At 31.7% G+C, this 72089-nt stretch overlaps 7 protein-coding genes across 8 annotated transcripts; 5 read left to right on the plus strand and 2 right to left on the minus strand.

The window, feature by feature from the left end:
• Nucleotides 575-3943, plus strand: LOC105176937 (uroporphyrinogen decarboxylase 1, chloroplastic). Its single transcript, XM_020698871.1, has 6 exons — nt 575-727; nt 808-965; nt 1523-1905; nt 2017-2301; nt 2794-3029; nt 3530-3943. Exons 1-6 carry the CDS (start codon nt 705-707, stop codon nt 3696-3698), a joined length of 1254 nt encoding a protein of 417 aa, XP_020554530.1. The 5' UTR covers nt 575-704; the 3' UTR covers nt 3699-3943.
• Nucleotides 11739-14109, minus strand: LOC105177081 (protein LIGHT-DEPENDENT SHORT HYPOCOTYLS 10-like). Its single transcript, XM_011100103.2, has 2 exons — nt 14096-14109; nt 11739-12566 (listed from the first exon to the last, which is right to left on the minus strand). Exons 1-2 carry the CDS (start codon nt 14107-14109, stop codon nt 12059-12061), a joined length of 522 nt encoding a protein of 173 aa, XP_011098405.1. The 3' UTR covers nt 11739-12058.
• LOC105176938 (phosphoenolpyruvate carboxylase) lies at nt 31780-38750 on the plus strand. Its single transcript, XM_011099922.2, has 11 exons — nt 31780-31937; nt 32179-32385; nt 33066-33457; nt 33566-33650; nt 34631-34853; nt 35088-35191; nt 35291-35378; nt 35570-35724; nt 35929-36927; nt 37012-37398; nt 38239-38750. Exons 2-11 carry the CDS (start codon nt 32218-32220, stop codon nt 38530-38532), a joined length of 2895 nt encoding a protein of 964 aa, XP_011098224.1. The 5' UTR covers nt 31780-31937; nt 32179-32217; the 3' UTR covers nt 38533-38750.
• On the plus strand, nt 40156-45086 carry LOC105176939 (dol-P-Man:Man(6)GlcNAc(2)-PP-Dol alpha-1,2-mannosyltransferase). Its single transcript, XM_011099923.2, has 10 exons — nt 40156-40483; nt 41193-41280; nt 41374-41533; nt 41758-41975; nt 42131-42426; nt 42949-43063; nt 43146-43284; nt 44095-44291; nt 44435-44524; nt 44620-45086. The coding sequence occupies exons 1-10, from the start codon at nt 40209-40211 to the stop codon at nt 44752-44754; spliced, it is 1713 nt and encodes a 570-aa protein (XP_011098225.1). The 5' UTR covers nt 40156-40208; the 3' UTR covers nt 44755-45086.
• LOC105176940 (anther-specific protein LAT52-like) lies at nt 47191-48054 on the plus strand. Its single transcript, XM_011099925.2, has 2 exons — nt 47191-47397; nt 47550-48054. The coding sequence occupies exons 1-2, from the start codon at nt 47241-47243 to the stop codon at nt 47882-47884; spliced, it is 492 nt and encodes a 163-aa protein (XP_011098227.1). The 5' UTR covers nt 47191-47240; the 3' UTR covers nt 47885-48054.
• Nucleotides 49519-53756, plus strand: LOC105176941 (ubiquitin-conjugating enzyme E2 36). 2 transcript variants are annotated; one of them, XM_011099926.2, is made up of 8 exons: nt 49519-49686; nt 49824-49851; nt 50247-50333; nt 51228-51286; nt 52817-52858; nt 52927-53000; nt 53200-53297; nt 53489-53756. In XM_011099926.2, exons 1-8 carry the CDS (start codon nt 49651-49653, stop codon nt 53524-53526), a joined length of 462 nt encoding a protein of 153 aa, XP_011098228.1. In that variant the 5' UTR covers nt 49519-49650; the 3' UTR covers nt 53527-53756. The 2 variants fall into 2 exon arrangements, with proteins under 2 accessions (XP_011098228.1, XP_011098229.1); XM_011099927.2 differs by having other exon boundaries at nt 49556-49707.
• Nucleotides 58377-62793, minus strand: LOC105176942 (TPR repeat-containing thioredoxin TTL1). Its single transcript, XM_011099929.2, has 7 exons — nt 61398-62793; nt 60445-60640; nt 60181-60365; nt 59765-60098; nt 59440-59644; nt 59248-59354; nt 58377-59140 (listed from the first exon to the last, which is right to left on the minus strand). Exons 1-7 carry the CDS (start codon nt 62306-62308, stop codon nt 58988-58990), a joined length of 2091 nt encoding a protein of 696 aa, XP_011098231.1. The 5' UTR covers nt 62309-62793; the 3' UTR covers nt 58377-58987.

The following is a 72089-nucleotide window of genomic DNA, read 5'->3' on the forward strand; positions in this document are numbered from 1 at the left end:
ATACATGAAAATATTAAATAAAAAGTAAAATTAAAAATTTATTTAATTTTTTTATTGACATTAGTATTTTTCACTTCAATCATAATGGAAGGGGGTCTGCGGTAAATAGAGATTTTTAAAGGGGAAATAAGTATAATTTTAAAATTTCTTTAGAGAAAAGTATAATTTTAAATTTTTAAAAAAAATCAAAATATAATTGATCTTTTTTATTTTCACTTTCTCTTATACACTTATTTTTACCCCGATCAAACAAACTTGTTGCGATTGCTTCAAATCTTTTGAAGTTATAATTCCTCTTTTTTACGCACTCATCATTATGGTCAATAATATATAAAGTTACACATTTAATAATTTTAAAGAATATATTAATTTTAGATTAATGAATTTTCTTCATAACAATGTTATTACAACAAAAAAAACATAAATATTATTTTTTGAGTATATTACAATGATTATAATTATAAATATTTTATTATTATTTAAAATATTATAAATATCTCTTAAAATTAATATTTTGGAGTGCGGCTGACTAATGGTTAGGCATTATTGGTGTTGCAAGTTTGGACATTTTAGGCGTTTTGATCTGTGGCTTTACAGTTTTTGGACAGTTTTTTACTTTTCCTCAACCACCAAACTAAGGCGATAAGGGGAATAGGAGAAACCCAGCGAGCACTGAGGAACAACAAAGGGGATCGCCAATTTTAATGGGCTTCTCCACCTTCAGCAGGCAAGCTTCGATTTCTGTCCCGAATTCTTTCTTGATTCACAACGAGCTTCTACTTTTGTAAAATTACGTGCTTTCTGCAGTTCCTACTGCAATTCTTGCACAGTGGGTCTGGGCTGGAAATCATCGAGCTTGTTTACGCCCCTGAATTTTCTACCCGCCGGAAGGTCCAATGGGGTTGCGTTCTCCCGCAAGGAAGCCCACAAATTCACTGTCCCTTGCGCATCAGCTTCTTCTTCTGGTATATATCTTGCCCACTTGTAGTGTGTGTGTGTGTGTGTGGGAATTTTCTTTTCTATGTCAGCATTTTCGAAGTATTGGTGTTTCAAAGTACGATGTGTGGTATCCTGAGTTGGAAGTTTCATATGTCTGGCTATTTTATTTGTCTGTGTTTCTATTTTCAATTTTGTATAGGTTTTCGTGTGAGACGGGAATATGTTTGGATTAGTTAATGAGATTGTGTTTTATATTGGAGATGAATAAAGTATATCTTAGAAATAAGGTTTAATGACATTGATAGCATGATACTTGTCTATGCTCTGTTGGACTCATAATTCATGGAATCATCAATCATTCAAGTTTTTAACTTTGGAACAATTTTTTCACTAATGCCTACAACAATGGCTGATTTGAGGCATTCTTATGTGTCCTTGCATTTCTCTTTGTGGGGAAAGGAAGTTTCCCTGTTTTGAGCTTGGTCCTGCATCAGCTTTTTTTGGGGGGTTCATGCTGTTTCTATAATGTAAGATTTTCAGAATTAAAAATGTTCTACTTTTGATTTATCAAAATGGCTTTCAGATCCACTTTTGGTAAAGGCTGCTAGAGGAGATCCAGTTAATCGGCCTCCTGCATGGATGATGCGTCAAGCGGGAAGGTATATGGCTGTTTATAGAAAGCTTGCAGAGAAATATCCATCCTTCAGAGAGAGATCAGAGACAACTGATCTCATTGTGCAAATTTCTTTGCAGCCTTGGGAAGCTTTCCAACCCGATGGAGTTATTATTTTCTCTGATATACTTACCCCACTACCTGCATTTGGTGTTAATTTTGACATAGAAGAGGTGCGGGGTCCCGTAATACAATCTCCCATCCGTTCAGAAGAGGACTTGAAAACATTGCATCCAATTGATTTTGAAAAACTACAATTTGTTGGAGAATCTCTCCGGATATTGCGGAAACAGGTTTGTACCACCTACCAAGTGCTTTAAGATGATATTCTCATACTAGGTTCAAGGCTTCTCTAAAGATCCAATTTCGTCCATGAAAAACCATTCTCGTATCCTTCATTTTAGGTAGGGGAACAAACTGCAGTTTTGGGCTTTGTGGGAGCTCCCTGGACAATTGCTACCTATATAGTTGAAGGTGGAACGACTCGGACATATACAACGATAAAGAGTATGTGCCATACAGCACCACATTTGCTAAGGGGTGTTCTCTCTCATTTGACCAAGGCAATAGCCGAGTACATCATTTTCCAAGTGGAGTCTGGAGCTCATTGCATACAAATATTTGATTCGTGGGGCGGCCAACTGCCACCTGCTATGTGGGACAACTGGTCTAAGCCTTATATCAATGAAGTAAGTTGGATTTTACTCTAATTCATGCTTTTCTTTCTTTGATAAAACAATATTTTACAGCAGGAGTGTGGAAGGCGAGTGAGAGCAAGAATTGGTCCTTTTGAGCTTCTGATCACTGTCTGCAGTAAATTAGAGTATTCTCTTGTGTGTTGTGCTGATTATGTCTTGGCTAATGCTGGCATTCTAGTTTCATGAACTGGCAGCTCTCTGTGTACGTCATTCTTGTGCTTTAGGCTTGTAAAGATTGCAGAGAGGGGTTAGATTTAGTTCTACTATACAAGAAGTTGGAGATACAGAAACTATGTTGATTCATTGAACAAGGGCATAAATTCTTCAAAATGAGGGATATCTCCTCATGAATTAGTATTTGATCGATTTGGGTTTAGGAACTGATGCTCGCTTGACATCGTAGTGTAGCCATAATGTACTTGCTTCGTGTCAAATGTATTCCAAACTTCTCCTTTCTGAGCACCTTCAAGTTTATGAATGCAGATAGTAAGAGTAGTTAAGGAGAAATGCCCTCAAACACCCCTTGTGCTCTATATCAACGGAAATGGTGGTCTTCTTGAACGGATGAAAGGAACTGGAGTTGACGTGATTGGGCTCGACTGGACAGTTGATATGGCCGACGGAAGGAGGCGCCTGGGAAGTGATATTAGCATACAAGGAAATGTAGACCCTGCCTACCTATTTTCTCCTCTTCCTGCAGTAACCAATGAAATTAACAGGTTCATGTCTATTCATCCAATTGTCGATCTAGTGAACTCTCATGCCTTAACAACACATGGCATTTATATGTTTATTAAGTGGACGGTGTGCTTGCACAAGTTTAGTTCATTTTGCACTTATAGGGTTAATTATGACCTCCATAGGAATTACCACAATGCCTGACTGACTGCACCCCTCTTCCTTCCAAAATCACAAAAAGCCAAGTTTTCGTATTAAAGTACACCTTATCTTTATCTTCCTCTGATACTAGACACAAACAAATTAAACCCGTGTATTTCAAACTTATGATGTTAACATCCAATCAAACTTCTAAACATTACCACAAGTTCTAAACAAGTTGTGTGGGTATGTACATGTATTAAACTTTTAGGAAACCGTTTGGTGATTTCAAAGAGGAGGGCTAATGTCACTAACTACACTAACATTCAGGGGAGATTTCTGTAATGGACCCTTACCTTGGATAAAATATGAAGCTGATAAGATCCGTGTTGCTTGTCAGGGTTGTAAACTGTGCAGGGAGAAAGGGCCACATTCTCAACCTAGGCCACGGAGTTCTTGTCGGTACTCCTGAGGAAGCAGTTGCCCATTTCTTTGACGTTGCAAGAAGCATCAACTTTGATTCCCAAGTCGACAATCATGCCGTTGGGGCGCCCAATATGGTAGCCTGAGAGTTGAATTTTGTGTCACAAGATGGAATTTTTGTTGTATAAATAGGCTGTTTGGTCCAGGTATGAGGTAAGTAATCTGATTTTTGCAGCATAGTCTACTCGCACTCTTTCAGGACCGTATGTGCATTCAGAGAAATTGATTCGGTTCTATCTATTCAAATTCAATTCTGATTCTTCATGTACTAATGTTTATGTATGTTTTCTTTGGCTTTTTTTCTGGTAAAAGACAATATGTATTGCTTCAACTGCTTTCAACTTATGTCTAATTTATTTTCAGTACACACTCTGAAGTTTATAAGTTTTCTTCTAAAAAAAAGGAGAGTTAGAATACAATGTCAAACACGAGTAAGGCGTGTCCAATATGTTTTTTGGACTTTTCAAACTTTGCATATTTTTACGAATTTAAAATTCAAAAAAATTATTTTCAAATATTAATTTTATTGCCTCCCCATCATATAAAAACGGGTAAATTATAATAATTGTTCTTCAAATGTATCATAATTATGAATATCTCCTCGTTGTTGAAAAAATTACAAATACTTCCTGATGTTTAATGAAATTATGTAATTTTTGGATGGAGGTATGGAATTTTCAACTTTAATCTTACTGTATTTTTTATTCTTTTTTTAAAAAAAGTAAATTAAAAACTTATAAAAAAATCGAATTGGGTGGATGAATTTTTTTTAAAAATTATAAACAACATTATCCACTTAGTCCTTGAAAAATCAAAAAATTTTAAAAAATAAAACAAAATTATAATTTTTAATCCATAAGGGCGTTTTAATCATTTCACAATAAAAAATAAATAAAAACCTAACGGATTAGGTTAATTGTTAGATGACCGTTAAAATCAGAGAGTATTAGTAATTTTTCAAACAATAAGGGAGTATAATTATGTTAAACCTCATGGAAGGTCATTGTAATTTACCCTATAAAAATTGAAAAAATTCCAACCTATCTCCTTGTAATATACTAAATATTAAAAAAAAAAAAAAAAAACTCATGTGAAAAAAAGTTATCAATTTAACTCTCTGTTTCAACAATGAAGCAAATAAATCATTGGCCATTCAACCTAGATATGAAAAACTCGACAGCTATACCATTTTGTGGATGCAATACAAAGACAAAAAAACCTTCAATAGGTAAGATATATTATAATTGTCAATTTCAAGTTTGCAATTTTTTTCGTTGAAGAGCAATGTGGGTAGGCAGTGGGATTCCGATACACTTTGATTCTATAGCACAAACAGGCTTGGGTGAAAATGCATTTGCAGCAGAGGAAGATCAAGAAAATAGGTTCAGCTCGGTTTTAGTTCTCGTAATGAACTGAAAAGTATTATTGATTGTAATTGTTTATAATACAGGAAGGTAAATTCGTTCATATAAAAAAAATTCTTAATAATAAGTTCAAAAACTTATAAAAATAAATATGTAAATGCACAAATCAAAGAAATTGTTTTTATTTAGACTCATAAATATTCTTTGTGATTAAATTCTAAATTACAAAAGAAGAATATGCGGCTTCACGGAAGTCGTCAAAAAAAGCTTAACAGTAGCGACAATTGGCAAAAAGATGATGATGGCGCATTGAGGAATAAGACAAAAAGCGTGAGTAGGTTGTAATAAATGGGAGTATACGATGAAAAATCGAGGTATACTAAAATGGAGAATAATTATTAAACCCATCATTGCTGCTTCACAAAGTTGCAAGAATCTCCCAATATCAATGCCCAATTGGGGTCTCCATTATGCCTCTTTTTTTTTATTTTATTTAAATAAATAAATCCCTTTTTTTATATTTTTCAAATTTTATATTTTTATTATAGTTGAAACTTGGCAGCAGATATAGCGTGTGATGCGATTGGAGTTTTATTGTGTCTATTTTGGTTTTGTACGAGTTTCACGACTTTGTTCTAAAAAGGTATTTCGCTAGGAAAATGAGACGTTGGGATGTTTGCCTACATAACTCGGAATAATGGGTTTTTGCACGTTCTTTAATTTTGAATTTTTTGGTCAAAAATTCAAATAATTGCATAATAATTAAATTATTTTTTATTTTATATATCAATTATATGATAAGTATAATTCTCACTTACTGTAATACCTAAGCAGGTCATATCAAACTTTCCATTTTTTTCTTCGTACCAAAGCGACATCAAACACATGTATGTGAAACATAAAAATTGTGTTCTAATCATAATGTTTCTCCGTGATGGGAGAACAACACGATTCAAATAGAAAAAAATATGATTTTTTGTTAAAATTAATTATCACAGTTAAATATAAAATATCGTAGCAAAAATTAATTAATCATGATTGAGTAACAAGTATTATTTGTTATTTTTACAAATGAGATCGAAACAATAGTTACAATTAGAAATTATTGTCAATATTTTGGTCACACGTAAAATCATAATGATATTGAGTAATCGCGAACAAAATTTAAGTTTTCGTATAGATTTTATTTGATTGTAATAGATAATATTGATTTGTCATAATTTTTGAATCATTGTGCTTAATTTATAATATAGAGAATAATCTTATATATATATATATATAATGAGTTATGTACAACTTAAGGTTACATTTCGATTTATGAATTCGGATTTGAGACGAATATTTAGATAACATATATCAAATGGCTAAGAATTTGAAATCTATTAATATTTATAAAAAAATAATTCAATTAAGAATTTGATGATGTTCTTTGAATTTAATTTAAAGAGCTTGTCCAACATATATATATATATATATAATCATACTTACATGATTATATTAATATTTTAATAAATAGAACAATTGAGCAATATGTCAATATAATTAAAAATTATTAATCATACATTTAATACATCTTTGTAGAAGTCACATGATAAATTAATTTCATTTTTCGTTATGATTAATTATTATAGTTAAAAATATAACTGATAATTAACCAAGCCTGCAGTTATTAGTTGTTGTTTTGCAAGCAATGTCAAAACATCAATTACAGTTAAAAATTATAGCAAATATCCATGGATAAAACCATGGCAAATGTTAATTAGCTGCGACTACAATTTAAATTTTTATATCGATTTTATTTAGGGCGTACAATAATATATATATATATATATTTGTCAAATTATAATGACAACAATTTAAAAACCACTACAAATTAATATTATCTACCACAATTAAATAAAAATAATGAGAAAATTTAAGTTTTAACTACAGTTAATTAAATTTATCATGATTTTAATTATAATCAAAATATTTTCCATGATTTTTCAGCGATGGCTAATATTTTAGCATTGCTTGCAAAAACAACTAATTGCGTTGTATAGATGCAGTTCATTAGTATTTCGATCATAATTTTTTACTTTTAACAATATTAATATTTTTTCTAGTTGTGAAAAAAGTAAACTCAATCTATGTCGTAATCTTTTATTTTAATTTTTTAATGGATAAATTTCAACGGACTCCTTGAAAATTGTCGTAATTATAAATACACCTCAATATTTAAAAATTTTAAAATATTCTTTAAAATTAACGTCCGTCTATAATTATAACAAACTTTAAAGAAGCCCTTTATGATATAGAACTTTTCAAATACCATATTTCCCAAAAATAACAAATGAATATTCTTTCTTTTAATTATGTTATATTTGACTAAAAAAAATAAATAATAGAACAATATTAGATTTATATATATAAAAGTCCAATATGGAATAAGAACAATATGATGAGTGTTGCAAATTGATGGGGGGCCACAGGCAATGGGGACTTCTTAGTGCTTTTATCACTAAGGTTTCATTTTTTAGATGATAATCTTGATTTATATATCTCCTTTTCAGTCTTAGAATTAATTAATCAATACTATTGAGGAAAATATACTTTATTTTACTATTGGGAATGATCGCTTATTGCAGATCAAATAAATATTTTTTAATTAAATTATTTTTATAAAGGTAAAAATATACCTCTTCGCATGCATTAATGTGTGAACATATATGTATAAGAGTAGTTTGATCGTAAAAAAATTTATTAGACCTTCAATAAATCATTAATAATGGATCACGTTAAAAGAAAATAGAAGATTAATGAACCAAAAAAAATTAAAAATTTTAATATCCTTACTAATTATATATATTCAGTGATAAGGATATTTATTAATGAATTTTATGATTTTATTAATTACTATTATTTTTTAAAAATTATTATTAGCAAGAATTAGTGACAAAAATGTGCACAAATTATCGCTAAATGCAATTAACTAGTGATACATGTCAGTGACGATCTAGTGGCAACAAATAGTAATTATGTTACTATATTGTGTTTAAGTTGTCACTATGGATGTGTCACTAATTGTGTTTAGTGACAACTTTGTATATAATTTTTTTCACTAATCATTATATAGTAACAAGATAAAATTTGTCACTTAATATATATTTTTAGTGTTAAGTTTTAGAATTATCACTTGATATTTTGTCACCAATGTCGTGTTTTCTTGTAGCGTCAATTGGGGTAAATATGGATTTTCATCCAATTTTATATCGACAAATTTGGTAAATTCATCTAACAGACGGAGTTCTTTGTTAGACATAAATAAACCTCATAAATACTAGATATAATTTTTTAAATTAAATTACAAGAGGTCTACTTGTAATTACACCAAATTAACCTCAATGAATGACAGTATAATTATCCCTTATTCAAATGATATTGTAGCTAGTGCTAGGTTACGTATGTATCGAAAAATTTGTAATTTTGATCCCGTAATTATAGGGCTGACAAAATATAGTCCTCCTACAATTAATATTTGTATTTTCATAAGATTCCACATTAAGGTTAAATTTGTTGGAAATTATAAATGTTGTTGGAATTTTGGTATAGTCCTTTTTAAACATTTTTTTTCAAAATAACTTGACTTAATTATTATTATTATATTAAATTTCAATAGAGCTAAAATTGCCGCCCTCATAAAATTACGGGATCATGTTTGCAATTTTTTGTGCATATATACTAGCTAGATTAAATTAGCGGAAATATTGAAATTTAGTCATGTAACTTATAGTCCTATAACTTTAAAATTTTGGCAATTTTAATCATTTTTCGGCTAATTTGGCCAAAAAATTACATGTGAGTTGCACATGGCCTAATTAAATTGTAATTTTTAGTCCTATAAGCTAAGTCATGCAGAACTAAAAAAGCCAACTTTCCTAAATTATAGGACTAAAATGCCAACGCCCTTGAAGTTACAGGACTAAAATGCAATTTAATTGATCCATGTATAAGTCGCATGTAATTTCTAAGCCAATTGGATGAAAATTGTTAAAATTTTAAAGTTACAAAATTAAATTATGAAAATTAATTTGTACAGGACCAAAAATATCATGCCCCATAAATTAGAGGACGAGATTTGCAATTTTCCCTTAAATTAGCCAATGAACAGATGAGCGACGAATTTTCTGCTAATGTAGCCAAACCGGCCATGGTACAATTAAGTACCAAAAAATTCAAAAATATGTGCTGCAAAATAAAATAACATAAAGCAAAATAATTAAGAAATCATCAATCAAATATATGCTCAATATTACGAGCCCATATTTATTCCTAATTAGAAACCATTTAATAAGAAGGTGTTTGGCTAAATTTATTTTAAAAAGTTATAACTTTACGCACTTTAAAAAATATTTTAAAGCTTAATTATAAGATAATTGTACTTATTATAAAATAATATTATAGAGCTTATAGATGCATATATAATTTTGTAATTAATATATTTAAAGTTGCATTAGTTTATTAAAATTCTTAAAAATAAGTTGAGATCTTTGTACTTTTTTAAAAGAATTTATTAGCTACTAACATATTAAAGAAATTTATCGCTCGAACACACGAATCTTTTAAGTTTCCAAACATCCAATAAAATAGTTTTAAAAATTTATAAGCTCGTTCAAACACCTTTCAAAATATTAATGCTACGAATTTAATTGGATGTATTCTCCCACACGCCCATCCACGACACACGTCCTCGTGCTGTGTGGACCCCTTGATCCAGTCTGTCTCGGACATTGACACACAAATATGGTTCTTTAGACATCAATAAGATTCTGTTCAATAATATTATTTTGCAGTCGCGATATTTTTTTTTAGAAAATCGATTACTAAAAAGTATATACCATGTTATATATCAAAAGCCGTTCTCCAATCGACATACAATTGGAAGCTCATCATCCAACGGGCGAAATTATGTTCCCTTATGTATTATAATATGAATTAGGTTCGACCAAATTCAACTAATCACGCAGGTTATGCAAAGTTTTCATATGAGTGAAAAATTAAATTACATTTTTAGTCTCATTGAGCAGGGGATTCAACGTATTTAGTGACCTGCTTTACGTGATTTTCAAGATAAATGTAAAATTTGAAAAACTCGAAGAATTGAGTTCTATGTTTTACGAGATTTTCAAAATAGTCCTGACATTGAAAAAACTCGACACCTTTAGTCTCCGCAGCTTTACAGGATATATGACACTAAATGTATCGAATTTTTTCAATGTTGGACTATTTTGAAACCTCCGTAAAACATAAAACTAATTGTGTCGAGTATTTTTTTTTAATTTTAGATCAGTTTAAAAATTTCATACGAAAAACAAATAACTAAATGTGTCGAATTACAATATTAATATTATTTTAAGATTTTCATAAAATAAAAGATTTAAAATATTGAACTCCCTACTCAATGAAACGAAAACTATAATTCCGCCGACCCTATATATGTTTGGGAACTAAAAATGGACATTTGAAGCTATACAGATGCAAGTGTAATAATATTGTTATTGTCAGTTGGATATTTGCTTAGTGTAATAACATTACGTTACCATTACATCAACATGAATGACGACCACCCACGAAATTATCAAAACTGTCGACAGAAAAAAACAGTTACAATTCTACGTATACACACAATTAATTGACCCATTTTAGGAAATTTAATTTTCTAGTGTTAATTTGGACTTGATTAAAAATTGATGAATTAATGGGGCCTTTATGTTTTTTAGCAAAGAAATAGAAGAAAAAGATGCATGCAGAACAAATATATGACAACAATTAATGTTTCATAGTCATGACATGTAATAATTGAACGAAAAATTAGGTACATTTTTAGTCCCATAAAATATGGGATTCAATACGTTTAGTTTTCTATTCTATAAATTTTTTAAATAACGTCGAACTCCTTATCTTGTAAAACTAAAAATACCATTTTGTCGAATAATTCTCATCGTGATCATGACCATGTAGGGAATAAATAAACAAAATTAAGGTCGACGATAATCAATGGATGTTATAAATCGATCTTTCGGAAGAAGAAAGAAAATAAAAACATTCTTGTAGTAAACTTGAAATACAAAAACAATTCATTTACACTGTAATTGATGAACTAAATCATAAAATGGATCAGAAGTTATTGTATTATATGTAAGGAATTTTAAGACACAGATGTTTTTATGGTAGCTTTTCATCATCCTGTAGATTTTATGCTCCAAAGTCCAAACACACACACATGTACACGTGTGTGTGTGTGTGTGTGTGAATTATGAATGAGGGATCACACAGTGGTGATGGGGAGCAAAAGATCGTGGGCAGAATCCCAAAAGAGGACAACATAATATTTGGACAAAACTTAAAATAAACATACGATCATCACCCCACAGATATATACATATATATTTAATTATTAATTCATAAAATGAACCACCAAATGAAAATTCCCTTCTTCTTGTCCTAATATTCCCTGATATATGATCCGAGGATGGATCAGTGTCGTGTGTGTGTCCGCGTCCGAGGTTTCTTGATCTCTGGGCGGCTATGTATCATTTTCAGTTTCACACAGTACTCTCAACTATAATATGTGTATATATATATACACAACTGTATGTAAACAACGTATATATGCAAATTAGGGTTTATGCAGGGCGGTTAGGGTTCTTGATGAAGTGAAGCAGATATCACTTAATTTCTTCAAGTATTCAAACTATTGGGATTTAATTCTCAATGTATAGGATTTAGCTAAATGCCACATTTACAGTAAACCATTTATACACCAAACACCAACTTTCATCAGTTTATCATATACATATATATATATATATATATATATATCAAGATAAAAAGTAAAAATTACATGTTTTTCCCATCAAGACATAAATGAGCTTCAAGCACTTCAAGATCAAAGAAAAGACAAACATTCACCAATTCTGCAGTTCAAATAAAAAACCCACAAAATATTTTCATATTTTTATATGTATATTAATATATATATATATATATAGAGAGAGAGAGAGAGAGAGAGATTTTACTCGTTAATTATAATGAAATAAGCATCAAATTCCAGAAGATTGAAAACTGGAATTGGAGGGCATCATCGTCCCTTGATCATGATCACTAGCTTTCCTCTTCTTCTTCTTCTTCTTCTTCTTGTAGGGTATCCCCCGCGCCTTCGCCTGAGACTCCCTCACCTCCCTCAGATACACGCGTATGGCCCCATTCGCAAAAGGGTTCGTCTCCGCCGCTCCTCCGTTCTCCTCGTAGGCTGCCCGCAGCCGCCCGATCAGTGCATCTAGGCTGCCCCACGCCTGCCTCAGCGGGCAGCTGCAGGGCCCCGCCGGCTCTGGCTGCCCGAAGAACACGCACCCCTGTACGTGAACCTTAGTCTTACCAAACTGATCTAAGTACCGGAGGAAATCAAGGACGTGGCTGTAGTTGCACTGCGGCAGCCCCACCGGCGGCCGCTGGTTCCGGAGGTACTGCCCGAAGGTGTTCCAGTCCCGCCGCTTCGCGGCTGCTGCTGCTGCTCCGCTGATCTTGATGGTCCACCAGCTTCCTGCCCACCTGGATCATTGGACATTATCGATCGTTTCTTGGGTATGAATTGTTAATGCCTGAAGAAATTAATTAATATATATATGTATATATATGTATGTATGATATTAATTGAATTTTTTATGAATAATTTGGTTTGAAAATAATGAGATGGAATTTGATTCAAGTGGGCAATAATCAAATGATGAGGCTATTGAGGAGACATGGGATGGGCCAATCAAAGTGCTTTATCTCCCTTTGACAACACTATTTTCTTCCTTTAAGTGTATTATTAATAAGTGTAATGCTCTCTTTTATGTATGTATATATATGGGTGGGGTGGGGTGGGGGGGAGGGGTGCAGTAGCATCATTGAAAGGCAATCACTATGAATGGAGACAAGGGTTTTATACCCTAGTGATGAGTAGGTAAACAGGTACAAAGTAACCTGAGTTAATTTATTAGGAGAAAAGTTAGACAGCATAGTCTTTTTATTGCATGCATTCATAGTGATATTGAAACTTGTCTCCCCTAAGATTGAGAATAGGATTTGGTAATTTTTGGGCTTTAACACGCGTCAGATTCCTTCTTTAATTTGCACAACTTTCATTTTGAACTTCTAATCGCTTCATTTGTGATGCAGCTTGCACCTTGATTTGTGCGTCCTCGATATCATTTGTTTTGGCTTCTTAAAAATTCATTGATTTGTTCTAAAAAGATATTTTACTAGAAAGAAAATGTCTTCAACTTTATAACTTGTTTAAGTTTTTCGTTTGTAATTAATGTGAGACGCTTGCCTACGTCATTAATCACTCAATAAGAGTTTAAGAGGGGTACATGGCCTTGTTTTGATAGACGGTACCAAATGATACAACTTACGATTTGAATGGTGCCTATTGCTCGAGGTATTGTCCGCTCGAGCTTCTTAGAAGTGGCTTGTCCTAAAAGACATCTAGCTAGCTAGAGAAGAGAGGTCTTAGGCCTATAAACCGCTCAAAGTCCTCATTTGCAATTAATATGGGACGCTTGCCCTACATCAATCATATTATACGCGATTTTCTAAGTTTACAAAAAATGGTGAATATTGATAAATTAATAAATATAATTATTTTAATCAGATCAAATTTATAACAAGTAATTGGTTACAATGTGCTACATATAATAAGTTCGTGACATGTGAACGATGGTTGCTAGGTTTCTAAGACTAAACTTGCAATTTAATTAGATCATGTGCAAGTCACGTACAATTCTTCAGCCAAAATTGGCAAAAAAAATAAAAATGATTAAAATTGTCAAAAATTTAAAATTGTAGGATTAAATCTTAAGGTCTGGTGTAATTACACGTAGACCCCCTGTAGTTTGAGAAATTACATCTAGCACCCCTAAGGTTTGTTTCCGTCTAACAAGTTAATCCCTTTGTTAGTCAAAATTCACTAAATTAATATTAATAGAAAAATTAAATGAAAATTGATATATACCATCGATTGATTTAATACTGATTTATTGTAGGTCAAACAATTTCTTTCGAACTAAACTGCCCCTATAACAGTGACGATATACCTCCTCATATGCATTAACGCGTGAAGGAGTATGAGGGTGATTTGGTCATAAAAAGATTTATTCAACCTGTAATAAGTTAGCAATTAGTCAATCAAGAGTACAAAGAGATTTTTTTTTTTCAATTTTTTTTGTTAATATTAGCAAATTCGTGAATGTTGACTAACGAATGGACAAATTTATTAGATGAAAGCAACTCAAGAGGTTCTAAATGTAATTTCTTAAACTATAGGAAGTCTAATGTAATTAGACCAAATTTTAGGAGGGGGAGTGTAATTATCTCTTTTTTAATAATTTTAAAAAAGTAAATTTATAGTTATTACAAGATATGAAGACATGTAGTACGTAGTTTGTCTTTCATTTAAGAGAGGAGTATTTGATTTTGTACTTAATTAATTGTGTTGTACTATGTATAGTATACGGCTGAGAATTAATTAATGCCCAAAAAATAAATAAATAATGGCTAAAAGACAGAATCATTAATCAGCTGCTAATCCCATTAATTAGATAGATACACTTATATAATATACGTAGACATGATTATTTAATTAATTAAGCTGATTTTTAATTATATAGTAAAAAATTGAATTATTTATGTTAATTAATTGATGATTAATGCTTGTAGTGATGGCTTCATCTATTATTGGTCTCTTATTTTATTTTCCATTTGACATATCATTTCCATGATTTGCCCCTCAAAATGGGGAATTTGACTTCTAGGGAATTTGATATTCGATTAGATGGTTTGAGATTTGTCTATGTAAGCAAATGAGAAGAGAGGATTAGGTACCCAAAAATGTAATTTTGGTCCTGTAATTATAAGGGTGGTAATTTTGGTATTTTCTTATTTTTAATGTAATTGAGAATTATAATTAAAAAATATATATATATATTTAATTCAAATTTCATCAAAATTAATGTTAAATTCGTCGAAAGTAATGCTTGGCTGAAATTTTAGTTCTACGGCTAGTTTTGTTGACGTAGCATTTTTTGTTCTAGTAGTATTTGGACTAAATATGTCACACTCCTATAGTTATAGAATTAAAATTATACTTTTTTCTTTGTGTTCCTCGAGCCAAGTCAGCAAAAGTGGCACAAAAAATTAAAAAAAACCCCAAATTGACTAAATCGTGTGCAAAGCATGTGATAATTCTCGGCAAATTTAGCATTTTCGTCGAGATTTGGACTAAATGTCCTATTTTTTAATTACAGTCCCTGATTGCAATTTTCATATCGAACAGGACAAAAAGTGTCATCACCTTATAATTAATGGATCAAAATTACATTGTTCCCGAATTAGGTAACCGCCATAGCTAGAAAGCATGATTCACTAGATAAATATGATTTTTGCTACGATTAATTATTATAAAAAAAAAATATGACAAATACAAATTAATCATGATTTCGCAACGGTCACTAGCAGTTGTTTCCGTAAGTGTGGCCAAAACTATGGGAAATATTTTCTCTTTTAAAACCCTGGCGAATATTGATTAAGTATGATAAAAATTTAAATTTTTTACTTTAATTTTATTTAACCATGATTATATTAGTAATTTACCAGGAATTTTTAAGTTGTGATAATTTATAGTATTTTGAAAATTCAATTTTCTTTTGTATGATTTTAAGAGCAAATTTTCATGTCATAGAGTATTTCTTGTTCAGATTATTAATGTTATCCAATTCCAGAATTCCAGCCACTTTGTCAATTCTATACCTCATTTAAGGGTAGTTTTGTCTGAGAAAGAGTCTTACAACATTAGGATTCACTGCCAAAATCTCAGTTACATGTCTCTTTCTTCTGTTGTAATTATGAAATTAAATTTTATCACTAGAATAAAAATAATTTCTACTACAGATTATTACTATCGTCAAATGAAAAATATTATGACGAATACAAATTAACAACGGCTCTACAACGGTCATAAGTCGTTGTTTCGTCAAATAGGGTCAAAACAAAATCATGGCTAAAATCACGATTAGTATTAATTAATTGTGGTAAAAATTTAAGTTTTCGCATTGATTCTATTTGACTGTAATTAAATAATATTTATTTACCATAATTTTTAAGTTGTAGTCATTTATAATGTAGTAAAATATTAACTTTTTGTAGCGTATTTTTCTTCTTTTTTTGTTCCGAGAACGAGGGGTAATTATATTATTAGCCAAAATATGAGAGTACATTATTATATTAATATTTCAATCCATCTAAATATATTTTTTTTAATACATCAAGTAACACATACTAATAAAATTATAATAAATATTATAAATTCAAATAAATCACTATACGTCATGTGGGATTCAAATTCATGATCATATACTTCAAAGTTATGAGTCCTCAATTTTAATTATCACTACAAATATATATATATATATATATATATATTATTCCCCATAAGATAAATCATTACGACTTAAAAAATGTCGTAATTCAATAAAATCTACCATAGGAGATATCGATGCAAAAGTTTAAGTTTCGATGATGGTTAATTAACATTAATTAATTATAGTTTTACCTATGATTAAAATACTTTCCACAATTTTTAGTTGTAGTAAATATTTTGATCGCACTTGCTGAAACATCTAATCACTATTGCACAGTCGTGATTAATTAATATCGATCATAAATTTTATATTTTTAATCATGATAATTAACCATGATAAAAATTCATATTTCTTCTAGTGAACTAGTTCGTGCATATGTTTTTATCATGTCTTGTTATTAAATTGATCAATAACTTAAATGCGATCTGTGTCTATCTCCCTTAAATGAAAAATAATATGATTTAAGGTCTGGTCTGAACGTATTTACTAATTCAGACTATTATTAGACTAATGAGCCACAAAATTGATAATTGTGCGTACATGCATATTGAGAAATGTAACGAGTGTTTTGTAATATTTTAAGAGAGTGATGTGGTTTGCAACTCGATCGATACCCTATTACACAAGGTATTATCCGCTTTGGTTCTGAAGTAGCCCCACAATTTTGTCCCAAAAAGGTACCTCGTTAGGAAAAAGACACTGGGGCTTATAAGCCGCTCAAGCTCCTCGTCTGCAATCAATATAAAATGTTTGTCTACTACAGAATTTATTGTAAACATACAAACATAAGAGATTGAAAGGATCCTTTACAACGAACTCTCCTGAAATTTGTCATAATTACGAATACTTCTTTATTATTAGAAAAATTACAAATTTAAAATTATTGATCGTCTAACAAATATTCCATCGTGACAACTCAATGTAAGGATATATTTCTTAGACGACTGTTAATTTCAAAAAGTATTTATAATTTTTTTACCCAAAAAAGATACTTTTTTAAAATAATCAACCCATAGTAACTAAAATTCATTTTCTTTTTTTCCAATAGAATTTCAACACACCACTTAGACAACCTTCTTGGGTCTATATAGCATTTTTTATTTTTTTGGTAAATTACAAGGGCACCACTGAAATTTGACTTAATTACAAATATATTTCATTATTTAAAAATTATAAGTACCTCTAAAGTAACAAATCTAAAATAAGTTGTCACAAGAGGGTATTTGTTAATGTAACTTTAATTTCAGGGGGATATTTGTAACTTTTCAAACAACGAGTAGGTATTTGTAATTATCGCAAACCTCAGAAAAATTTGTTGATTATGTTTGTCTTCGTTTTTGGGCCATCTCCGAGATGGCCCAAAACCGAAGCAATGTTTGGCATTCAATATTTTGTCAATTTTTATCTCGTTTCTAGGTATTTTGTAACAGTGAGGCGGGGACAAAATTAAAATTTCTCTCTTTATTTACAAATAAATTATATATATTTTTATACATATATATATATAAAAATATATATAAAAAAATATGATTTGACAATAAACAGTACTTTTTGTCTCCTCACTATCCAACATCAAATATACCAAACTTATTTTATATTATTTCCAAAAATAAATCCAAACATACACACTATCTCTAACTTATTTTTATTTATCTTTGTTTTTCTCTCTCTATCTGCACAAAATACCCAAAAACAAGTTAAAAACAAAATCAAATATTATGGTTGTATTTTATCTTTTTTTTATACTTTGCAGTTCATTACATTCAAATCTAAAGACTGATTCAATATATTAATAATTTAAATCAACAAATACTTACGTTCAAATTAACGAGATAAAGAAATATCAAACTATTATGGAAGTAGATATACATCCACGGTCGCCGAATTCAAACTCATAATACTTTAGTTGTGAGATTTCAAGCTTATCAATCGAACAAGGCCTAATTGGCGGATTTATACAGCATTTGCCATTAGGAATTTAAATAAAAAAAAAAGTATTGAAATAATTGTCTTCATAGTATAATTAAGCTTTGTCTTCTCTTAATTTACAATTTATTAGTCCAACACCGACCTAATTTTAAATTATGAACAAGTCAATGGTCCTCTTTCAGTAGGTTTAGATTAATTCTCACTTTTTGAAATGTCCCCATCAAAATCCCATTATTGAAGTATTGGAATAATTACGCTGTCCTCTTCTAAAATTTTGTGTTTTTATTTAAAAAATTATATTTAGTATCTCTAATTTTATTTTTGTCTAACAAATAAATATATTTCTTACTCAAAATTCAACAAATTTGTCGATATTAGTAACAAAAAAAATAAAAAATTATATTATTCCTTATTGACTTATTACTGACTTACTATAGGTCTAACAAATCTTTTACCGAGCAAATTACATACCCTTATACATCTTCACACGTTAGTGTATGTGAAGAAGTACATCTTCGCCCTTATGAAGATAGCTTGGTTAGAAAAGATTTATTTGACCTGCAATAAATTAGAAATAAGTCAATCTGTTGTATATATGAATTGTTATTTAATTTTTTTAATAGTAATAATAAATTTGATGAATTTTAATTACAAAAAAAATATATCAAAAATAAATATAATAAGTGTATAATTTTTCAAATCATGAAAAATTTATGTATAATTACACCTCACCTCAAAATAGGCGGTGCAATTATCCCTAAAATATATATAGAGAGAGAGAGAGAGCAGAATCAGGAAAAAGATTTTTGTTAAAAGCCTTAATCAAAATAATGCGCTCCACTGATAGGACAGTCCATACTGCTGCACTTCCACCCCACCCCCACCTCAAACACACACTATTTTCTTATTCTTAATTTCATTTGGAATTAAAATTGTAAACTTTTAATAATAAATTTGTTAGATTTTTTTGGATCATACTAAATTAAAGAACCTCAAATATTTTGATTTTTATTTTAAATTATATTTGTGAATATTGATAAATTTTAAATTCTTTTCTCTAAATTATTTTTTCAAGTTCAAATCTTTCCATCGGAATGTAGTGTGTTTTCTTTTGTGTGTGTGTAAATCGTAGGAGAAATAATATTTTTGGTCCCGTAATTTTAGTATTTCATTTTTTGTCTCATTGATTATGAATTTTTATTTTTGCAGTTAATAACTTTAAAAAAATAGCACTTTTGGTCCTATATCACATTTTTGTTAGATATTTTAAAGGAAATACCACGTGCTTAGAAGCACACGTGATCATTAGGATTTTTATACTTTTGGTCCTATTGGTTATGCAATTCTCATTTTTGGCTTTATAACATTCAAAAAGTAATATTTTGGTTCTATAATTTTTAAAAAAGTAGCAGTTTTGGTCTCTTTCACTTAATGGTCATGTGATATTTTCTATTAAATAGCCAACGAAAAAGTATTGTGAGATCAATCAAGAGTGCTATATTCTAAATCTGCGGGATCAAAAATGAGAATTCTAAAAATGATCTCAATCACTGATTATTACAACAATCAATATACTAATCCTTAGTGTTAAAGTGCTTGGATTGGAACCCATTAGTCCCATAATTTAGAGTTGTGGGCCCTCAACTTCACTAACTAAGTTAAGCTTCATTGGATATCCAAATGTAGCACTAATAGATATTAATTTAAGTTAATTACACTTACACTCCTTTGAAAAATACAAAATTATAATTTCTCCCAAAGAAGTTTCAAAATTACACTTAAACCATTTTTAAAAATTCATCATTTACATTTGACCCCCTTTCATTATGATTTTGATAAAAAAATATTGATTTTAGTACCTCATTTAACATTCGCATGTTTAATTTTATACTTATAAGAGAGAAAATATAATAATGTTAACCTCACTTCATATATATATATATATATATATATATCCCTTATATCCTTCTATAAATACAAAATTACATATAAGAATATTAAATGAGTGACAAAATTAAAAATTTATATATTTATTTTTTGTTGCCATCAGCATTTTTCGTCCAAATTCTAACAGAAGGGGATCAGGTGTAAATGGAGAATTTTCGCAGGGGGTGTGAATTTTTTTAAAAAAATTTGGGAAAAATATTATTTTATATTTTTAAAAGAAGTCTAAGTGTAATTTACCCTATTTAATTTATTTTTCAACCATTACATAATTTCCAAATTTACTAGGCAGAAAAAAACTTTTTGGTTCAAATTAATCTATTTTATTTTTTTATCTTTTTGTTTCTTTTAGTAAAAAATACTCAATTATACCGTATAATACATCATCAAAATATTCAAAAATTATCAAACACATAATAATTTCATAACAAAATATAAAAAAAGACAAAATAAACTACAAACTATAGAAATAGACAAACAACCACATACATACCACTCAAACCTAAGCATAATGTTTGAATTTGTGTTTTCTTCTGGAGATAAAGAGAGAAAAATAGAAATATATAAGTGTGTGTTGGAGATAAATGGTATGTTTGAATTTGTATTTTAAGGTAATTTAAAATATTTTAAAATAAGTGGTGTAGGTTTGATATTGGAATTTGTGAGACAAAAATCACTGTTCGTTATCAAAGCATATTTTTTTTCATATACATTTTTATATATAAATATTGTATGTTTAATATTGTATTTTTTGGAGACAAAAAATACTATTTATTGTCAAATCATATTTCTTTCATATTATATATATAAATGTATATATATTATATATAGAAAGTTGAAAAATAAAAGCACATACAGACAAAATGTAAAAGCTACAAAACAAACATTGTATGTATTTTATCTTGTCTCAAGAAATGTCAAAACATGAAACCAAACATAGTAAAGACTTTCTGCCAAGTAAGAGTTTTGGGATTTCAATCTTACTATTGATGCAAATTTTAATCCTATAGAGTTTAACCCTATTTTACCAGAAAATCGTTATATTATACATGTTAATATCTCACTACAAAAAAAAAAAAAAAAAATAGGCTTATTGCCACGGCCCTTTGCCGCGAAATTTTTCATGACTTTGCAACGAAATTTAAGAATTTTTAATTTTTCGTGTCAAAACAACGATAAACTTTTGCGACGAAATCCCAATTAAAGGAAAAAATTGCAATGAATTTTTTTCTTTTTTTTGTATGTGTTTTTATCTCTTCATTTTTTTTCCAAACATACAATGTTACCTTCCTTCCCTCCAATTTAATCGTTCAAATTATTTAATCATGTTTTTCCTCATTAAAAAGTTAATAATATAAATATAAAGTATATAAATGTTTTAAATTTTATATATTATTTAAAACGTACACATCAATAATACCACCCTTGGTACTCATTATGTACCATATAGCAAATCATAATTCTTGATGATGTTTTAATCTAATGGTTAAAGTCGAGGTCTTGTAACCAGATTCAATGTTACTGATTTCGGGTCTCATCGGACGAGTAGGTATGTGATGTATATATTAATCTATACTATTTATTAAAGACGTAGCCCATAGAATAACTAATTTGGATGGCGAGATGTTTATCGACAAAAGTACGCTTACACGTATTTATTTATTTAAAAGATATTAATTTCTCTAATTAATTAATTCTTTTAATAATTTTATATTCATGCATATTTTAATATTTTTTATTCTTTCAATTTTGATCAATTATTTATTTCATCTTTCAATTTTTTCTTTAATCGGACAAAAAATATAATAAAATTTAAAATTATGCATACATATCAAGTATGTTTCGACTATTAATATAAACTTATTTCTTGATTTTATTACGCAAGAAGAGTATTTTACTTAATATTTTATTCATAAATATATAAATACTATTTTTTTTTTAAATATTTTGCACACTCATCGAGCATGTCCCCGGCTGCTAGTTATAATTAAGTTTCAAAAGTGTCTTTTAAAACCTCCAATTGTTGGGTCGAACCGAACTCACCACTGAAAGTGGGGAACTCCTGGGTCCAATTTTTGTTGGATCATAGGCCCATGACAAACTGGGCCCATGGGACAGGACCAAATCAAAACTGGGCCCTCTATGGAAAATGCCTAGGACACTTTTTCTGTTTACGGTAAATCACGATCATAGTGTTTGGTTTCATTTTTGGCCCATTTTAAAATATGATAAATATTTGTCTTGATTTGTTTTGAAAATTTTGATGGTGTTTATAAATGTTTTGAAACAGTACTTTATTTATTTTTCGTCAAAATAAGTCTACATTAATTGTAGGCTCTACAACTAAAAAAATTATATACATACTCATACATATATATAAATATATATAAAAGAGACATTATTTGACAATAAACAGTAATTTTTGTCTCCCACTAAACAACATCAAACATACCATACTTATTTTATATTATCTCTAAAAATAAATCGAAACATACACACCATCTCTAACACATACTTATTTATCTTTGTTTTTCTCTCTCTATCTCCACATAACACACCAAAATAAGTTAAAAATGAATCCAGACATAGTGAATGAATTTTTATGATATTTGATATAATTATAAATATTTTTTATTATTTAATCGACCATACGTTGTATTTTCAAAATCACTAATAGTAAGGCCTTTCCGCTTAACGTCAGTGTATTAAAAATAACTTTAAATCGTTCAACTCTAATTCTGAATTATTTTTTGAAATATTTATGAATTTCGATTTTTTCTTTCGACACGAAATCGTTCGAAATGCTTTTCCTAAATTCTTTCACCATATCCAAATCCTTCCACCCAAACGTAATTTAAAAATTATTGGTATCTCAGTCAGAATCCTAAACGATTTTACGCTTCAAAACTTCGAGGTGAAAAATGGATTAGCCTATTATAACAAATTTCTTACCATATTAATTACATAGATTATTGCATTATTAATTAATTATCAATCAACATAACTCTCATTAATCAACTCTAAATATTACTACTATACAAAAAAAAATTGATAAACATTCACACTTGATAAAATCTATATTCAAAACCTCATAATTATATAATCATAGTTTATTATAATTAATGAGAATCAGAAATATTAAAAGTTGGTGAATGGAATATAAATGTGTTAATTTATTAAATGTTGCAGGCACCAAAGACAGACGTTGGATGGACTAGCATGTGCCGGTTAATATGGATCTTGTGTGGGCATGACTTCAATTATTATTATTATTATTATCATTGGGATAATTATATTTATATCTCCTAAAATATAATTTGTTTTTTTATAAAATTATAAAAATCACATTTAAAAATAAAAAAAAAGGTGGGCAGTTTGTGTAATGATGTTGTTTTCAGGGGGTGTATGAGCTATTTTTAATAAATAGGATGGTTTGTGGAAATAATATTGATGTGTCTACTGGATGTATATGTAATTATTCAGAATGCGTGGGCGATTTGTGTAAACGAGTCATTGATCTGGGGTGTAAATGTAGTTAGTCCTATTTTATTTCATCCCAGTCTGCAAGTCACGTTCCAGCCAAAAAATTATAAGAGTAAAATGGACGGTTCAAGTTAAACTTATCATTTCACTCTCAAGTCATTTTCGATTAATACAGGTGTTTGAAGGAATTAACGTGCAAAACTCAAACTTAAATTGATCATTTTTACCTTAAAATTAAAATTTCAAATCCAGTGATTTCTTTACCAGAAAGTTGATCGAGGAACTTGAACGAAACAAAATATGAGCTTTATGGATGATAAGGTCGAGAAATGAAGACGAACAATTAAAGTGATTTTAAACCTAACTTTAAAAGACCATTTATACCCTTTACCCTTCTTATCATCTATATTATATTAAAAGAATAGATTTTTCCATACTCACAAACGGTGGTTAATGATACCGATGCAATAATTTTCTATAAAATAAGAAATACCCTTCAACCGATAAAATAACTAGCTTATTTAACTTTTCAAATTTTATATTAATTAATAAATTATTTTTTTATTTTTAATATAATATATTACTTTATATATTTATTATATACACACAAAAATTACGTGCGATGACAACTAATTATATTTATATAAAAAAAAAAGAATATCCAATTATGTCATAATCTTGAAAATGATGTAAAGGGCCAAAACAATAAACAAAAACCCTTCATTGATTGGTGGAGTTGAAGTTCATTTCCTACCACATAAATCCATAAGTCAAGACCATTTTATTTATAATCCAATAATTTATAACTTATAATATATGATGATATAATAACCCATGCGTCCAATAATTGCACTAACTTATCACTATTTTCAAAGTCAAATCATCTAAATTCAAGCCCCTACTATATATGGGTTGTACAAATATTTTAATTATAGTCTAAATTAAATTAAATAATTTTCGATTTTTCTAACTCTTCAATTTTTTTTTATTTTTTTTCCTGCAAACCTAATAATATGTGTACAAATTAAAACCTCTATGATTGAGCTTAATTAATTTTAGAGTAAATTACAGCTAACTTCTTTAGAATTTTTCGAGTATTCCTTCATTTTTTGTGAAATTATAAATATCCCTTTAAATAAAAAATAATTATATATCCCTAAAAAAAATTTACTTTATCGTTGGTTTCTTTTAGGAAAAAAAAATATTTGATTGAGAATGCGTAAAATAAATAATCCATAAATTATAAATAAAAATATATATATAATTATAATTATAATTTAAAAGAGTATTTCAGCTAAATTGGATAGAAATTCATAATTAGACTAATATTAAAATTATAAAGTATTTATAATTGTTTTAAATAATAAAAAAATATTTATAATTACTTCATATTTGAAAAGGGGTGAACGTAATTTACCCTTAATTTTATGCTAAAGTCACGGCGGGAGACTATAAAATCAACGGTCAACTCTTCATAAGTTTCTCTGTAGAAATAATGGAAGGAGCACATGTATTGTCAGATCCGAATAATGACTAAAGTATATGCTTTTCACATTTTATTATTTTCAAACATACCATTCTAATTATAGTATTGTAATCAATGATGTCTTCATGTCCGTAAGATCATGTTCTCATGAACAAATTTGAGGTTTTGGTTTCGAGTATGTGTCGATACTTATCCCACTTTATGTGAATTTATTTCTTGATTTTTAATCAAATTGATGTATTGATTAATTGCTCAATTTATTAAAATATTAATATAATCATATAATTATCGTTTCTGTCAAAAGAAAAGTTATAGCGTTATAGCAAGTCATAATGCTTCGAAAATGTGGAAGTAATTTTGTCGTTATGTCGACGTTTGTTGGCTCAGTTTCTATGGATTACGATGTCTGGCTTCGTAATTGATTATGTAAACGAGGATTGCAGCTAAATTTTTTAAAGTGACCTTATTCTCAAAATTAATTTAAAAAATTTAAAATTTATTGATGATCATAATCAGTGATTTAGGTAAAGAATAATTACAGCAGGAAAAAAAAACGACAATTTGTAGTTTTTTAACAAAGTTTGAACCGATGATGTCTTAGCCTAGTAGTTAATAGTGAGGTCTCATGAACAAGTTCGAAGTTGTGAATTCGAGTCCCCCAGACATTTGGGTGTAATACCACCTGATGTTTGGTGAAATTATGTAATTTTTGGATGGTGGTATGAAATTATCAACTGTATGAAAACTAACGAAAATGGGTTAATTGTTAGACGGCTATTAAAATCAGAAATATTGATAATTATTCAAGCAATAAGACTTATTCGTAATTATGTCAGATCTCGTTAGTCCGGAGGTAGTTGAAATTAATTTTATAATTTATCCTATTAAATAGTGTGTGTGAACAGCAATAATTGGGCAGCACCGACCACATAGTTGAGTGCACTTATCAACTGCCCAACCAGAGATCTGACCTCAAATACAGACATTTCTGTCTCTAAATTAGTCTCTACTCCAATAATTCCTGTTTTTTTATTGCACGGTTACCGGTGTCCGCCCCACTAGAATATTTTTTTTTTTTCAATTCCAATAGTCATTTTTAGATGGATTTAAAGTTTAATTAATTATATTATGTTGTTCGAACTATAATAATTTTTATATTTTAATATTTAATTTTTTTTTATCAATTTATCATATAAATTTTAAATTTTATATTTTATCATTCATAATTATTTTTCCACCAAGTTTTTGTAAAAAAAATCACATGCAATGTACATGTGATATTTAAGAGTTATGTAATGTAATACTATTCGCATATGCACAACATATGATATTTTTCAGCAAAAGAACAACAAAAAATAAATCATATAGGGTAAAGTGCAAATTTCGTAAAGTTGAAATGACAAATTGACACAAAAAAAAAAAAAATTAGATGCCAATATGCAAAAATAGACATAATTCAGATGACAAAATATAATTTACCCTTACAGTTTTAAATAAGAATATAAAAATTGAGGTATATACTACAATCACTCTTGCTCAGTTTTGATGTAATTATAAATATACCATCGTTGTTCGAAAAATAATAATTATTCCCCGCATTCTAATGTCCCTCAACAAGGAACCCGTATTGTAATACCTATCAAGTTTTTATCCAATTTTTGCAAAATACAGTTTTGGATTACAAATTAAATTTTTATATATTTTTTAAAAAAATAAATATTTTTGTGGGCTATTTTATAAGCTCTTTTTCTAAAAAAATCAATCAAATACTTTTCAACATTTTATAAGTTTCAAAATATTTTATAAAATATTTTAAAAATTTATAAGCACACTTTGCAACTGGGCAGTGGTGGGAGTTAACATTATCCAACCAACTTTCCCGGACAGGACAAAGCAAAAGTTGGAAGACAAAATTAAGATGCCGACGAGGATTTGCATCAAGAATCATAGTTGGACCACACTCATCCACCACAACTCCAAAAATAATAACAGAACCAACGCGGCTTGCGACTCAATCGTGTCTTAATACATAATACACTTTTTATTCTGATTTTGTATAAGTCGTTTCACGGATTTTGTTCTGAAAAAGAGCTTTTTTTAGAAATATGAGATATTTATAAGCCACTCAAACTCCGCGTCTGCAATTGAGGAATAACGTTCACCTCGATCAGAGAAAATTCATTATGCCCGATAACTTTGAAAATATTAAATAATAAAAAGTTAAATTTTTATCGTATAATTTGCATGCATAATTTAATATTTTCAAAATTCAAGTATATCGCTAGTATGTATGCATATTGATGAAATTTTTTTACCAAAATAATATTTTGCCGAACCAAACCAATACATGACAAGTGTATAAACTTGTCGTGCGATTTGTAACTTTTGTGAACTATACACCAATCATATGACAAATATATTGCACTTACCATATAATTGATTTTAGTTCGGTTACACTCAATTCGGGCTATAATTTTTTCTATACTGATAAAAAAAAAAAAAAGAGTCAGTTCTCACTCAAAACTGACAGTTTGTAACACAACACTAAATTTTAAAATATCGATTATATCCTTAAATATTTGTACCAATATAATTACTTATTTATTTTAAATAGTCCACGTCATCTTTTAGCTGCTAATATTCTATCATATTTATTATTTACCTTCACTCATATTTATTATTTGATTTGTTTTTAATCATATATTATTTTTTCTTTAAACTCTCTATTATATTTATCTGACGGTATACACACAAATATTGCGTAGCATAATGGCTAATATTTGTATAAACGAAACAAAAGTAAAAACAAATCGTCTTTCTTGTTCTCGAGAAATGTTAGGATTGGACAAATATAGTAAAAGTCGTGGACACGATCTCTCCAATATTTTTTCATAACTGCTTTTTGTTTTTTCCCTATTCGTAACGATGAAAAGATAGGAAAAATAAAGTAATACATCTTTGTGACAACTCAAACTTTTACCTCTATTGTTTTAGTTTGAGATGATTATAAATTCTCTTACATAAATTACATAAATCATGCATGACATTGCAAAAAATAATGATAATTTATGTAATGACGTTGACATTTTTTTAAGTATACATGCGATTTTTTTTCTTAAACAATGATGAGTTATATAAATGTTGGTCATGTTTCTTATGGGTGGATATTTAATTTTTTAAAAAGTCGGGGTAATTTGTATAAATAAATTATAAATTCGAAGATACAGATGTAATTAGCCCTTTAAGTTTTTTGTTAATTTAAGTGCAATTAATCCAAAAGACGTCGAAATTTGTACTAAATTATTAAGGGAGATAATTTTTTATTATTTTTGTGATTTGAAGCAACGAACTATTATTAATTGAAATAATTTGATTACGATAATTTCCTGTCAAGTATCAATACATAATAAAAAATAATTACAATAATCATACCCTGATCTATAATATTACATTAATAAAATCTAAATAATACCTATTATATAGTAGAACAACATCCCACGCATTTGAATTCATGCTTTGATTTCATTTTGGGTTTTTTTTTTTTTTTAAACACCGAAAAAGAGAATATTATATGGGGGTGGGTGGCGGCTGACAAGGCATGGATTGCACCTCAAGAAGAGAGCCATTTATAATATTTATTTAATTAAATTAAATTAAATAAAAATAAAGTGAATAATTAATTACAAATAATAAAATTAATGCTTGCATGAATAACAACAAAAAAAAAAAACAATTGATAGAAATTTAAATTTAAATAGATAGTAAAAAAATAAGTATGTGTAAGGGGTATTTTGGTCTACATACATTTTACCGATCAATGATAGTTATTATAAATTCATCTTAATTAATACTAGCGGCAAAAATACACCGTCGATGCATGTGAATAATTTTTATTGTTATTGTACTTAATAAAATAATAATTCGTAAAAAATATTACAATATTTCAACTTTAAATACGCAGTAAGAAAATTATTGCTAAAAATATGTGATTAAAGAGATTGTTATTTGTAGAAAAAATAAATATATTATAAAACATTTGATAATATTTTTTTAAAAAATGAGCTTATAAGACAAAAAAAAAAAGTTTATAAACTCTTCTGAAAAAAAAGTAAAGAGTTTCTGATTTATTTATTTATTTTTAATATTTTAACAATCTATTTTCATTTAATCATATAAATCACAAAAATAACATTTAATAAACTTCATAATATTATTTTATCTAAATAGTTCAAAAAATAATTTTTAAAATAAGATTTAATATCTTATAAATACTAAACACTGTTTTATAAGTTATATAAAGAAAAAATTGCATGTTACTTGTACATGACTCTGTTAACTGCAATTTTAATCATGTAAATCAATTCCTACAGGACCAAAAATTCCAACTCCCAAAGTTACGGGACTAAAAATACCAACACATCTTAAATTACAGGACTAAAAATACAATTTAATTGGGTCTTGTGTAAACCACATGCAGATTTTTCAGATCGAAAAAAGGATGAAATTGACAAAATTTTAAAATTACAAGATTAAATTGCAAAAATTCATATATTACAAGACCAAAATTATATTTTTTCCAATATGTAGACTTATATTCAAAATAAATTTAACCAAATATTCTCTAAATATAATATTGACTTCATACATTTAAGAATATTTGGAATTTTATTCATATATATATAAAACTAAATGATAATGAAAGCATCTTTTAGGCATATCAATTTGGTTGGTAATCTCTGACATTGACCAATATAAATTAATAAAAGAATTTCCATCAAAGAAAAGAGGGAAAAGACATCCCAGTTTGAATGGAGATTTTATTTTATTTTTTTAATTAATTATAATTATATCATAAATTTAAATTATCAATTCTATGATATTTATCAATATTAAATAGGAGCAATTATATTTAGATCTCATTTAAAGATATAAAATTATAATTTTTTTATAAATTTTTTTTGAAATTATACTTACACCTTTTTCGAAAATTCTTCCTTTACACCTGATATTTTTTTCACTAGAATTTGAATAAAAATTGCCAATACTAGCAAAAAAATTTACATAAATTTTTAATTTTGCCCCTTATTTAATATTTTTATGTATATTTTTGTACTTATAAAGAGATAAATGTAATATATATGTATATATGCGTGGAGTATGGTTAACATTATTATAAAATTTTGCTTTGTAAGTTCAAAATTACTGTATGGGCATGTTAAATTACGGATAAAATTGAAAATTTATGTAATTATTTTGTTAATGTCATCATTTTTCATCCAAAAACTAACCAAAAGGGATCAGGTGTAAACAATAAATCTTCGGAAGGGGATAAGTGTATTTTTGGAGTTTTTTTTAGATACAGTATAATTTCACATTTTCAAATAGGGTTTAAGTGCAATTAATTCTATTAAATATATATAACTAACCAATAACTATTATTATAAATCAACAACTACTATTAATATAACTATATATTTATAGGATTCGAGCTCATAATTTCGTAATTATGAGCCCTCAACTTCCAGAATGTGTCGATGTACAAACTGTACTGATTTGGGGGCCCAGACTTCACCCTTTCTTTTATACTTTTTCTCCTTGACTAAAAAAGTGCATTATTGAGCACACATGTGTCTTTTTTATTCTTTTTTGGTTCCCTTTCCCCTCCTAATATTTTGAACCATTTTCATTAATAAATTAGTCTTAAATAACTATTTTTTTGTATGAACTAAACAGTAAATTATGGATTTTTAACATGAAAACACAATTTTCATCAAAATAAATTTGATAAAGAGATACCAAAATTGATTCCTGCTTTTAGTTTTAAGAAATATTTTACGTTTTCAGTCAACAAAATGGTTGAATTATGTGATTTGCACGCAAATTTCTACGTACATCAAATTATGTTTACATTCATTGAGTTTTGGTCTAATTTTAAATACATTTGAAAATTATATTTCCATCATCAATCACTTCGCTGCTCGCACTACCTTTAAAACGAAGACTATCGACGAAAATATCCGAATAGACAATTGAATACAACGATATGGAAAATAACGCAACAAAAAGATAGATAAGAAAATAAACTGGGTGTCGAATGGTCTTTTTCTATAATAAGTGTTTCAGTCATTTCTCCAAATTTTATTTAATATTTTTTTCTATAAAAAGTGAATAAGAGTATTTAAATATTTTTACTTTTTTAATTGAGTTAATAAAATTTTGCAAACCTCAGAGAGATAATTGTAAATTTCAATTTAATATGAATGTAATTATAATTAGATTAAATTTTACGAGTATAGATATAATTTATCATGTTTTAAACAATTAAACTTTATTACAAAATTAGTAAACCCAATGAAATTTCATTTTTGCTAAAATGAAATAAAATTAAAATAATTTCGGGAAAAGCGCATCGAGTGTAGAATTGAACATCGATCTCCCGCAGGTTCATTTCAAGAACTTAGGTAACAAAATTGAATAAGGAAATGGGTAAAATTAATCTTTTTTTTTCCAAGTTGTAGACGAGGAGGTGCTTTTTGTTCTTGATTTTTGTCTATATATAGATATATCCCGGCCGCTGTCTTTGGATCACAGCGCTCTCTCTCTCTCTCATCTACTCTTTCTTCTCTCTTAACTTTCTGATCCCCTTCTTCTCCTCGAATCTCAGTGACCCAGATTCAGGTACACAATCACTCACACTCAGACTTTTGGATTTCTGGGATTCAAGAAAAAGTGAAGAAAAAATGAAGCCCACATTTTAAAAAATGCTGATATCTATTTGCATGTGATTCTTGATTGCGGATTTGCATGAAGAAGCTGTGTTTGTGTTGTGTTCTTTGATCTGTGTAGTGGAAATTCTTGTGGGTTGTGATCGTAATCTGTGGTGAGTTTTTGACTGACTGGAAATCGTGGATTTTTGCAGGGTGTTTGTGCAATTGGAGAGAAAGTGAAGGCTTGATAAATGGCCTCGAGGAATTTGGAGAAGATGGCGTCCATTGATGCCCAGTTGAGGCTCCTGGTTCCTGGAAAAGTGTCTGAGGATGACAAGCTTGTTGAGTATGATGCCTTGCTTTTGGATCGATTTCTTGATATTCTTCAGGATTTGCATGGGGAGGATCTCAGGGAAACGGTATGCCCTCTGAATTTCTCTTGTTGCATTTTGTTACTTTGTGTGGGATTTGGGAATTTGACTTTGTGGGCTTCAATTCAGTATTGATTTGAGATGATGATTTTGTGGCTTTAATTTAGTACTGATTTGATTGTGATGTTAAAGATTTGATCTTGATGTGCAAGAATCAAAGTTGAACCCTTCTGATGGTCTTGTTGGTAAAGATTGGATTTTATGTTAGTTGTGAAGAGGTCAAAGCCATTTGGGGGCTGGACCAGGTAGTTATGCCTATATATTCTTTTGATTGGGAAAAAGGCGAGGGGAGCAGCCAGCATAGCAATCCTCCTCGGAGATGACCGCAAAACTTTCCAGCCATTTGCCCGTATCTCAAATATTCTATGTAATATGAAATTCAATTTTGCTGCATTCAAATTTTGGACGTGCTGTCGTGGATTTCGGTTATGTCCATATTTAATAGTATTCCTTGTAAAGATGATCGCAATTTGAAAAAAAAGAATATGGTTTTATTGCAATGGGAGTGTGCGCCTGTAGGATGGTTCATCATAGTCTTGATCACTAATTCAAATCATCAGTGTTTCTTGAAGTTGGAAAAACTTGCTCTATGCTTCCTTTCACTATTTGACTTTTAGGAAGGAATGAATTTCTAGAGTTAAATGGCATACTTTTCATCTATTGTTTAGGTGCAAGAATGTTACGAGCTTTCTGCAGAGTATGAAGGCAAACATGATCCTAAAAAGTTGGATGAGCTCGGAAATGTCTTGACTAGTTTGGATCCCGGTGATTCAATTGTTGTTGCAAAGGCTTTCTCGCACATGCTTAACTTGGCCAACTTGGCTGAGGAGGTCCAGATTGCTTACCGCCGTCGAAACAAAAGGAAAAAGGGAGATTATACTGACGAGAACAATGCGACTACTGAATCGGACATAGAAGAGACTATCAAGAGACTTGTTGTTGATCTGAAGAAGTCTCCTCAAGAAGTTTTTGATGCATTGAAGAATCAGACTGTGGATCTGGTCTTAACGGCTCATCCTACACAGTCTGTAAGAAGATCCTTGCTTCAGAAGCATGCAAGGTGGCGATCTTTCTAATCCATCATGCTATTGGATTATACTTGGTTTTCTGTTATAGCTGTGATAAAAACTTGCTTATTTAATTAAATTATTAAATCTGCCCTTTTAAGGATCCGGAATTGCTTAGCCCAGTTGTATGCGAAAGATATTACACCTGATGATAAACAGGAGCTTGATGAGGCTTTGCAAAGAGAGGTAAAATTGTTGATGCTTATAGTTCATATGCATACAATAAGTTGTTTCATATACTTTCTGACTGAGTAATGAGCAGCATTACAGATTTCCTCAATTTTCTATCTTTAAGTTTTATTCTTCTCCATCCCACAGACCCAAAATAAAGTATCCCACTTCCTTTATCCTGAACAGGAGACGAGGTAAAGTTGCTAAGAGTAAAGAGGAAAGAGGAAAGAGGAGCAAAATTATAAAATAGAATGTATATTATATAAGTTCACAATAGTAATTCAGGTCTTCTGTGTCCTTCATTTCCAATATGAGAAATTTTATTGGATATGCAATTTTGTTTTTGGATAAACCTGCATAGGTTTTAGTGTTTCATATTACTTGTCAAGACATTAAGGCCCAGTTTGGCCTGGTCGTTTCATAATTGATTGTGGGAGAATTGGTTTTGGAAAAATTGACTTTAAGGAAAGTGATTATGCTGTTTGGATTCACATTTTTATAATTGATTATGCAAATGCAGATTGTAACTAAATTCCAAAACTAACCCCATCCTTAAGGTTAATGAAGAAATAAAAAAGTAATTTAATGGACATAATGGGTAATTAGGTAAAGAATTTTTCAGTGGGATTAAAAGCAATAAATTGTAGCTTTTATCAAATCATGGTTTGTATGAAATTTAATCCAGAAGTGATTATTGGATTTTAATGAGCCAAACAACACGAGAATGTGTGTTTGTACTACAAATGCAGCTTTGAAGTACAAGTCAAACAGGGGCTAAATATGGAGTTCAAAATGTTTTCACACGAGTTAGTTACGTAATAGACTGAGGAAAGTCCTTTAACTCAAATGGCTGACTTGAACTTCCGCACTCTTCTTTCTGTATCTGTGTTGTCATTACACTTGTAGATTTCATGTTTGGTATTCAGTATCTGTAATATATCATCATCAAAGAAATGCTTGATGAATTTTCTCCAATCTTTTTTCTACGTTTGCAGATTCAAGCTGCTTTCCGAACTGATGAAATCCGAAGGACTCCCCCTACTCCCCAAGATGAAATGAGGGCAGGGATGAGTTATTTTCATGAAACAATCTGGAAAGGCGTACCAAAGTTTCTGCGCCGTGTTGATACAGCACTTAAGAATATTGGGATTAACGAACGTATTCCATATAATGCCCCTCTAATTCAGTTTTCTTCTTGGATGGGTGGAGACCGTGATGGTAATTTTCTTAGTTACACACACACATATATGTAGAGATACGTATACATCTTTACATAGTTTACAAACTAGTGAACATTGGTGGATTAAAAGAATTCAGGATATACATCTTGAATTTATCTATTCCCGCATGTCTAAATATCATCTTATAATTTTCACTAAATGCCGCCTTTGCTTTGTATCTGTACTGATTTTTGTGTTATGATATATAAACATCTTTGTAAATTAACTGCAGGCAATCCGAGGGTGACTCCCGAAGTCACAAGGGATGTATGCTTATTGGCCAGGATGATGGCGGCTAATTTGTACTACTCACAAATAGAGGATCTCATGTTTGAGGTATTCTATAATTAGTCCACCAAAATGTATGGAGTTTTTGTAGTGCTAAACCTTCACTTCATTTGGATGCTTTGATTCTAATTTAATTGCCTTTTCCAGTTGTCCATGTGGCGTTGCACCGACGAGCTTCGTTCTCGTGCTGATGAACTCCACAGATCTTCAAGGAGAGATGCAAAGCATTTCATAGGTAATCTCCAAAATCTTTTTCTATTTGCAACTATTCTTCTTAGCATTTTCTCCAAACCAAATGTTTTCCATCTGATTTAACTTTTACAAAAATTATAACAGACATGCTATCAAGTTAAATATTTTACATCCTTTTACAACATATATATACACCATTGTGTGATTTATCCAATGAGCTACTTTGTCATGCAGAATTTTGGAAAACAATTCCACCAAACGAGCCCTATCGTGTCATTCTGGGTGATGTGAGGGATAGGCTCTATCAGACACGTGAGCGTGCTCGTAATTTATTATCTCATGGAATGTCTGACATCTCAGAAGAGGCAACTTACACCAATGTTGAGCAGGTTTTTTCTTCCCTATAGATTTCATCATTACAATTTGAAGTTCATGATCACATATGATACATTCCCCATCCCTCCATTGGGACCATAATAAATTCCTGGCTTCTTGTTATATAAAATAAAGAACATTTCCAAGAGAATGTGTAGTTCTTGTATGCATTTCACTCTTCTTATCTATAAGTGCTAAACCAATTCTTATTTCCTCAGTTCTTGGAACCTCTTGAGCTCTGTTACCGATCTCTTTGTGCTTGCGGGGACCGGCCAATAGCTGACGGTAGCCTTCTCGATTTTCTAAGGCAAGTTTCCACCTTTGGGCTGTCACTTGTGCGGCTTGACATAAGGCAAGAATCAGACAGGCACACAGATGTTCTAGATGCCATAACGAGACATTTGGATATAGGTTCATATAGGGACTGGTCGAAAGAGCAACGTCAGGAATGGCTCCTATCTGAGCTAAGGGGTAAACGTCCCCTCTTTGGACCCGATCTCCCGAAAACTGAAGAGATCGCTGATGTTCTGGACACGTTCCATGTCTTGGCCGAACTCCCTTCTGACTGCTTTGGTGCATACATCATTTCAATGGCGACAGCACCATCTGATGTCTTAGCAGTCGAGCTTCTACAACGTGAATGCCATGTGAAGCAGCCATTAAGAGTCGTTCCGCTCTTTGAGAAACTAGCTGATCTCGAGGCTGCCCCTGCTGCTGTTGCACGCCTTTTCTCGATCGATTGGTACAAAAGCCGGATCAACGGGAAGCAAGAAGTCATGATCGGGTACTCCGATTCTGGTAAAGATGCTGGTAGGCTGTCAGCAGCATGGCAATTGTACAAAGCTCAGGAGGAGCTTATCAAAGTTGCAAAGGAACATGGCGTGAAACTGACGATGTTCCACGGCCGAGGCGGAACTGTCGGAAGAGGAGGTGGCCCCACTCACTTGGCTATATTGTCTCAACCACCAGAAACTATCCATGGATCTCTCCGTGTTACAGTTCAGGGAGAAGTTATTGAACAATCATTCGGTGAGGAGCATTTGTGCTTCAGGACGCTCCAGCGTTTCACTGCTGCTACACTAGAACACGGAATGCATCCACCTGTCTCCCCCAAACCAGAATGGAGGGCACTGCTGGATGAAATTGCTGTTGTTGCCACCGAGGAGTACCGGTCGATTGTCTTCAAAGAACCCCGGTTTGTCGAGTATTTCCGCCTAGTAAGTGACTATAGATATTGTATTACATTTATTTATTATCTCCAAGTATTATCAATTGTCATGACAATTCTTTTGTATTCTTAGGCCTCGCCGGAATTGGAATATGGTAGGATGAACATCGGCAGTCGTCCTTCAAAACGTAAACCTAGTGGCGGGATCGAATCACTAAGAGCCATTCCTTGGATCTTCGCCTGGACTCAGACCCGATTTCATCTCCCCGTTTGGCTAGGCTTTGGAGGAGCATTCAAATATGCCATAGGAAAAGATATCAAGAACCTGAAAATGCTGCAAGAAATGTATAATGAATGGCCTTTCTTCAGAGTCACGATTGACTTAGTCGAGATGGTTTTCGCCAAGGGAGACCCCGGCATTGCTGCATTGTATGACAAACTCCTAGTGTCGGAAGACTTGTGGTCGTTTGGCGAGCGATTGAGGGCCAACTATGAGGAAACCAAGAGTCTTCTGCTCCAGGTAATTTCTTGTACCTATACAACAGTGTTTTCGTATAGTTGGAGACTTTAAAAACTTTTCATGCAAAATTTTAACACAAATATCAAAGGTAATTATAATGATCTTCCCTCATAGTTAGTACAGTTATCATTATAACATCACATATCACCGCATTTTGTTAAATATGTTGTAATGTTTACAAATTCTTATTTCCAAAAACATAGGATTTATATTTGTCTTTTTAACACTGGAACTAGTGTGCAGATTTAATTTCAAAAGGTGGCAGAATATTAGTTACTGATTACACTAAGAGAGTTTTTGCAACTCCCTTAAAGTTTAAAAGAACAATTCTTAGCTTTTGCTTTTGCAAAAGCTGTTTTTGGTTGCTGGTTTTAGCTTTTGAAACTTTGGGGGAGAAAAAAAAACAATTTTAGGCCAAAAGCTAGAAGCACCTAAACGGGTGCGCCTATAGTTGCTTTTTACTTTTTTGTCAATAAATTCAACACAGTTTTTGACTACATTACCCTCATTAATTTTATTCAAAATAAGTTTCAACATATGAGGCTAAAATTGTCTTTTTCCATTTAAGCTCTCTTCTTAAAAGCGTACTTCCCAAACGCATCCAATTCTATTTCTCACTTGCAAACACTCCCAACGTTTGATTCTGTTATATATTCTGACTTGCTCTACAAATTATCACACTTCTCTGGAAGTCGAAGCTCCTGAGAACACTTCCTCGTTCTTAAAGGTGGTGGTTGTAATTAACGAATTATATTAACAATATCATATCTATAACTTAATGCTTCAAAACAAATCCCATATACGTGAGTCGAGATGAATTCACTTCTCATTTTTCCATAGATTGCCGGACACAAGGATCTCCTAGAAGGCGACCCCTACTTGAAGCAACGGCTCCGACTCCGTGACTCCTACATCACGACCTTGAACGTGAGCCAGGCGTATACTCTGAAGCGAATTCGCGACCCCAACTACCATGTAAAGCTGAGGCCCCACATTTCCAAGGAGTACATGGAATCGAAACCAGCTGCTGAACTTGTGAAGTTGAACCCCACGAGTGAATACGCCCCGGGACTCGAGGACACCCTCATTTTGACCATGAAGGGTATTGCTGCCGGCCTGCAGAACACTGGTTAATTATTATATCTTGCTTTCTCTTTTTTCTTCTTTCCCATTCTTCCCTTTAAGTCGGCGAGCGACTTCTCCCCATGTTTATTGCAAAAGGGGGGTGATGAAAACTTGTGTATCTTTACCCTCCTCTTTCTGAAATCACCAAACATCATAAATGTGATTGATCACATTGTATGTTTAAGACATAAGCATTGGTTTAGATCAACGGAATGGTTGTTTTTTCATACAGTTCTTGCATGCGATACATCGATTCTTTCTGTTGTCAAATTCTTTGTCTTGGCCCGATGCTTATTGCTCGTCCTAAGTTGGGTAGGTTGCAACTCTTGTTCTTGGTTGAAGAACAGGGACGCAGACAAAAGAAAACATGGGCATGTTTGTGAGTTTTGATGTAGCAGGTGGTGTTTTCCTGTTGAGGTTGGTGCTAACAATAGTATGTTGTTGTCTTGATTAAGGTTTTGTTCAGTAGCAGTCAGTATCTGCTGTCCTCATCTGAAAATGTTGAAGCTAATTATAGGACAGAATGAAGTTATATCAGTCATTTTGATATGTGATTGATTCACAGTTCCATAAAAGTGAGGCATGTAATAAGACAGGTAGAACTGTAGTTGTAGTTTCTATAATATGACTATTTCAAAGCAAAGGATGGATTTCTTTTCCAAATTCTAACCCAAATTTTGAGTCTCTTTTACTCAATTGTAAAAATAATCACTTAATTCATGATTATGACAAATAATATATTTACAGATTACATACCGACACAACCCAATGAAATCGGACCCGCAACCTTAAAATTGGTTGTTAGATTACATACTGACACAACCTGATGGAATCGAACCTGCAACCTCAAAATTGATTGGTTGTTAGATTACATACTGACACAACTTGATGGAATCGAACTTGCAACTTCAAAATTGGTTGTTACGTCCGTTGAGAATTTAAATCCACAACCTCTAATTTTAACATAACTCGACTATGTCATTTATGTTGTAAGTCATCTTTTTACATCTATAACCACTCATGCAGGTGGGACCTGGTAAAATGTACGTCTCTGGACCTTCTATACCACGTGTGTCTGTCACACCAATATATGACTGATATTTGGGACATTAGTTATCGATTTAAAAAATCAATTTAATTTAAAATTGCTAATTCATATGCCATATGTGTATATCACTCATCGATGTCTGGTATTAGGGCTATAAACAAGTCGAATCGAGTTGAACGCGTTACTATTCAAACTTGTTGGGATTACTATCGAGTTGCACTAAACTTAATTTGGTTAATAATAATTATTAAAATCAAACTCGAATGATCTTTAGTTAAATCCAATGAGAATTGAGCTTGAATAATTTAATATTATTTAAATATATTTTATTATTATTTTTTATAATTGAACTGAATTCAAATCGAGCTTGAAATTTTTATCTTATTAAATTAATGAATCGAGCTCAAACAAACTTGTACTGATCAATTTCTAATCAAATATCAAATACTTTGATTATTTTTTTCAGCCCGACCCGGAGCCTAATGTACTTCACTCTAGCGTTGGAACCCGACCCGAAGTTAACGGGTTCGGGTAGTTGGAAGTCGTGGGCTGACATTCCCACAGACAAAAGCAAAAGTATCAAAACTGAGAAATTCTCAAGAGAAAGTAAAGCAATTCCTAAAGAGAGTGAAAGCAGATGGCTCTAACAACAAGGCAGCGGCGCTCGTCGCCGATGGATCTCCACACGACGTCGTCTCCTTCGCCGTACTCCAAGCTGGACAAGCCGGAAAGTTCGAGTTCCGGCGACGGCGACCGGGGGTTGGGGTGGTTCCTGCCGTTGATGTCGCTGGGAATGCTGCGGTACATGAGCGCGTCATCGAACATTATACACGACTGCGATGAAGTCTTCAATTACTGGGAGCCTTTGCATTTCCTCCTCTACAAGTCCGGTTTCCAGACCTGGGAGTACAGGTTCAACCGAGATTATCTCTCAGTGTTCTTGTATATGTGTATTCTATACTTCGTTGATCCTTAGGGATTTTTATTTTAATTTTTAGTAGTGTTGATAAATTGGATGCGGGGAGGTTGAGGAATGTATCAGCTGATGCTTTTAACTTGTAGGTGGTGTGCGTGGACTTTGTTGTTCTCTTCGGGTGGTGAATTTTGCTTTCTGATATTGTCAGTTGTGACCAGTTAGTAGCCTAGAGGGATTCTGTGGAAATCAAATAAGAACGATGCGGAGAGTTGACTCAGATGAAACGTTGTTAGCATATTGATCTGAAAAAGTTTTTCTTTTATCTTTTTTCAGTTTGGGTTTAAGCTTTGTATGTGGTAAAAGGATGATTTGTATTATGCTTGTTGATACGGTTGTAATTAGATATTTGAAACTGTTTACTTTTATATGCATTGTTTACAAATGCAACAACTGTTGTCCTGGGCAAGGGCATTGCTAAGGTAGGTAATCTAGTTATTTCAATTTTTCTAGTATAGTTCCTGCCCTATATTGTGGTCTGGGTGCTCGTAGCTACTCATATGACTTGGGCCATGGCATTAATTATGTCAATCTTATTGTTGCTGAACATTGGCATGCTTGATGTTAAACTTTACCAATATCATTCATCTGAACCCTGCAATGCTTGATGTTAAACTTTTACCAATATCATTCATCTGAACCCTGCAGCTCCGAGTTTGCACTGCGGTCATATCTATATATTCTTTTCCACAACATAGTTGGTTGGCCTGCTTCTTGGTGGTTTGGAGAAGAAAAGGTAAGATGTTTCTTCAGATTCCTCTGCTTTGATATGCCACCCAACTGCAGCCAGTTTTCTTTTATTTAAATCTTTATGCTTTAAAAATTTCAGGTGAGAGTCTTCTATGCTGTGAGAATATTTCTTGGCATTCTCTCTGTCATTGCAGATGCTGCCCTCGTGGTAGCCATTTCCAGGAAGTATGGAAAACGTATCGCTTCATATACTCTGGCAATGCTATGCTTAGCCAGTGGTTGTTTTTTCGCTAGCACCAGTAAGTAAGCCTCCTGAACTTAATTTTATTTGGTTGATTGGTTCATATGCATCACTGCATATTTGAGTTCTCTGGCAATGGCTTCTGAGAGTTGGTAGTTCGGAGTAAGTAATTACTTATTGAGTTTTCAATCGGAAATATGGATGTGGGACTAGGTCTGGACATGAATTAAAAACATGTTTTTCCTTCAACCATAATAACTTGTGGTGTGGCTTAACATGCAGGTTTCCTACCAAGTTCGTTCTCTATGTATGCTATGTCTCTATCATCTGCACTGTTTCTTTTTGAGAAACCTGCAGCTGCTGTTGCAGTTGCAGCCACTGGAGTTATTCTCGGGTGGCCGTTCTCAATCTTAGCATTTATTCCAGTCACAATTTTCTCCCTACTTAGAAGGTTTAAGTGGGCATTTCTGTCTGGCGTGGTAACTTCCGTAACTCTCTTGGTAAGATACATTTACCAACAACTCAAACATATATCTAAAGTTGAGTTAAAATTATCATTCAAACTCCTGTGACAAACACGATTATATCCATAGGTTTTTAATTTGTTGCATTCTCCGAGTCAACATTGATTATACATGTTTCTCCAATTTTCCAGGCACTATCAGTTATTGTTGACTACTTCTACTACGGAAAGTGGACATCATCTGTTCTCAATTTATTGATCTATAATGTATTAGGTGGTGGGGAGAGTCATCTGTATGGTACTGAGGGGCCATTGTTTTACCTGAAGAATGGCTTCAATAACTTCAACTTTTGTTTCATCCTTGCTCTGCTTTTTGTTGTAATCCTTCCCATTGCAAAAAGAAAGTATGTTCCTGAACTGTTGGTGATCGTCTCACCCATCTATATCTGGGTAGCTTTTATGTCTTTGCAGCCGCACAAGGAAGAGAGGTAATTTCATCAATTTCTGCCCTTTGACCCTGAAACTAGGAATTTTTATTGTATTTTCTCCAGATATCCTTTGTTTGGTTTCACTTATAGTGACATCTTTCGGTGATCTATGGTTTTTTTAATATGTAATAGTGTTTGCTCGATGAATATTATGTTGAATTGATTTTGTGCCAAGCTATGGGAACAAAATCTTTTGTTGGGGATCATTGGTTTTTATAAATTGGAACTGTTGCCAAACTGTCGTTTGTCCTGTTTCTTTTTCTTGAGGAGTAGACATGTCTAAGTGTTATGAAATGTCTTCTACACCCAAAATTTCTAACGAAAAATGGCATTCAAGGATTTTATCAGGTTCATGGATATTTGTTATCAAATCTGAGATATATAATTGAGAAAGTGATTGTCGTATCAAATTTCTTGGGTGGAAATTGCTCGTGGAAGAGAGCATGTATCTTAGTTGAGTTTGTAAAATGAATTATAGATAAAAATGGTTGGTAATTCTTGTATTATCCTATCATTTTGCAGATTCCTTTATCCGATATATCCACTTATTTGTGTTGCTGCTTCAGCTGTCATTGAGAGCTTTCCTGATCTATTTAGGGATAAGTACGATCCGAATGGTTCTTCTTTGCTTGTTGTGGTAAAGCACCCGATTTCATAAAGCAATATCTTTTGGGCTGAATGGATGCTGCTTAGGACTTACTTTTGCTTCGCTTGTACAGATAGCTAAAGCTGTACGACCGCTGGTTCTTGGAATCATTTTATGTGCTTCCCATTCTAGGACATTTTCATTGATCAATGGTTATTCAGCTCCGTTGGAGATATACAAGCATTTGGAACACCATGATGATGCAGGGGAAGGTAAGGCACAGTTCTGTACTTAATCCTACTATGTGATCATAAACTGACAGTTACTAGTATCATATCATATTTTCTCCCTTCCAGGCATCAATTATCTATCTTCAATTTGAATGTATGCGCAAACTGTGAGCTGATGTTGAAAAATGTTAGTAGAATTGGTTATTCTTTGTCTTTCATGCTTTAAGTTCATAAGGTTTCTCGTAGATATGAATAAAAGAGAAGAAATGAACTTTTATTGGTTGATTCCTCTGTCATTTTATTTATTAACTTATTTCTTTTATTTTGACACAATAAAAAGTTTCTGGCGCCACTCGCTCAAAATAGGTTAAACCATATTAAAAGTTGGAGAATAGAATTACCTAGGAATTGTATATTTTCTGATTTGAGAAGATAGACTCTGATATACGTAAATGCGGATGCCTCACGATGATGTACACAATGGTTTGGTTAATAAAATGAGTGTTAGAGAATTAGAAGTGACGCTCTCTAGTGCATCAAGAAGGTATACTAAGAAATTGCAAACTAACATGCTCAATCAACTGAAATTCAGTAGTTACTAGTTAGCTGTGTAGAAAGAAGTATTTAATGTTACAAAACAAACAGTTCTATCTCTGACATGATTTAAGATGTTCGTCATACTTTTTCAACTCTTGACCTCATATATCCTGAGGAAAATGTTTGATGTTGTAATCAAGTGTTGTGTTTTGTTCTTGGGCTGTGCTGTGCTTGTCCGTGAAGGTTCTGTTTATTGTGGCATTTGTAGTTCGCTATGCGCATTCTTACTTTTGTAAGTTTTTATGCATAATGTAGGTTCCGTCCTTTGTGTTGGAAGTGAATGGCACCGGTTCCCATCATCTTTTCTTGTTCCTGAGTATGTGGGGGAGGTTAGGTGGATAGATGATGGGTTCCGAGGTCTTCTTCCATTTCCATTCAATGCAACACTGGGTGGAACATCTGCAGCTCCATCTTACTTCAACAACAAGAACCAAGCATCACATCAACAATATGTAATTCATCCGCCTATTTGCTTTTCTTTTTTTCATTTCTTGTAATTAAAATTTCTTCTACTGGGAGTATCAATTTTATCATTTTACCTGTAGCAATAACTCTCTCTTTTTTTGCCCCAATTTTTATGTAAATAATTTTGCAGTTCCAGGATCTAGATAAATGCACTTTCCTTGTAGAATTGCAGCTCCAAAGACCTTACCTTTCTCGTGGAAGTGACTTGAAAACATGGGAGGTAAACTCTCTCTCTCTCTCTCTCACATACACACACACAAATGCATACAAACATACTAAACATTTTTGGCAACCCTATCGTAATGTTATCCACAGGTATTGGCAGCATTACCTTATCTAGATCGGGAATTGTCACCTCCCAAGTACCGCTCGTTCTTTATTCCATACCTTTGGCAGCAGAAGAATGTGTTTGGCTTGTACAAACTACTTAGGAGAATACCAAACTCATAACCAGATTTGCAACAAGATCTCCAACTTGTTGCAACAATTATAGTCTGAACTGAACCTCCAATGCTCCACCCTTTGACCTTGTTACTGGTGCAATCTATAGATGAAACTCACTCTTTAGATACTAATCCGAGTTTAGGAGAACTCTCTCAGTTGCTTCCACTCTGAGGAAGTTTATGAGGATTTGCATCAATTTTGTAAAAAATGTAGATTATTTATTGGTCTTAATTTTTCCAGAACTAGTTGTAGTTTGTTATCTAGTGTTATAATACATTTCATTTTCCCCATCCCCCCATGGTTTATAGACTCATTGGTGTTTTGGTTCTTTGTTTCAATCCGGTAATTTTCAAAGGATGATGGTATTCGTAATTATGTTAAAGTTAAAAAAAGCTCATTGTAATTTACCCTTATTTTAAGTACATGCTACATCAAGTACTTACTCATTGTACATCAAATGTAGCATCTACTAGATGGAGATATGCCTTTTATCCCATGTCTCCCACTCCAATTGGCACATGACTCATTTTAGCCTCGTTGTCACGTTCTTTTTTTGGAGGGATTGATCTTCCAAGTCCTATTAAATGGCTCTCTTTTAAGCCTGCCAATAGTGTATTACTCTATCAGGACACCCACCCGTATCCAATAAATATTAGTAATTGTTTTACATACTTTGGATTTACGGGTAGATACCTGTTGGTTTTTATTCATATTAGACACAAAATAATTGGGTCTGGTATTTATTACCCATTAAATTATGTTACTTTTTTTTTTACAATAAGTCTGGAAAAATAAGAAATTTCAAATTAAGTTTACGTCAAAATCAAATAATTTTTTTTTTTTTTTGTTTCAAAATGAATGAAGCAATTCTACTTGTTTTTTGTAATGATTTCATCAAAACATGTTACTAAATTAATTTATTAAAAATATTTCATGAATTTGTGATTGATAAAATAAAAACTGTTTGAATATTTGATGTGTGCAAATTGATCATCGTTGAAATATAAATAATGATTCTGACTCTTTTTAAATATAAATTGTTATTAATTAATTACCTAATCGGGATCGATCTGATATAAGAACGGAAATTGAAAAACTAGTAGAGAAAAAGTAAGTTAAGTGTAGGAAATATATTTTTAAATTTGAAATATTTTTTTTTATACATTTGAACTCACATTCAACTTTTATTGGATTGTTTTTCACAATTCAAATCCCACAAATTTTATATGTTGCACGTATTTAGCTAATTTAAATTTCTTATGTATTTTTCATTTTCTACATTATCATGTTAAGCTCAAATCAAATTTGGAAAATTTTTCATACTATCACTAAGTAAAAAATATATCACAAAACATGTACAAAGTTTAAGAATTTTTAGATGACAAATAAAGTTAGCACTTAATATAAGTTTACAAATTCAATGATTTTAAATTAATTGATCGATATAAATTTCAAAGTATTAAAAATTTATTCTGCAGACAAGTAAAAATTTAACGCCAAATTATTGATTTTTTTGACAAATTCAAACATTCGACGTTGACTTGGGAATTATAGTTTAGATATTTCTAAGTTGAGTCATCGTTAATGCCTCATTGTGATCCTGCAGATGAGCAAAAGGATTTGAACTTGGATTTCCTTCTCGAGTTGTTACGATGATATTTCCTAGCTCGTATTTTCAGAATTTTTTTGTAACAATTTTTAATTTTTTAACGTAGATCTCAACTTTTTAGTTTTGTAATTTTTATCGTTTCCTTGGGCTTTCAATTTTATTCTTATATGTCAAAGAATTGGTGTTCTTTCCACCCAAAATTTATGAATTCCAAGCAACTAAATAATGAAAGAAAAAAGAAAAGAAAATTGATGATGATGTTGTCAGAACCTTGCAATATTTTCTCAGACGATACACAGGAAACGAGCACCATGATACGAGTATAAACTATATCTCTTGTTAAGCTGCGAATCTTTGAGGTTCTCTAGTATACTTGTTATGTACTGTTAATCGACAGTTCGACACTCTTGGTACTGGAGTTTGAAGATTTCGAGGTGGCAAATTTAATATTTACAATCTACTAATAACCTATAGAAATTAATAAGAAACTGCTTATAACTTTTTACTTAAATCAATTTAATTTAAACAATTCGAAATTAAAAAAAGTGTCGAGTAAAAACACTTTTTTCAACTTATATTTCAAAAATAAGATAAAAAACACTTATTTTAAGCCGTTGCAGATAACAGTTAGATCTATTAACCATCGCTTTAATTAGACCGAGTCTAATTACTCAACAAAAACAAATACAACAACCAAATGTTTATATCTTTTGATTTATTTTCACTAAAAAAAAAAGAGTGGAATGGGCGCAAAGTAATGCAGAAAAATCGTTACACCGTTTTCCCAATTTCTGCACTATAAATAGCCCCCCATGCAAACACACAACACACACAAGAACAAGAAGCATTTCAAAGCAAATAAACAAACAATAAACAAAGCAAAATGGCAAAGGCCGTCGCTCTCGTCTCCGCCCTTTGCATCCTCGCCGTCTCCGTCGTCGTCGTCCACGCCCACAAAGAAAAGTTTTATGTCGAGGGCGACGTTTACTGTGACCCTTGCCGCGTCCAGTTTGAGACCGAACTTTCATATCATATTGCTGGTAATGTTTCATTTACAAATCACATTTGCTTTTTTTAAAAGTTACACGTACAATTCTAAATAATGTCGACATTATTAAAAGTACTATTATGTTATTTGGCTGTTGCGGGTGGTTTCTGTAATTAATGAATTGACGAGCGTGGGTGGGCGCAGGAGCGATGGTGCGAGTGGAATGCAGGGACATAGAGACGAAGAAGATCACATTCTCGATGGAAGGAGTGACCGGGAGCGATGGGCACTACAGCATAATGGTGACGGGGGATCACGAGAAGGACATCTGCGAGGTGATCCCGACGAGGAGCCCCAAGAACGAGTGCAGCGAGCCCATGGGCGACTACGAGAGGGCCAAGGTCGAGTGCACTGAGAATAGCGGTCTCCACAACACCATCCGCTACGCCAATCCCGTTGGCTTCATGACCCCTAAGGTCCTGCCCGAGTGCGCCCCAATTCTCGCCGACTTGGCTACTTTCAATGAAGATTCCAATTAAATTCATGGGTTTTTTGTTCTTGCACTTTTGTAACACTCTTCATATTTTGGTGTGTTGGTTGATTCGGTGTTGTTGATACTGCATCACTGAATCCATTCCAATTACATTGTAACTTATCGTTGGTATATTGTTATTAATAATCAATACTAAATATTTGTGATTAATTTGAATAGTCGGATGGATTAAACTGAATAAAAATTAAAGTTTAGAAACGTCAAAATAAAAAATAAGTATAAGGAATTGAAGCGATTCTAATGCAAAACGGGGAAGGGAAGTGAAAGAGAGAGAGGAGGGAAAGAATAATAGTTTTATTTAAGTTGTTTGATATGATTGGAAAGGAAGTTCAAATATGTTTTCTTGTTTACTATGATGAAAATCAGACTGAGAAGAAAAGAGTACTTTTTGTAATTTTACTGATTAAATATTTCTCTTTATTTTGTATTAGATAATAAATGAATTAATATTATCCTAATATAATTTTAGTATATCAAAATTTTAAAAACCTTATTAATGAAAATGTTTACCAAATAAGAACAATAATATTTTTTTATTAATAAAAATATTTATCAAAATAAGTTTTTATTTATTCTAAATTATTTAATTTAAATAGAATTAAAATTACTAACAATATTTTCGACCAACGAATTCGAATCCAAACATTAATGCTTTTGTTGGTACTAAAAACAAGTTTGTATATAATCTCCAAACGCATTGAATAAGGCAACGCAAAAAAGACACACATTTACAACGATTTTGTTATATTTTCTCTGACAATTATGTACAGTATTTATTAACTGGAAAGAGAAAAGAATTCGAGAAAAATTATATATATAGATATATATGTAATAGAGTAAATAAAAATACAAACTGTACTTTGTTTTTTTTATCTTTTTGGCCTTATACTTTTACTTTCTCGTCAATTTCTGACGGAAACAAAATTGAACTCCGAAGGAGTTTTATATACATCAAGTTGTACTTCACCTCTATCTCTTTCTCCTGTACAAACATTAAATTATCTCTTATACATTCATTTTTTACTTCCACTTTTCACCCCAGTTAAGGTTCGTCGGATTCAGATGAGAGGAAAAATTAAAGTGAATGGGAGAGGGGGAGAAGGGAAAGAATAATAATTTTGCTTCAAATTGTCTCATATGATTGGAATGGTAGTAAATTTCAAATACTTTCACTTATTTGGTACCAAAAAAACAAATTGATAAGAAAAAACTATTTTTTTATAATTTTACTGAATAATCTTTCTCTTTATTTTGTATTAGAAAATAAACAAATTAATATTATACTGATACAATTTTAGTATATTAAAAATTTAAAAAATTTATTAATAAAAATATTGATCAAACAAGAAAAAGAATATTTTTTATTAATAAAAATATTAATCATTGATTTCGAATTTTTCAGCGATTTTGCCTTTTAGGCATTATACTCTCACTTTTTCATCCAATATGAAAAAAAAAATTGGAATTCAGAGTTGTTTCATATAAATCGAGTTTTACTCTGCATCAATCTCTTTCCATAATCAAAAACTAAATGATCTCTTATACATTCATCAATTATTTTATTTACCCAATTCATTATTATTCTGATTATTTTTATTGAGTTATATAAAAAGAGAATGCAATGAAAATTTTCCCTCAACGGAATCAATTACCCTTTTCTAGTGAGAGAAAACGAAGAAAAACCCTTCTGTTAGCGTAAACTCTCCGACTAGAACAGCCGAGAGAAGAACAGAGTTCCGCGTATTCAATTCAATGGCCAACAGCAATTTACCGCGTAGAATCATCAAGGTTTGATCCGATCTTTGCATTGTGAGCTTGATCCCTCTTTTATGTTCCTGCACAAACCCTATGTTTTACAATTTTGGTTCGTTTATTTTAGCTCTGATTTTGTTTTGATTACTCTTTATGTTTTTTTGGTTTAATAGGAGACGCAGCGTCTTCTGAGCGAACCGGGTAAGCCCTTCAATTTTCAAACATGCAATCGATGAAAATTGGCGTGTTTTAATTTAATGAAAAGCCGCGTATCTTACTTCTGCAACTGCATATGTAATATTCTAAAAAAATAGCCAGTTTTATTTGTTTCAAAGGTTTAGTCTTGAGATTTTCAGTAATGTGTTTAGGTTTTGTATTCTGTGTTTCTCTGTTTTTGGTTTCCCTTTTAGTTTCTTTCGCCCTACTGACTTGCATGTGAAGCTTATTTTATATTTACACGGGTGTACTGCGATGTAGTGTTGGGTCAAATCTCAATTGTCTGTGTTTTTGTTTTGTGCAAATTTGATATCTAGCATTTTATGAAATATTATTATTAAAATTCGATGTAATTGAGTGTTTTTGGTGTGTGGATACAGCACCAGGAATAAGTGCGTCTCCATCAGAAGAAAATATGCGGTATTTCAATGTTATGATTCTTGGTCCCACACAGTCTCCTTATGAAGGTAAACAGAGTCAGCAGTCTCTCTTGACTGAATAAATGTGCCTGTGAGATTTCAGTTTATGCATTTTCTTCAGTTGGTGCTCAATGTGGTGATGATATTTTATGAATTTCTCATTGTTAACCTTTATAATCTTATGTGGACTATCAGCTTAACTTTTTGCTTTTTGGAGGACTTGTAAGTCTTTGTGATGCTTCCTGTTTTTTCAATTCTCATTGGTAGTAGAACTTCTCAAATAAGTGGATATAGGGTTGTAGTTCTGCTACAAATGATATTCTGTTCTTATACTTGGGCTTCTGAGACCTTGATGTATTTATTTCTGACCACCGAGAGCTGAACCACTTAATTTGCTGAAACATTTGTGACTGGGTAGAAGTCTACTAAGCCATCCTAGTTTCTGAACTGTGAAAACCTGTCAACAATTCTTCCTGTTATTCTTTCATTGTGTATGTACTTTCAGGTTAACTTTGTTTCATATGATTTATGTAACATAAATATTGATTCATGCTGATGCCCTACTTGATTTATTACAATTTGAATGCATCATTTTCATGTTTAAGTGGTATATATGCCATCTCTTTTCTACATACGTCATCAGCAATCATGTAAATATTTGAAAACAATCAGTCATACTTAGCCTTTTTCATCTTCTTGTTTCGCTATGTGATTGGATCTCTGGATCACTAACGGATGAAGTGTCTTACAAATCTTTCTACTTTGTCGTTATAGCTAATACAATATGATGGTCTTATGTATTCTTTTGCTGAAGTGGTGAATTCTACACTGCAATTGTGTATATGTTGTGTGGTATATGTTTTCTTTTCTTTTCTCACCAAGACATGAAGTCTATCTAATTTATGTTTTGTTTCTATCTTGTCTGTTGGCATCACACTGTAGGAGGTGTTTTTAAGCTGGAGTTGTTTCTACCTGAGGAGTATCCTATGGCTGCCCCAAAGGTATACTAATTGATATCATTGGTGCATACTCTAAATGTGCCTTATGTACACAAACACAACTTCAAAGTGCACAAGAATGGAAGATATTCTTTTTCACTTCCTTGGACTGCATTTTGAATGATGTCAGTTGTGAGTTGAACATTTCTGTTGGACATTTGAATGATGTGCATCTTCCATATAGTTAACCTTATTTTGTGCAGTCTTAGTTTATGCCTTTGGGTTGATATCATGACTAACAAGTAATAATGCAGGTCACCAAAAGAATACCATCATTTGGTTATTGTTTTGCTATTTTAAATGTTATTATTCTTATACCTGGCATTTTGTTCGTGGTTGTGTGAATGTATCTGTTCTATACTCCTTTATGGTTTAGTTGATATTATTGTGGATGAGCACAATATACCGTAGGATATTGGTTATGTTGTAGTAGTTAAATCACCACTTTATGCCTGCACTTCCCTGTCAATGAGTTATTTTCGTGCGTCTCAATGATTGCTTTATAACAGTGTTTCTAGTTTTATGCAGTGGTGATCTAGTACTACACTGCAAGCTCCTTTATCATCCATGACCAGTCACCCTCACCACTGCTATTATCCTCACATAACTAACTTCTACTCCCTCAGCGCATAAAAAATAATGACTTGTTTATAAGATTGACCTATGCATGCCCTTGTAGTGTTCTAATTTTGTCTTTTCAGTTCAGTTTTCTATTTTAAGTAAAACAAAGAGCCTGCTGTTGCTAAATTGTATTCCTTCTGGTCTCACCTAACTGGTAAAAGTTGCTTCCTTGTACAATAACTGCAATTGTTCGCTTAATAGCTTCCACAAATTAGAGTCCAGGCCAGATTGAGCATTCTAATTGCCCAGATAATTAACTGGTCCCTTCTCTAGCCTGGATCCTTTAAAATCTGATGAACTGCAAGAACCTTAAAAGAACCATGTTTTGAGAGAGCCGTTTTAACTGCCTCGTTTAACTGGTTAAGTCAAAGAACCTTTTGTGTATAGCTCATTTATTTCTTAGCCAATGCCACCAGTAGATGCACTCCACTATTAGCTGGTGAGGCCATGATGATGATTTTTCAGTGCAGTAGATTGATGTGAGGAAAATAAATAAGAGAGAGGTCCTGGTGGAACAGAAAAAAGGAAGAGAATGAAGAGGAAGCAGTGAAGGAGAAGGAATGAATGATGGAAGTGGATTAGCTAGCTTATATGTAATAAAGAAAATTTGTTTACTATTATAAGAAAAGTTCTTTTCCTAAAAATTAGTAGCATGTGAAGTTTTATTTATCATTTTATAATTAATCTTATACGGTTTTGTTCTAGTAGTTTTATAAATTTAGAAACATACGTATGACAATAGTTATTTTGTGGTTCAATTATGGATTGATGCCAGCTTAACTAACGGATGAAGCCAATGGAAATAAAATATTCTTGTTTGAAACAGGTTTTTGTTATTCAGACTTGTCAAAATTTTCTGTCAAGTGAAATTGCATTTACATGCCTGACTGTTTTTGCACTATTTCCTGACAGGTTCGCTTCCTCACAAAAATTTACCACCCCAACATTGATAAGGTTTGTTTCCTAGGTTTGGATTTTTTTATCCACTGTCTTTGCATCTTGCTGATGAAACTTTAGTGCAGCTCGGAAGGATATGCCTTGATATTCTCAAGGACAAGTGGAGTCCTGCTCTTCAGATTAGAACTGTACTTCTTAGGTAATAAAATTAATAATGATATCTTAGTAGCAGGCTGTTATTGTTTTTGTGAACTCGTGTCCACGGAGAATATTATTGTGCCGAATTTCATTCAACCGTTCGATTTTTAATTTCGAACTAGTATTCTTTCTGCCTGCATAATGGACTGTCTTTTGTATGTGCTACTAAAAGTACTCTTATCATTCTGTTCTTGTTGTAGCATTCAAGCACTTCTAAGTGCTCCAAATCCTGATGACCCACTCTCAGAGAACATTGCCAAGCATTGGAAAGCAAATGAGGCTGAAGCTGTTGAAACAGGTGTGCGAAAATATTTCCTTGCTTCAAATGATTTAACATGGTGCTTTGGGTTTTAAACATTTTTGCATTTTCTTTGCTTTCTCTGACTAAAATCCAAGATCCGAACTTAGCCTTAACAAGCAAAGTGAAACTTATAAGTGATTCCTTGATGTGATCTCTATTTGATGAAAGCTTTGCTGTCTATCCTGCAGCTAAAGAGTGGACACGTTTATATGCAAGTGGTGCCTGAAGTACACGGAACCTGTGTTTCCTTTAGTATCTAATATTGTATTCTATCGAACATCAAACCATACTGCAAAATTTGAAAATATGATGATGCTCGAAACCTTTGGTATTTAGTTTACGGTGTTACTGCTTTGTACTTGTTTCATATTTGCTCTGTTGTTCAAAATGTGCAATGATAAAAAGGCACTTGTGAACGTTAGTCGATAAGTGTCGATTTTACTCATTGAAAGTATACGATTCTGTCGCATTTTGTTTATGCGTATTCGTCATCGTGCTGATATGATCTCCTAGTCCACTTAATACTGAAGTTATTTGAAATTCCAAATCCTTCACCTTGAAGTTTAGGATGAACCCACAAACACATTGTTGGGTTCGGAATCTGGTCACTTGTTTTCTCTCCAAAAGTGAAAATGAATCAAGAAATAGTTTACTGAAGTTGCCAAGAAAGTGTTGAATTGGGTTTGATCAAATCTAGTTGGAAGATTTTTCTCCACCGTTGTGTTTGACAATTCCAAGTGTTATAAACCCTTATGTATTGGTTGATCCTTGGTATAATGAAGAACTATGCACTTTATTGTTCTCATAAACAAAATGAGAAATATCAGTCAATATATACGTCCAACTAAAGTTAACATTGGAAAGAAGTCAAGAACTTCCATCATCAATTCACCCATAAATGCATAACCCCCACATGTCAAAATACGCCTAACCCTAGCATGCAAGTATCTCCCCACGACCAACCTAAAGAAAGAAAACAAGAATGGCGGAAAAGGAAGGAGGGATGGTATCGGGGGCCTGAAAATGGCGGTATCCTGGCTGCCAGGCGCTGGCTGACGTGCTAGCCAGGCTACATGTGGATCCTGTAGAAGGAGAAGAGGATAAAGAAGCTTCGGCTGGGATTGAAGACGAAGAAGACGACCAAGAGGATAAAAAACCTTAATTAGGTGCAATTGTTATTAATTTACTTCCAACATTAACTTTTCTAAAATTATGTATTAAATATGTGATACAATTACATTTTAATTTTAATCAAACTCAGTCTGAATTAAAATATTTCCACGCCTTGTCGTGATATGAAAATTGCATGTTGCAACGGCTATATTTTGAGGGTGGAGAGAGTAGAACTATCATGAACAGTGTGTATGCAGTTTTGAAGTACACAGCAGCAGTGAAGTGATGATGTGGTGAAATAGGTTGATAATAAATGTGACTATTATGTCTTGGATTTTCCCATTTATGAATCTTCACTTTACTGTGTTGTTTCAATGTGTTTCTCTTTTGGCCCCTTTTCTCAGCTTTTTCAATCTCAAATCCCTAATTTCACTTGCTCTCTTCTCCACTTCTTTATTAAGATTCCGAATATATATATATATATATATATATATATATATGAGCAGATTGGACACACTCAATACATATGTAAAATAGTGCAAAAATTTATAAAATTATGAGCAGAACATAATAGATTATTATAATAAAATGTGGGATATTTTAGGAATTTCACATTCAGCATACCAAATTGATATGGGTGAATTTATTAAGAGTATAAGGGTATTTTAGAAATTTCACATTTGGCAGCCCGAAATTAGTTACCCTAGGGACTTAGGTGTAATACAATAGTACTGCAATTGAGTTTAATTATACAACAACATCAAAGTGATAGTTCAAGTGAACTAAGCTGTGTCTTCTTAAATTGATTCGAACATGAACCTTACACGGGTTAACTTGATTAAAATAAGTGATTTCGGTTCACTTTGCATCTTGATATAGCTGTGGTAACTGACAAGATGCTTGGGATAAGTTTAAAAGTTTTTCAAACTATAAGATGTTTAAGAACTTATAAAATATTGAAAACGTTTTACTGAAATTCTTAGAGAATTAAGTTTGTAAGATCCAAAAATATGATGCTCTGAGCTTATGATCAGCTTCTTTTGAAAAGAAGTAAGGAATTCTCAACTTGCTTTTGAGAATTCGAACAAATCCGCCAATTTTAATCATACTAATTAGCAATATTGCATAAACTCCACAATTTAATTTTATCTAAATATATTAAGAGCTTATTATTTTTAAAAATAAATATAGCATTTTAAAAACTCTAAAAATATTTTATAAAATGTACGATCTTATAACTCCTAAAGATATATATCAACTTATAAAATATTTTAAATAAGTAGTCGTGACTCAAACTGAGTATTTCACTGAATTGGTCAATGACATATAAATATTAGGGGTAATTTCATTCACACCCCTCAATCTATAGTCTATTTATACAGACTGTTCTTGTCTTTTATATTATTAGAAAGCCACCCATAGTAGCAAAAGAATAGGAATAGTTTGTATAATATTGTTGACGCTTTTGGGGGGTGCATGTGTAATTTTTCAAAAAAGTATAAGTGACTTATGTAAATGGTGTTGATATTTTTAGTAGATGTAGGTATAAGTTTATAAAAGACGATGATGGTTTATGTAAATAGATTATAAATTAGGGGTTGTAGATGTAATTAGCCCTAAATATTATTACACATATCATGTGATTTATTAGATGCCGTCAAACCTAATTTAAGCTAAACTTTTTTAATTTATTAAAAATCCAAAAAAAATATTTTCCCAACAGAGATGGGGTAAAAATCATACTCAAAACCTTGGTCCTTGTTCGTTGAGAAATTACAAACCTACCCTCATAAGAACAAGACACAGTACTTTGGCAGGAGGGTAGTTTTGTAAAAGTGCAAGTGAAGTTGGATAAGGCAGCGTTTGGCAGGAGGGAAAAGTTCATTGTTGGGCTAACGGGAAGTCGCCTTCACCTGAGATGTGTGAAGCTTCCATGGATAATGGAGCTTATTATTGATCATGGGCTGTGGGGACTGTTTGGAAGCTAGCACTTATTCAATGCTTACATGTGATTTTTGGCCCTCTACACTCTACGAATATGGGATAACAACTTTCTCCCCCAAACAAACCATTCACTAACATTATCTAAATATTGCATAAATCAAGACCTAAATCTCAATCATGGTATTAAATTGGGAAAGTGGTTGGTGTTTAGGATATTGCATAAATCAAGACCTAAATCTGAATGCGATATTACACTTTTTCTCAAAAAAGAATTTCAAAAATTACACTTATATATTTTAAATAAATTATGATTATATAGTATTAATATATCTTGAATATAAATTATATTTGACAGCTATTGAGTTTAAGATCTAATTCCACAAACACTCTCTGTTCTTTAAAAAACTGCAAGCATACCCTATGAGGTTGTAGTTGTAATTATAAGTACACCTCATATTTAGTCATGAAATTTTACCAAACATCCCCTAACACCAACTCCCGTCAGGAAATTTTACAAAAGGCCAAGAGTGTCTAAATAAGGAGTGTACTTGTAATTTTACAAAAGGTCAAGAGTGTCTAAGTAAGGAGTGTACCTGTAATTCTACAAAAGGCCAAGAGTGTCTAAGTAAGGAGTGTACCTGTAATTTTACAAAAAGCCAAGAGTGTCTAAGTAGGCTACACCAATTGTCTTTCTATATTGTCCAATTTTAGTAGGTACAAACACTAAAATCGGAGTATCCCAAACGAATCTTATGGTAAAATTTTCAAAATTAGGACATCTCATATCATATTGTAGGTTTCATGTTTGTATCTGTCAACTTAAGACGTAGAATGGTAGCCAAGCATCATAACATCACTTCCATTCTTAAAAAATCAGTTATTAAGGAATAGTGTGGTACTCTACCCATCGTCCAACAGATGTGGGATGAAAAATTTGTAATATTCTCCTCCTCCAAATCCGCAAATGTCCTCGTGCAATACGGACTCCCTACATCAGAGACTTGCATACTATAATCTCCCCCTCTAGGCATCAGTAGAAACATGGCTCTGTTACCACTCGTCACAGACCAACATCCATTTGTGAAAATTTGGTTACTAAAGGAAGAGGAGTATCCCACTTTATAAAAGAACATCTCTCCCAATCGATGTGAAATGAACAACTTCTAACAATCTCCTCACTCAATCCATGGACACTCTCGGGGCAGTATGAACTCAACATCGGCAGTCCTATATCACACTCGCACACATACTCATCTCCCCTACTAGAAACCTAACTCCGATATCACTTGTTAACTCAACATCGGCGGTCCTATATTACACTTTCCTACTAAAAACCTAATTCCAATATCACTTGTTATAGGTTTACGTCCATCTTGAAAATCAATTATTAAGAAGAAATATCCTAATTTAAAAACATCTTTGGGACCTCTCTCTACCGTGAGATAGAGAACTCGTAACATAAAGCAAGCTGAGTCTATAATTGTAATTGTACACTCCCAGAAAATTAGGTGGGTTGGGCAGTCGTCCACTCAGACTGTCATTAATTGTACTCAACTACCCGCAGCCGCAGGTTACACTGCAGCCCTTATTAATATAAGAGACCATCCCAATCAAGTCAACCAATCAACTCTCTCTACTCACTCACCCTCACCCTTCCGCTGCCACATACAACCAAACCCATAAATTTCAGAATATTTTTTTTTATTTCAAATTTTGTTATATTTATTATTTTATTTAATATATATGCATCATGTATATAAAAGTATTTTTTAAAATAAAATAAATCATATAGTGTATACTATATTACATGTCAAATCAAATAAAAAATACCATCCACGCATACGAATCAAGTGACAAATATATACACTTGCTGTATAATTAATTCAAACATGATCAAATCCAAATTTCCATGAACCAAATGCTCATGATAGCAACAGAAATCAAAACCATACAAATCAAATCTTTTATGCTTAATTAGAATAGAATACATGTAAATCCAATAATTCATTGATAATCAAAGGAAATAAGATGGAGGTCTCATATAAAAGGTCAATGTTGCAGGAAAATAATTACATAAATTTTGAAAAAGAAAAAAAAAAAAGGGAAACTTTATTGATTTTTTTAAATGGTTGGAAAAAAACATCAATGTAAATGATAACATATCATCTTCATTCAAGAACATAAAACCACCAGACAATCCATGTCCTTAAAAGGGCCCTCCAATGTTGTGTGTATATCTCCATCATATATGCATGTACAAATCCTTGTCTAAAAGACAATCCCCCTCCTCTTCAAGCTCCAAGAACAGATAATTTTACATAAAAGACGGTCTTTTATCGATTGAACATTATATTAGGAAGTAGCCGGTTTGAAAGAAGATGGTAAGATACGAGGTTCCAGGAAAGATTATAACGAGGTCGGAGATGGGATGATCAGATCAATGAATGAATGAACAAAACGAGCGAATCGGAACTAAGCTACATTTATGAGTTTCCACCGGCAATGTGGCTGGATACGGCTCCTACTTTAGATGATTCATGTAATAATAAGCTCTAGTTATGTGTCATGGGTAATGGATAACCTTGTTCGGTGGTTTAGGATGCAAGAGGAAGAGAATGGGACAAAGGTATCTAAATGCTGTAATGCCTCACCGACGACTCCAATACCTCTTGACTCGGGCAGACCATTTCCTTCACTCGGCTGCCGTTTCTGTATATCTTGAATGTTGGTACTATTCTGACATTTTCGGCGTGAGCGATTGCTGGGCTCTCGTCGATATCCACCTTTAGGTTAAACCACAAACAGACAATCAATACTCCTGCTTATGTTTATGAGAATACAAGATTAGGTCAGGAGCGGAGACTTCAATGCAGAAGGTAATAAATGATACCTTGAGGAAATTAATGGATGGATATCGGGAGCATAGTGTGTCCAAGAATGGAGATATCTGTTTGCATTGCGCGTTGGAACTTGCTTTGAAATGGACGACAGAGGCACCTGCATTTTGCAATTATGACAATTAAAACGTCATACGGTTCAACAAAAATGTGCTGAAGGCGTAAATGATGATAACAGATTGTACCAGATGAGGAGATTGCGGCTCGGAACTGCTCAAGACCAGAAACGGACTCCACATCACCGCCGAATTTCATGTTGTGCACCTCTTCTCCACGTGATTTCCTCAGGGCGATTTGTGCATGGAATAGAGATTCAGCGACCTCATTGTCGTCTGGGAGCTCTCTTCTCAAAACCTCATAGTCTCTCACAGCTTCGCTCCAGCGTTCAAGCTATAATCAGTGACGTGTATCGAATTTAAACCATAAATCGAACAGCATCCAGTTTGCACATGATGTAAAAATGTGTACGGAATTTTGGAGAAGGCAACTGAATCAAAGAGGTATCTTTACCTTGCTGTTTGAGGCGGCCCGTCGCAGTAGGGCTTTAATGTAGTTTGGCTGGATACGGAGAGCTTGGTTGCAATCATCAACTGACTTTTCCCACTGACCAAGCTTATACCAACAAGCTGCTCTATTGCAGTAGAGAACAGAATTTGTCGGATCGAGTCTAAGACCTTCTCCATAAGCCGAGCAGGCCTCGGTGAACCTTTCCGACTTGAATAAATCATTCCCCCGCGCACGCGCTCGACAAACCAACCTCACGTTGTTAAGTAGAATTGAGATTTCAACATTATGGGGGTCTATCTGTCCAGCTTTCTCAATGGCTGTAAGTGCACTGTCGAACCTGCAAATTTCATCAATCAAGTTATGAATTGCATTCTCGATTTCTTTTATCTTGGAGAATACAAAAAACCACCCAACCTTACCTTCCCCTGGACAATTCAACCTGGGTTCTAACAAAGAACACATATGCATCTGAAAGCATCCCAAAAATCTTGGCCAGGGAATGGGTACTGGCAGACGGCACAGATTTAGGGATGTTAGACAAAGCTAAGAAAGCATCATCTTGTTGGTGGAGCTTCAATAGAGCTTCAGCCCTACATGCACATAGCTGAAAATTCAAATTCAATCAGTTCACTGAGAATAATTCTTCAGCATTCTGAGTTTGACAGTGAGAGCAAGGGCCAGACCTGAGGCGAAGCATCAGCTCCACAAACAATGGCAGCATCAACTTCCCTCAATGTGCTTTTCCAATCACCAACTCTCCGAGCATCAGCACACTTGTTCAGATGCTTCTCGACTGACTGCAACTTCTGCAACTCGACGGGATCCGGTTGGTGCCCTGAAAAACAAATGTGCTTCCTGGCATTCTCAACCTGTCCTAAACTGTGTGACCCTTGGACGAATTAGAATTACTTAAACTGTGATGCAATGCTAAACAAAATCAAATTCCAAAAACCTAAGCCAGAAGACGGGAAAGACGATCCAAACTACTGAACTAAAATGAGATAAAATCGAGCAACTTCATAAAAAGATTCTCAACAGATTATATTATAACTAGTAAAGCTTCAATGACCATGATGTACAGACATTATTAAACTTAATCATCGTAACGTTCTGCTAATTCCCATTAGTTTAGACCTAAGAACTGGCTCATTAACAGAGGCAAACCAACATGGTCCTCCATCCTGCGAGCACAAAGGGAACCACAAAAAGAAAGAACCAAAATATACAGTAATACAAGTGTAAAAGCTCAAGGGCAGACGCATTATAATGGGGAACATAGAGAATATGTAACAGTGAGATTAGCCGCAATAAAACAAGCAGCATAAACCATCACAGAAAGGAATTGAAAACTGAACCAGATCTGGCAGAAGATGAACAAAAACAAATTACACAAATATAGATCAATCCTTTCACCATTTCCAAGCAACACAAAACCAAACTCATAAAATCAAATAATTCTAACCAAGAATACTTAACATGTATAGAACAAGACCAGTTTCATCTGTAAACAGGAATCATTGCATTACAACTCAATGAAATCTAACAAAAATAACCAAAAGACTGAAATTTTAAGCACCAAGAATTGAACTTTATTGCACAAACGCAATCAAGATTCAAAACTTATTCACAAACTCACCTAAGAAGCAAAGCTCCCAATCGATGGTGTGCCCTCACATAACCCGGATCCAACCTAATAGCCTCCTCACATTCCCTCACCGCTTCACCCAACCGCTTCAGCACCATCAACGCCGCAGCCCGATTGCAATGGTACGCAGCATTGCTTGGCGATATCGCAATTGCCTTCTCATAAAGGGTCAGCGCCTCAGCAAAATGACCCTTCTTGTAATTATCATTCCCCATTCTCTTCAACTCCTCCGGATCATTACTACTGCAGGATACCATCCTCTTTCCCGGATCCCCGCCAACCATTAGCCCTCTCGAGTAATTCGTCGGTCCGCTGTCAGGACCCGGTTTAGAAACAGGACCACCCCGGATTATGCTGCCATGACCGTAATTCCCAGAACCGGACCCCAGAACATCGGGTTTCGTCGACCGACTCGCCATGCCGGTCTTCAAGACCCTGCCGGAGGGGCAAATGTTTCCGGTGGGGATTACATTTGGGGACGGGGAGTTGACGGACCCCGAACCAGAGAAAAACAGCTGGTTGGACCCACATGAATGAGACCGGGTATGACCCGGCTTGAAGTTCCGGGCTGGTGAAGGAGAACTCTCCACAGAAAGCTCCCCCGAGTGGCTTTTGGGGTTGGTATCGGACTTTCTCGGGATATTCGGGTTAGGCCCGGGCAATGTCCGGCCCGAAACCGATCCGGATGAACTGGAACTGCTACTAGTGGTGGTAGCAGCTTGCCCACTACCGTTTCGGGTTCGGAGCGGCGAAACGGGCGAACCCAGATCGAGTTCCCGGAAATCCGGCTTGTTAACGTTAATCTCGCTGTCTTCTTCATCACAAGTCAACGTGTTTCGCAATCGATGAGAGAGCGTTTCCAGCCCTTGTTCTGACATAGTTTTCCCAGAATGCAGCGACATTTTTCAGACACACACCCCTCCAACTCCTCTACCTCTCTCTGTTTCCTCTCTCACCGTATATATATACGTATGCCCCCCGTATATATAACAACTTGGTGAATCCTTCACACCGTATTCCAAGAAACGTGAACTATGACAAAAGTAACAAGAACGCAGAGGTAGCTAAAACGAGAGGAGATGTTCTTGAAGAGTGCATGAAGAGAGAGAGAGGGAGAGGATGGAAAGAGAGAAAGAGATGGGGATCTCGTGATTTTAATAGGGCTAAACCAAGAATGAATGTGAATGTTAGAGAGAGAAAGAGGGTTGTTTTCTGAGTAATATCTGTGGAGAGAGAGAGAGAGGGAGGGAGGGAGGAATGGGGTTCTAGAGATGAAGGAATGGAGAAGAGAAGAGAGAGAGAGAAGAGGGTTTCATATTTCTTTTGCCTCCTCAGTTCCACTCTCCTCCTCCTCCACCTGCTGCTTCACGAGACAGCTTTCTCTCTCTTCTCTCTCCCTCTGTCTCTATATCACTCCATTTACTCTACCCCCACTTCCCTTTTCTTAATTATTACCATTTCCCACTCCTCTCTTCCTTTCTCTCTCCTCTTTCTCTCTCTACACCACCCCATTATTGTTCATATTATTAATTTTCATTTTTCTGATTTTCAAGAAATATTGGATGCCCACTTTCAGCAATGGAGTGTAGATGCATCATTTTTTAGATAATTTTCAAGCGGTATTGAATTTTATAGGATTTTAGAGTTTTTTTTAATAAATTGATCATAATTATATCATAAATTTATAAAATTCAAGATAGTTTATGGAAATACATAATCAAAATATTACTTATCGTAATATAAATAGCATAAATATGTAGTCAATATATATAGATAATAATTACAAAAAGTCAATATACACATAATAATTATATATTGCTGCCTGAAATTTTAGAATCGAGAAAATTTCTATGAAAATTTACTTTTTTTAATTGAAAATCAATATTACGTGCAATTTACTTGATACAAATTGTACGGAAAGTCAAACGAAAATTAATGAGAATTGCGTTGAAATTTTAACAGGGTCAGAGCTTTTTATCTGTTCATACACAATACATAATCAAAACATTATGATTCGTAACCTAAATAGTATAAATACGTAGTCGATATACACATATGATAATTATAAATTGCCGTATGAAATGTTACAATTGAGAAAATCTCTATGAAGATTTACTTTTTTTATACTGAAAGTTAACATTCGTGCAGTTTACTTGATACAGATAACTTAAAAAGTCAAACGATAGATAATGAGAACTGCATTGAAATCTTAACGAGATCCGAGCTTGTTATCTGTTTGAGCACGTGTAAGAAATAAATAAACTAAAACTTTATTACGTGGGCACGTGAATTTATTTCTCTCAAAAAATTAAAAAAATTGACATATATCATATTTGTATATGGACTTCTCGACATAAGTATAAATAGATTATAATTGTTGAAAAAATATTCTATATTTCTTTTTCTTTACACAGTTCACCATAGAGTTTATGTGAAAGTGTAATGTAAGAAGTCGAGATTGTCTATTCTTACACGAACCAAAAGTTTGATAAAGTAGTGAATACGTAACAAACGCACTTCTTATAAAACGTACATTCTCTTCGTAAAATAACACACACTTTAATTGAAACATAATAAAATGTGACAATTTCTTTCTAAAAAGTAGGGTAGATTATATGCATTTTATTTCTTAAATTTGTCATAATTATAAATATCCTTTTATTATTTAAAAATTATAAATATCCTTAAATTAATGACTGTCTAGGGATATTTATTTGTTAGACAACCATTAATTATAAGAAACATCTATAAACAACGATGAAATATTTATAATCATGATAAATATTCAGAATGCACGTCGGGATTTACCCAAAAAATTAATCAATAAAAAACTCATAAGTCCAACGTTCAAAAATATTTATTATAAAATTAATTACTAGTACAATCTATGCAACTATAAGGAGTAAATTTTTATTTCAAATTCTATTGTATCTCCGTATTTTATTTAATATACATATGCTAAATCTATAGAGAAGTATGTCATCTATTTTATTTTATAAAAAAATTAATATATATATTTCAAAAAAAATATACACATAATATGTAAGTTTAATAGACAATAAAAAATTAAAACAAAAAAATCCAATCTAATCAAATAAGTGAGAATGCATGAGAGGAGTTGAGCACGCGCCTTGATTCCGCGTGGCTTGAAAATCTGAAGAGCAAACATTTAATTGTTGGCCATATTAATTAACATTTACATAATAGGAATGATGTAGGAGCAGAATAGGAATGATGTAGGAGAGTGGCGCAGCAACGCCTCGCCTTTAGTGTCAGGTTTGCTTTGCACCACCATTTAATCAAAATCTTTTATTCGGAATTAAATTAATTATAAAATAAATATATTATATTTATTATATAATTAATTATTTTATTTAAATTGTAAATCAATTACATAAAAAGTATATTATATTTGTTATATCATTAGTTCGAATTTTATCGAATCGAATCCGAACTAAAATTTTTCCTGTTTAATTACTCTACCACCTAATTTGTATATTTAATTTTGTAACTTAAAATTTAATTCAATTTTAATATTATTATTTTAATTTTTAAAAATAAAGTCACGACTTATAAAAGAGAATAACTAATCGTTTTTTTATAAATTTGATGTAGTTAAATGTAAACCTCACATGAATTAAAAAAATTATATATAGTACTCCTAATATTTGTTTTCATATAACAAATAGATATATTCGTTAATTAAAATTTATCAAGTCTGCTTATATTAACAAAAAATTTGAATAAAAATTCATACTTACACTCGATTGACTTAATAAGGACTTATTGCATGTCAAATAATTTTTTCTTTGATCAAACTATCCATATACATCGAGTGATTTTTTTTTATCATAAAAAGATTTATTTAACCTGCAATAAGTCAATCATGGCCACGTATGAATATTCATTCAAATTTTTGGCGAATATTAATAAACTCGATGAATTTTAACTAATGAAACGATCTAGCTACTAGACAGAAATGATGTTATGGGCAGTAAATATAATTTTTTAAATTATAAGGGATTTAAGTATAATTACATCAAACTACGAGAGTGGACGGTGTAATTATCCATATAAAAAATCTTGTTTTTCATAATAAAAAAAAATGCGCAAATTACTCTGTCGTTGTCCTTTTTATAATATATGAAAACGATTAGGTGACTTGCATATAATTTTTTATGACAACTTTTTAATAAAAATTGGTAAGGGGACTAAAAGTGAGATAATATTAAAGTTACGAGGCCATTTTTTAAAATATTACGAGCAATGAGCCTAGATTATGAATTTTTCTTCCTTTTTGACTCCTTTTATTAATTTTATTTTTTTTCCCAAAAAAAATAAAAAGAAAAAAAACTATCTTGGTAGCCATGCATGCAAATGAACAGCGTTGTACTTGTCTGCGGCGTACTCCCACCCAAACATATGTGCCTCTGTAAACGTGTCCAGCTACATCATCACTAGTTACTAGTGGGCCCCACGCAAAAGGACAAATTATGTAAGATGAGATTCCCATCCATGGATATTTTCTTCAGGTTGCGTTTGGCTTCAAAATTTTAAATCTTAATAACATTTTTTTTAAATACTTTGAATTACATGTTATTAAATACTGCTGATTTTAACTTTTTTATGTAAGATAATTTTTTTAAAAATTTAAATTTATCAATTCAAATACACTCCGAGTGAATTTTGAATTATTGATTAGAAATGATAATGTTAACTTTTAGAAAAATAAATTGTAATATTAAAAAAAATTATATTTAATGTCATTCATTTTATTTAGCCAATACTTTATAATAGCACATAATACGTATAAATATTGGTAAATATATTACTCCATCATTTACTGAAAATAAAATTTTTATTACAACTGATCGATCAATTTAATTATTTTTCTTATTGTAGCATTAAAATGATTTAGGTACTTTTTAAAGTTTTTTTTTATTTATATATATCGTTAAAAAGATAAGGGACAAGTGATCAGTACAATAACCCTCTATAGGTGTCCATATGGTTCCTCATTGCTCTTGAACATTTGATCTACGCAATAATCACTGTCGGCATATTAATCTGTCAGGACAATAACCCTCGTTTGGATGACCAAACGAGTCCTTCATTACTGTAAAGACGTTCTATTTGAACCATAAATACTATTGATGTAAAACTGACCAGAACTACTGTCACAGTTAAATCATAAATTTACTATTGCAAATACATTCCCGCTCGATGGGGGAGTACTTCTGTCATTTTACGTGAGTTTATCGTATTTCGTTTTTTTATTTTAATTATACTGACGTATTTATTGAATCGGCATATTGCTCTTTAAAGCTATTTAAATAATATATATTAACATTTTTCAGTTATAAAAACTCGATCTTATTTTTTAATTATTTTCTACTTTCCTACATAATTTCTTCAGCGAATTCTCATATTTGGCCACAACCTATATTCGAAGCAATGTCGGATACATGTTGAACAGACACAACACAAACACAATATCTGTATCTTCAAAAAATTAAAAAATAAAGATAAAAAACACGATATAGAACACGCCCTTTTAAGTCGCGCCCTTATTTTTAATTTTTTTTTTATGTTATTGTATTTATTTCGTATCGTGTCCGTATTCATGTATCATATATCACAACAAATACTTTAGAATTGAAACTTTCCCTCCCATGTCTTTGTTATGGCATACCACTACTCTTCAATGCATACATGAAGTTGAAGTCAAAATTACTAGATTAGGTCTATTCCATAAGTGGTAGGCAACACATATCCCTCTTCACCACTATCCCTTCTATTCTAATCTAATATCCCAATTTTAATACTTTTCATTTTCACATCATTTAACTCTAATTATCCTTTTTTTTTAACTTTTATTATTACTTATTTATTTTAAAATATTGGGTATATATTAAATTCCCATAAACATACTGAATTATTTATTTATAATTCAATACAGTTCTAAAATTATAAACTCGTATAAAGTAATAAGAATATCCATACGTACGCTGAAAAATCGAACCTGTTCCCTCATATTTGCAGAATTACAAGCTTCGACCTTAACTCTGACCAGTATAAAAATCTTCTATATTTATAAATTATGGATCAGTTGTCTTAGTAATGAAATAATATTTTCAACTTCAGGGTCAATTGAATTCGCTATTTATTTATTTTTGTTGTTAGTAATTGGTGAAATTAAATAAAAGATTGGTATTATTTATTTATTTTTAATTTCATATTTTTTTTTATAAAATGCATGTGTTCTTCCCAACTTGTTTTTCTTTTTTTCCCCTTTTAATTAAATAATAATTGAGAGAAAAGCCAGAATCAGGGAGGCAAAGGACCAAAAAGAGAGCAGGCGTGGGACCAATAAGCTGGTCCCACGTTTAAATAGTTATTGAGCTATTGGTCAGTTTGATCTGTCACGGGTATGCGCATAAAGCACTGTATCTCAATCTCCTATTCATTACCTCCAATAATGTTCATCACACTATATCTTAATTATACTTAAAAAGGTAATTATACATATAAATTATACTTTAGAAATTATTCAAATCAATAATAATTTAAGTAAAGTCAATAATTTTAGGATAAATTACAACGAGCTCTCGCAATATCTATTTTAATTACAAATACTCCCCTATTTTTTGAAAAATTATATTTACCCCTAAAATTAATAAACGTCTAACAAAATATCCACTTATAATGTGTTGTCACGAGGAGATATTTGTTAAATAATTATTAATTATAAGAAGATATTTATAATTTTTTAAATAATGAGGATGTAATTATAATTATAATGAATTTTAAGAGAGCCTGTTGTAATTTAATTATAATTTTAAAAATAAATATTTATTTTATTTCCAATTTCCAAACTATAAAGGAAATTATATTAAAATTGAAAGGCCATAAATCTTGCATAGTTTTATATCAATAGTGGAGATAGTGTAGCATCATTACTTTAATAAACATTAAATTGTTAAAAAAATTAAGCTAAGAATTTATTTTGAATATACAATAAGTGAATAATAATAATATAATAAAATTTTAAATTAAAAAACATACAAAAAAATAAGATCGTGTTTTTTTTAATTTTTTGCGATCAAAATATACAGTAGAAACACACTTCGATTGCACTCGTCTATATCTTTATAGAATACATAATTCGATATTTTTTAAATTTTTTTATTTATCTTTTACTAATACAAAATATATATATATATATTTTTTGAAAAATATCAAATTTCAATCAGATTATACCTAATTTTATTTTATTTTAAAAAAAAAGAATATGAGGTATTGATTCACACTTCACATTATGTGGGCTTTTAATGAGGGCAAAGTGAATTCCTATTCTACCCCTACTCCCCTACAAAAGTTTATGCTTCCATCACTGCGCTTGCCCCTATATGCATATAATAATAATAAATAATTACATTTATAACCTTTTACTATTATCTATTTATATAAATCACCTTTAAAAGTTAAAAAATAAAAATATGTATTATTATTGAAATTTTTTGAGGATTTATATAATTTTTAAAAAATAGTGACGATAAATTGTATGTTGATATATTTTAAAATATAAAAATATTTTATATAAATAAATAATAGATCAGAGTGTATATACAATTATTCATAATAATAATAATATTTTCCTCCACATGGGGAACAACGAAGGAAGACGTAAATAGGGAGAGTGGCAGTCCCGTGATTGCATTAAAGAAGGAGGGGCATTAGGGGGAAATCACGTGGGGTGGCGACAGCAGCAGCTGGCCATGTGCGTGAGAGTGGGCTGCCAGCTGGCCCATTCAGAGAATCCTAAGACTTTGCAAATTGGCGTCCAGCTAAGCTAACCGGGGGTTGACGGAAAGTGGTGACGGCGTTATGGATATCCCATTCCGACTTTGCAATTGGCGTCCAGCTAAGCTAACCGGGGGTTGACGGAAAGTGGTGACGGCGTTATGGATATCCCATTCCCCCGCTTGCCTGGCCCGTCAACTCTGACGGGCGATGTTGACAGCAGCTATCATCCTGTGGGTGGCAGAGGAGTGGAATGATGACCAGGCGATCCTCCCCATTCCTGCCACCTCAGCACCAATCACTGCCCTCCAGATTGTAATCCCCTATGCTGCGGCGCAATGGAGATCGCCTCTTTTGCTTGACAGCTAAGCACAAGCTTACCTTTACGTACAGTATTTATAAAAAAAACCACAAAAAGTTTTGGGGTGGGGTGGGGTGGGGGGTTGGGTATAAAATTATTAAAAAATGTGAATCATGATAGGATACTAACAGTAGTGTATATTACATTAATATGGTATTATCCACGTCATTTTAGGTTTTTATATTCTTAAATGAGTGTATATCTACATCAAATTATAACGGGCTCCCTAAAATTTGCATTAATTACAAATACCACCTAAAATTACAAATATCTCTTACAATAAGCTGTTACAAAGAGGTATTTGTAAATTTTTTTAAAAAAAATAAAGAGTTTATAATTATAGCAAATTTTAGGAGAACCCATTTTAATTTACCTATATATTAAATACAAAAAACTTAAATTACATAATTATATCATATAGCACAATATGAATTTTATTATTAATAATATAATTAAGAAAAAATTATATTTACATCCCTATTTTATGCTCTATTTATGCAAATTACCCATGTATTTTGCGTAATAAATAAAAAAAAAACTACTCATAACAATAAAAAAGTAAGAGTGGTTTGTGTAATGATTTTGCATTTTTTTTAAATGACTTGGGTAAATGATGTTGCCATTTATGGTGAGTGATGTGTAATTTTGTAAAAAATGAGGGTGGTATATATAAATAAATCAAAAGTGTAGATGTAATTATTTCTATTAATATATATATTATTTTTGCTTATGATTTTAATTACTCTAATTGTAATTTATTGAGCTGTATGTACATTATATATAGTCATGCAAGATAATAATTATTTGACCAGCAGTCGAATCACACTCGATGCACCTGAGTATTTTAAGCTCGTTTATATTTGTTTAATTAAATAAAAGTAAAAGTAGGCGAAAAATGAATAAATGGTTAAAATTGATAAAATGCATTAGTTTTAATTGTGCATGAATACAAAATTAAATCAATATATCTAAGGGCATTTCAGTCAATTCATCTCTCGTCAAACTAAGAAAAGTCTAGTTCAAGTGATTATCTATCTATCTATACCATTAATTAAGTAGATGTATAAGTATACTCTTATTCTTCTCTCTCCTTCAACATATTCTTCATGCCTATAAATGTAAGGGACAACTACATCGCCCTTTTTATGAAATTTGGTATAATTACAAATAAATTTTTTATAATTTAAAAAAATTATATATACTATCCCTGATATTTATTTTTATATGAAAAACGAATTCATCTGTTAGTCAAATTTTATCGATATTAGCAAAAAAATTGAATAAAAATTCATATTTATCATCAATTTACTTATTGTATGTCAAACAATTTTTTTATGACAAAAATACCCTTATACATCTTTAAGAGCTAATGCATGTGAAAAGGTATATTATCATGTAGTTTGATAAAAAATATCTAATTAACTTGCGATCAGTTATTAATAAGTCAATTACGGATAAATATGAATTTTTATTCATTCTTTTTTCTAATATATTCAAATTCGAAAAAATTTGACTAACGAACATGATATATTTATTAAACGAAAACAGATATTAGAAATATTTGATGCAATTTTCAAACTATAGGACATCTCATATAATTATACACCAAATCTGAATGTACGTAAAATACCCTAAAGGACAACTATTTTTCTATCGTATCTTTAAAGTTAATTTTCTCTAATAATTATTGTTCGGGCATATTTGATTAATTACTCATGTTATCTTTCTTTCATTTTAATGTCCGTTTAAAAATGAGTATTTTCATCCAATTTTTGTGATGAAATGACTAAAATGTCTTTTTGAATTATAAATTATAATTTTCTAAAAGAAAGATTAAGATGGTTTTAGTAATATTTTTTTAGGGACCAAAAATGTAATTTTTTCAGTATCTTTTGTATAGTAGTAACATAGTGTAGGTACTCGACATATAAGTAATTTTTCCGGCTAGATTTATGACTTTTTTCTTTTTGTCCCAAATATATGAAAAATTGCACTCTGAAATTTTCTTGGTTGTCTAAAAAATAGAGTAATTCCGTTAGCAAATTCAAAGTTACATATTCAAGTCGAGTTAAATTCATTTTGACCCCATGTGATATGGAAATATATTAAAAAACTTCTAATAAAAATCACCTATATATTATGAACAATGGTTAAAGTGTCCCTCCTAATCAATCTGATCAATTTAGACCTATTAAAATATACCTATAATATATCTATAATATATAAAAATTATTTAGAAAAATTACATCTATTAAAATATACCTACAAACTTACTAATATAAAATTTTATATGGAATAAATAATTTTTTAGTCTATTAAATATACTCAATATTAATTCTAATATGACAATTAACCCATTTTTATAAATCCATTAAGTTTTAAAATTTGATGAAATTTAGTCCTCCAGTGGCTGAAATTCTTAATTTTTGATCAAAAAATAATATGGCATGCCAAGTGGATATTTTTTAGGCATTTTTGGTCCTATGTGGTTTTAAAAAATGAGTTGGATTAATTATATT

This window comes from Sesamum indicum, linkage group LG14, assembly GCF_000512975.1.
Source record: "Sesamum indicum cultivar Zhongzhi No. 13 linkage group LG14, S_indicum_v1.0, whole genome shotgun sequence".
In the NCBI taxonomy this organism is placed as follows: Eukaryota; Viridiplantae; Streptophyta; class Magnoliopsida; order Lamiales; family Pedaliaceae; genus Sesamum; species Sesamum indicum.

Excerpts from the sequence above, each read along its gene's own strand:
- LOC105176940 (XM_011099925.2), top strand. The coding sequence starts at position 47,241 with ATGGCAAAGGCCGTCGCTCTCGTCTCCGCCCTTTGCATCCTCGCCGTC. Across the intron at positions 47,398-47,549 it reads ACTTTCATATCATATTGCTG|GAGCGATGGTGCGAGTGGAA; the intron begins GTAATGTTTCAT and ends GGGTGGGCGCAG.
- LOC105176942 (XM_011099929.2), bottom strand. The coding sequence starts at position 62,308 with ATGTCGCTGCATTCTGGGAAAACTATGTCAGAACAAGGGCTGGAAACG. Across the intron at positions 60,641-61,397 it reads TTGGGAGCTTTGCTTCTTAG|TTTAGGACAGGTTGAGAATG; the intron begins GTGAGTTTGTGA and ends AGGGTCACACAG. Across the intron at positions 59,141-59,247 it reads CATCCATTAATTTCCTCAAG|GTGGATATCGACGAGAGCCC; the intron begins GTATCATTTATT and ends TTTAACCTAAAG.
- LOC105176941 (XM_011099926.2), top strand. The coding sequence starts at position 49,651 with ATGGCCAACAGCAATTTACCGCGTAGAATCATCAAG. Across the intron at positions 52,859-52,926 it reads ACCACCCCAACATTGATAAG|CTCGGAAGGATATGCCTTGA; the intron begins GTTTGTTTCCTA and ends ACTTTAGTGCAG. Across the intron at positions 53,001-53,199 it reads ATTAGAACTGTACTTCTTAG|CATTCAAGCACTTCTAAGTG; the intron begins GTAATAAAATTA and ends TTCTTGTTGTAG.
- LOC105176938 (XM_011099922.2), top strand. The coding sequence starts at position 32,218 with ATGGCCTCGAGGAATTTGGAGAAGATGGCGTCCATTGATGCCCAGTTG. Across the intron at positions 32,386-33,065 it reads GGGAGGATCTCAGGGAAACG|GTGCAAGAATGTTACGAGCT; the intron begins GTATGCCCTCTG and ends TCTATTGTTTAG. Across the intron at positions 35,379-35,569 it reads AGATGCAAAGCATTTCATAG|AATTTTGGAAAACAATTCCA; the intron begins GTAATCTCCAAA and ends TTTGTCATGCAG.
- LOC105176937 (XM_020698871.1), top strand. The coding sequence starts at position 705 with ATGGGCTTCTCCACCTTCAGCAG. Across the intron at positions 728-807 it reads GGCTTCTCCACCTTCAGCAG|TTCCTACTGCAATTCTTGCA; the intron begins GCAAGCTTCGAT and ends TGCTTTCTGCAG. Across the intron at positions 966-1,522 it reads CGCATCAGCTTCTTCTTCTG|ATCCACTTTTGGTAAAGGCT; the intron begins GTATATATCTTG and ends AATGGCTTTCAG.
- LOC105176939 (XM_011099923.2), top strand. The coding sequence starts at position 40,209 with ATGGCTCTAACAACAAGGCAGCGGCGCTCGTCGCCGATGGATCTCCAC. Across the intron at positions 41,534-41,757 it reads TTGTTTTTTCGCTAGCACCA|GTTTCCTACCAAGTTCGTTC; the intron begins GTAAGTAAGCCT and ends CTTAACATGCAG. Across the intron at positions 43,285-44,094 it reads CCATGATGATGCAGGGGAAG|GTTCCGTCCTTTGTGTTGGA; the intron begins GTAAGGCACAGT and ends TGCATAATGTAG.